Consider the following 71,012-nt stretch of genomic DNA (forward strand, 5'->3'; position numbering starts at 1 on the left):
ACCGGACACGCTCAGTGCACGGCGCAGACACACGGTGCAGAGACCGAACACGCTCAGTGCACGGCGCAGACACACGGTGCAGAGACCCGACACACTCGGGGTAGGGCACAGCCACACGGTGCAGAGACCCGACACACTCGGGGTAGGGCACAGACACACCCTGGGCAGCAAAACATCGTGGCCTGGCCCTGACTCCAGATTCCAGCTGTTGACAGCTGCTACTTGCTCCCCCATGGGGACGGCTTCCAACAGGACCCCAAGGAGCCAGATGTTCACAGGCCCGGGCAGTACCGCAGGCATGAAATGAACCCTGCTAAGCGGAACGTCCAGCCAAGAACCAAAGCCAAGTTCCCGTGTGAGTGACACAATTGTGGAGCATCGGTATTCACACCACAGCTCTGGCTCCATAATTAACCAGATGTTGGCCCCTGGACACACACACACAGCAGCCCTCTCTACTGGGGTTGCCCCTAACTGAGTTGTTCCCCCTCCCTCTTGTCTTTTCCTGGCCCTGGCCCAGCTGGGGTCACCAATTATCATTAAGTTGCCCTATCGCCCACAGCAGGGGGGGGGGGGGAGAGGCTCGCTGTTAGCTCACAGGCCAGGCCAAGCTTGGCTTGCCTTAAAGGGCCGGCCAGCCTGTGACACCTCCCACAACCAACCACCCCACTGCACACACAGCGCAAAGAGAGGATGAGAGGAACCGAATCACACGTGACAGACATCAGTCACCTCGTTTAACACCCGGCAGGAAAGTGAAGAGAGTCCAGGGTGGTCTGGGAATCACAGAAACCTGCCTGAGTCTCAGGAGAAGAATCTCCCAGTCACGTACTCAGGTTTGTTCTTAAACCATAAGACAAAATTAAGGTCTCCTCTCCCCTCACACACGATTTCTCACTGTCTTGTGAACTGTTTGTCTTGCTCCCACTGCCCTTGAATTACTGATGAATAACGAGCTATTCCTGAGACTTTCACCACAGAGCTTTCTACATATGAATTAACCCTGTGAGCCCTCTCTGGGCACAGCGCTGCTCCCAGTGGAGCTAGTGGGGTTTGTGCCATAGACCTCAAAGGAGCAGGATTCCCCCTTTCACAGGAGGAAAAGTGCAGCACAGAGAAAATAAGTGACTTGCTCAAGATTGCACAACAGCTATAGACATCGAGCTCACAATAGCAACCAGGAGTCCTGGCTCCCAGTGCCCAGATTTATATTCAGATTTTATTACTTAATGAAGCAGCAGTAACATGCAATAAACAAAAAGAACAGGAGTACTTGTGGCACTTTAGAGACTAACAAATTTATTAGAGCATAAGCTTTCGTGGACTACAGCCCACTTCTTCGGATGCATATAGAATGGAACATATAATGAGGAGATATATATACACACATACAGAGAGCATAAACAGGTGGGAGTTGTCTTACCAACTCTGAGAGGCCAATTAAGTAAGAGAAAAAAAACTTTTGAAGTGATAATCAAGCTAGCCCAGTACAGACAGGTTGATAAGAAGTGTGAGAATACTTACAAGGGGAGATAGATTCAATGTTTGTAATGGCTCAGCCATTCCCAGTCCTTATTCAATCCTTTGTTGATTGTATCTAGTTTGCATATCAATTCCAGCTCAGCAGTCTCTCGTTGGAGTCTGTTTTTGAAGTTTTTCTGTTGTAATATAGCCACCCGCAGGTCTGTCACTGAATGACCAGACAGGTTAAAGTGTTCTCCCACTGGTTTTTGAGTATTATGATTCCTGATGTCAGATTTGTGTCCATTAATTCTTTTGCGTAGAGACTGTCCGGTTTGGCCAATGTACATGGCAGAGAGGTATTGCTGGCACATGATGGCATATATCACATTGGTAGATGTGCAGGTGAACGAGCCCCTGATGGTATGGCTGATGTGATTAGGTCCTATGATGATGTCACTTGAATAGATATGTGGACAGAGTTGGCATCGGGGTTTGTTACAAGGATAGGTTCCTGGGTTAGTGGTTTTGTTCAGTGATGTGTGGTTGCTGGTGAGTATTTGCTTTAGGTTGGGGGGTTGTCTGTAAGCGAGGACAGGTCTGTCTCCCAAGATCTGTGAGAGTAAAGGATCATCTTTCAGGATAGGTTGTAGATCTCTGATGATGCGCTGGAGAGGTTTTAGTTGGGGGCTGAAGGTGACAGCTAGTGGTGTTCTGTTATTTTCTTTGTTGGGCCTGTCTTGTAGGAGGACACTTCTGGGTACTCGTCTGGCTCTGTCAATCTGTTTTTTCACTTCAGCAGGTGGGTATTGTAGTTTTAAGAATGCTTGATAGAGATCTTGTAGGTGCTTGTCTCTATCTGAGGGATTGGAGCAAATGCGGTTATATCTTAGAGCTTGGCTGTAGACAATGGATCGTGTGGTGTGTCTATCTTCCAGACACCACTGACTTCCTGAGGAAACTACAATCCATCGGTGATCTTCCAGAAAACACCATCCTGGCCACTATGGACGTAGAAGCCCTCTACACCAATATTCCACACAAAGATGGACTACAAGCTATCAGGAACAGTATCCCTGATAATGTCACAGCTAACCTGGTGGCTGAACTTTGTGATTTTGTCCTCACCCACAACTATTTCACATTTGGGGACAATATATACCTTCAAGTCAGCGGCACTGCTATGGGTACCCGCATGGCCCCACAATATGCCAACATTTTTATGGCTGACTTAGAACAACGCTTCCTTAGCTCTCGTCCCCTAATGCCCCTACTCTACTTGCGCTACATTGATGACATCTTCATCATCTGGACCCATGGAAAAGAAGCCCTTGAGGAATTTCACCTTGATTTCAATAATTTCCATCCCACCATCAACCTCAGCCTAGATCAATCCACACAAGCGGTCCATTTCCTGGACACCGCTGTGCTAATAAGCTATGGTCACATAAATACCACCCTATACCGGAAACCTACTGACCGCTACACTTACCTACATGCCTTCAGCTTCCATCCAGGACACACCACACGATCCATTGTCTACAGCCAAGCTCTAAGATATAACCGCATTTGCTCCAATCCCTCAGATAGAGACAAGCACCTACAAGATCTCTATCAAGCATTCTTAAAACTACAATACCCACCTGCTGAAGTGAAAAAACAGATTGACAGAGCCAGACGAGTACCCAGAAGTCACCTCCTACAAGACAGGCCCAACAAAGAAAATAACAGAACACCACTAGCTGTCACCTTCAGCCCCCAACTAAAACCTCTCCAGCGCATCATCAGAGATCTACAACCTATCCTGAAAGATGATCCTTTACTCTCACAGATCTTGGGAGACAGACCTGTCCTCGCTTACAGACAACCCCCCAACCTAAAGCAAATACTCACCAGCAACCACACATCACTGAACAAAACCACTAACCCAGGAACCTATCCTTGTAACAAACCCCGATGCCAACTCTGTCCACATATCTATTCAAGTGACATCATCATAGGACCTAATCACATCAGCCATACCATCAGGGGCTCGTTCACCTGCACATCTACCAATGTGATATATGCCATCATGTGCCAGCAATGCCTCTCTGCCATGTACATTGGCCAAACCGGACAGTCTCTACGCAAAAGAATTAATGGACACAAATCTGACATCAGGAATCATAATACTCAAAAACCAGTGGGAGAACACTTTAACCTGTCTGGTCATTCAGTGACAGACCTGCGGGTGGCTATATTACAACAGAAAAACTTCAAAAACAGACTCCAACGAGAGACTGCTGAGCTGGAATTGATATGCAAACTAGACACAATCAACAAAGGATTGAATAAGGACTGGGAATGGCTGAGCCATTACAAACATTGAATCTATCTCCCCTTGTAAGTATTCTCACACTTCTTATCAACCTGTCTGTACTGGGCTAGCTTGATTATCACTTCAAAAGTTTTTTTTCTCTTACTTAATTGGCCTCTCAGAGTTGGTAAGACAACTCCCACCTGTTCATGCTCTCTGTATGTGTGTATATATATCTCCTCAATATATGTTCCATTCTATATGCATCCGAAGAAGTGGGCTGTAGTCCACGAAAGCTTATGCTCTAATAAATTTGTTAGTCTCTAAAGTGCCACAAGTACTCCTGTTCTTTTTGCGGATACAGACTAACACGGCTTCTACTCTTAAACGTGCAATAAACAGTCACTGCTGTTCCACTTACAAAATACACTCTCTGCATTACCCTAATTAGCCACTGGATGTCACTGCTGTGCTAATGAGGGAAACGTTACCCAGACTGGCCACCAGGTGTCACTGTTGCACCATCAGAAATACCCACTGTCCCATCTCCTGGGGAAGGGCAGCCAATCAGAGCTGCTGCAGGAGACAGGCAGCACCCTCCCCCTCCCCTCAGGAGGCAATGGGTATTTCTGATGGTTTATTTCTAATGATACTTGGTGACCCCAGCTGGGCCTGGGCCAGAAAAAGACGACACAAGGGAGGGGGACTCAGTTAGGGGCAGAGCCAGGAAAGAGGAGTGGGAGCCCTGGGGACTGAAGTCCATGATAGAAGGGGAGGTACCAGAGGGAGCTCTCTGCTGGCATCTGCTGGAGGGCAAAGGGACTGAGTGAGGCCATAGCTAATTTACATATCAATTGCGGATGGTTTGGGGACATCGGGGTTAAATGTGGCCAAGTTCTGCAGTTGGGCTGATACTCTGGCGAGTTCCCTAGTGGGAACCAGCTGGGCAAAGCCTGGACAGTGGCTGGGTTCAGGGTCTACATTCACCTAAAGACTCTGGTGCAGGCTCCCGGTCCTAGCTGCTGAAATCATCCTAAGAACCCCAGAATGGCTGAGTGGTGGCAGCGTTAGGTTTAAGGCCCAATGGACGCGACCCTGCACAGGCTTAAACCCACTTCTGACATCATCAGAGCAGGACGGGGGTAGAGCCCCAGGGACCCTGATTCTCCTGCAGCCACAAACTGTGAGTGAGGGGCTGGGAGACAGAACAAACTGCATCAGCCGCTCTGGGGCCAGTTGGTCGGGGCTGTGACAGATACACCCTGAGACAGAAGATGGGGGAAGGTGTTGAACTGTAAACGTTTGTCCCAGCTCACCCCGTCCTTTCTCTTTCCTCCGCCAACAAAGTTCTTCTGTTTAACCCTCTGGTGACTGTGCTGGCGGGTGGGTACAGATTTGCCCAGCAAAGGTGCCCAGAGTGGATACAGGTTCCCAGATCACTGGGTGGGGGCTCGAGTCACAGTTAAGGAATTGTAGAGAATCCCCTCAGGTAAAGACCCGACCCTTGTTGCTGGTGACACTGCTGCTTCAGGGTTTCGCTTCTTCTCCTCACAAACACCCTACGGCTGCATCCCCCCCCCTCGTTAAACCCCCCCAATGAGTAACACTCGGAGGGAAGAGCTCCTGTCTACTCAGAGCAATGCCCTTAAGCCATGGGCCTTTAGCAATGGTGAAATTCAGAGACACGGGCTCTTAGTCCAGATTAAATGCAAGTTTATTATAATTGAAATATTAAATCCTTTCTACAAGAGAGGGGTCCATTCTGGGGGTGTGAAAGGATCGCAGAACCGGACCGCTAATCATTATCGAAACAAAATCAACAAATCAATGGGTTATTGAGGGAAGACAGAGGCTGACACACTGGCTATACAGATGGCCAAACCAGCAGCAATTTATCCGAGTCTCCAATTGCTCAAATGAATTATTCAATATGGGAAACTGTTGAAAAATTCACAATACCATTTGATTGCATCACTGTGTTTGTGACCAATCATGCCACGTACATGGGGGAAACTTAGGATCGAGGTTTGAAACCTTTGTTTTAAAATGTTGCACATCTTACATGTATGGCATATTTGCTTAACATTGTGGGCGATCTGTGGAAGCAGATACTTTTGAAAGTAAATGAATTAGTTGTGGTTATACAATGTGCAATATACATACATCCCAGAATGATATTCGGGTTTTTTTGCATCAGTGTTATACCATTGAAAAGCCTGGTTCTGCATGTTTCTAATGGAAAGAGGGAAAAGTCCTTCCCTCCCACCAACCCCATAATAACCAGCTGGAACAGCTGGTTCAATGCTTCTCTTTACCACAGTGAACACACTGAGGATTCCGTTTCATTCTTTACAGAGGAGAATGGTCACAGAAGCAGTTCAAGGGTTCAAGAGATTGTTGATCTTTGCCAATCCGCAGCAGTTATTGAAGAAGTCCCGGCTCTAAAAGAGTTTGCACCCTGAATCAGGAACATGCTTACAGCTTATGAAGAGCCCACAGTTCATGAGCTCGCGTTGTGGGCAGAGACCTGCTCTGAAACTTGCCAACAGCCAACAGCAAAAACAACGCTCTTCGAAAACAAAAAAAAGAACAAGTCAGACATGGACACTGACTGAACTTTTTGCCAACCCGATGCCGCTTTCTCCACTGCATGCTGTGTATGTGTCAACTCAAGTCAAATACCTTGGCACATGTGAGACCACCGTATTTGGAAATATACCACTGTTTGAAGACAACATTCCAGCCCAAAGAATATCGGTCTTACTGAGAGCAGTTCAAGAACTGAGGAACGAGGACGTTTTCCAGTTCTGGAGAAGCAGGATGGACAAATTCCCAGCTCTGCTTGTAGTTACCCTGCGATGCTTAGCAGTACCCGGCTACAGAACGCGTCTTCTCGTTTTATACAAATGTGCTTGGGGACAACAGACGCCGCATAAAAAATAACAATCTATGTGTAACTTGTTACACCAAAATCGCAACAGTTTGCAAAAGGGGCTTTACGAAAAAGAATCCATTATTTTTGTTATATAATTTTTCCTTATTTTTGTTTAAAAAATGATTGCACAATATGCCTATCTCATTTCAAAATCGTTTACTTTGACAAGGAAATGAAAACTGTTGCATTAACATTGTTTCATGTAAATGTGACACTGTAAGACTTTATTGTTAAACTGTTACACATGTTTTGTTTCTGTGACTATACCCTGATTTTGTACATTTTTACCATGACTGTTCTGTGAATTTTGTCTAATTTTACCATGACAAAAATCGTATCCATAATGATTATTGGTCTTACAGCAGCACCAGGGGGTCCCAGTTATACACTCATGCTCACAGAGTTATAGATTTTTTAAGACCAGGAGGGACCCTGGTGATACTCTAGCCCAGGGGATCTCAAACTGGGGGTCGGGACCCCTCAGGGGCTCGTGAGGTTATTATGTGGGAGATCGCGAGCTGTCAGCCTCCACCTGAAACCCTGCTTTGCCTCCAGCATTTAGAATGGTGTTAAATATATAAAAAAGTGTTTTAATTTATAAGGGGGGGTCGCACTCAGAGGCTTGCTATGTGAAAGGGGTCTCCAGTACAAAAGTTTGAGAATCACTGTTTTAGTGGGACCTGCCGTCTATCCCAGGTCAGAGAGTCACAGGTCAGTGCCCCATGGAGCTATGTGCTACACAAACACATACCACAGGGAGATGATCCTTGTCCCGTAGCGGTTACAGAAACAAAACAACAGGTGGGGACTGTGACACTGCCCCCCCATATTCTCCATACAGGAGCAGAATTCACACCCGTAAGAGCAAAAGCATTTAGCTCTCAAATGCCTAACGGCTGAGAGGCCAAGAGGGTTTATAGCCATGACTTGGACAGCGTGGGGGCAGGGGTGCCGGACCAAGGCCATGGTGCTCCCACTTTTTACTGGCCATAAGGAGGAGCAATGGGGGGGAGTTATAGGGGTCTTGGGGGGAAGAGGCGGTGTGGGAGCGGGGCCTCAGGGGAAGGGGTGGTGTGAGGTCAGGGGCTTGCGAAGAAGGGGCAGGTTGGGGCTTCGGGGAAAGGGACGGGCTGGGGGCAGGGACTCAAGGGAAAGCCCATGCTTTCTCCTACAGCCCTAAAGAGTGTGTGTGTCCCTGCTGCATGAAATGAGTGCTGCTCTGTGTGTGTCTGTGTGTGTGTGTGTGTGTGTGTGTCCCTATCCCTGCTGCCCCCTGCTGGGTATGATGAGCCCTGCTCTGTGTGTGTGTGTGTGTGTGTTGTAAGTACACACTGTCACCCCCTGACTGCATGGTGACATTGGCTGTGTCCACCTGGAAACGCGCTGAGGGGGGGCAAGTATCTAGGCCCCGCTCTGTCCCTCCCCTCGGGGTGAGGCCCGGCCCTGCTCCCTCACCAGCTGCTGCTTTCACTTTCCCTTTCCCCTGCTCGCCGATCAGGAGCGAGCCGGAGCCGGAGCCGGAGCCGGAGCGGGGCCGCAGGAGGGAGCCGGGGGCGCAGACAAAGGCAGGGAGGGGAGGCCCCGGCAAAGGGGGGGGGCAGGAAGAGGGGGAGCGAGGAGCAGCGGAGACACTGCGGGCGGGGCGGGGTGAGCTGTGCCCACAGATTGCTGCCCCTTCCCGGAGACCAGCAACCCCGCCTGAGCGCAGCCCAGCCTGGGGGAGGTAAGAGATTCCCCCTGCTTGGGATTTTACTGCCCCCACCTCAAATTCCCCCTCCCCCCCTTAGTGGTCAGCTGCAGTGTTGCCAATTTAGCCATTTTCCACCCCCCCCGTACACTGGCACATCCCCTCTCCTGTCAGTCCCTGGGGAACACCCGGCCCCCGGGCCCCCTTCGCTCCCCCCGGTGTGGCTGCAGTTCGGGGCTGTGTTAGGGGCAGCTGCTAGGCCGCCCTGCAGAGGAACTCGTGCTGGGGACGGTGTCTGGCCTGTGGCCCGTGGGCGGGCGGATTAGATGGGCCCCAGGGCAGTCCCCTTCCGGCTCCGCAATCCACGAATCTGCATTTTTCACCTGCAAAAGTTGCGGCTGAAAAAACTGTGCCCAGCTCTGGGTCCTCAGACTCCCCCTTGGCTTCAGTTGAAATAGCCGGGCCCCAATTCCAGTGTCCTCTGTTCCTGTGCGCGGAGCTGGGATGGGGGCCGAGAGAGCCGTGCGCTCCCCGTCTTCCTGCCAGGCCTTTGGGGCGAGCGAGAGCAGCTGCAGGGCTCCCCACGGCTCCTCTGAGCTACAGGGCAGCCAAGGGAGAAGGCTGGGTCTGAGCCTGGCTCTGCCTGTTCACAGCTGAGATATTGTCCCCGTCAGCAGCAGGGCGCTGGGCTGGCTCGAAAATCAACCCACTTATTTCCGATAGTTCATGGGAGCTGAGATCTAGTGAAAATTCTCACCTGTGGGGCTGCGCAGCGCTCACAATAATGGAGGCCCTGATCTCGGTCGGGGTCTGTGCAGCACCTGACACAACGGGGCCCTGATCTCGGTCGGGGTCTGTGCAGCACCTGGCACAACGGGGCCCTGATCTCGGTCGGGGTCTGTGCAGCACCTGACACAACGGGGCCCTGATCTTGGTCGGGGTCTGTGCAGCACCTGACACAACGGGCCCCTGATCTCGGTCGGGGTCTGTGCAGCACCCGGCACAACGGGGCCCTGATCTCAGCCAGGGTCTGTGCAGCACCTGACACAATGGGGCTCTGATCTCGGTCGGGGTCTGTGCAGCACCTGACACAACGGGCCCCTGATCTCGGTCGGGGTCTGTGCAGCACCCGGCACAATGGGGTCCCGATCTCAGTCCGCGTTTCTATGCACTACACTACAAATAATAAATAAGGATTAAAACCAAACAACTCCTGTTTTTACCACTCTGCCCCTGCCTCATTCAGTGCACGGGTTGGATACACAAGGGGCAGAGTTAAGGTTGCATGAGCCACCATAAATGTGCCTGTTCCTAACTTTTGAGGGCTTGACACTGCACTGTTGGCGCAGGATTTTCCAGACGCAGCCTTAACTAGGAGCTAAAATGTTTCTTCTTCTCTGCCGCAGACTGAGCGCCATGGCTCTTGATGGGTTCAGAGCCGCTGTCAAGCAAGGGAGCCTGACAGATGCAATTTCTAATGTGCAGCAGAGAACACCAGAGTCGTTTAACAGCCACACCCTCCACATCGCCGTCACAGGGGAGTCGGGCTCCGGGAAGTCCTCCCTCATCAACGCCATGCGGGGGCTATCTGCTGGTGATGAAGGCGCTGCTGAAACCGGGATGCTCGATACCATGACAGAGCCGATGGCTTATCCAGATCCCGTCCTCCCAGGTGTCACCCTCTGGGACCTGCCAGGGGTGGGGACATCCTCTTTCCCTCTAGACAGCTACTGTAAGCAGCTCAATTTGAGCCGATTTGAGTTCTACATCATCGTCGGCTCTCAACGCTTCCGCTCCGACCATGCGAGGCTGGCCTGTGAGATCCAGAGAATGGGCAAGAGGTTCTACTTTGTGCGCTCCAAAGCCGACATGGACCTGGATGCTTCCAGGAGGCAGCGTCCCTCCAGCTACAACGAGGAGAGGATCCTGGAGCAGATCAGGGAGGATTGCAGGAGAGGCGTAGCTGCTGAAGGAGTGGGCCACCCACAGGTTTTTGTCGTGTCCAGCTGGGAACCCAACCGCTACGATTTTCCCCTCCTGCGGCAAACTTTGCAGACGGAGCTGCCGCTCCTGAAGAGACACGCCTTCCTGCTTAGCCTGCCTGCTGTCGCCTCGCCCATCATCAACCAGAAAAAAGCCGCACTGAAGGCGGAGATTTGGAAAATAGCCCTTTTCTCATGTTTTCTCGCTGCCGTTCCTGTCCCAGGTCTCTCTTTCTTGGGCACCTTCGTCGTCTTCAGGAAACACCTGTTCCGATACTACAGCAACTTCGGCGTGGACAACAGGTCCCTCTCTGCTCTCGCCCAACAGGTTGGGAAGCCCGTGGAGGAGCTGACGGCCGTGATGACGTCCTTGGGAATGACCCCCATGACGGCTCTGAAGCTGTTGTTGGATTCGGTGGGGGCTGCTGTGATGGTAAGGGAATATTCGTGGAAGCGCCTCCCCGTATTTGGTGCCATGGTGTCTGGAGGGGTGGCACTCATTACCACGTACTTCATGCTGCGGAAGTGTTTGGCCTCTGTAGCTGACGACATCCAGCAGGTTCTGAGCAAAGCACTGGAAGCAGAAAGGGAAAACACCATCTAGGATTTGGTGTTGCATTGGATGAGCCTGCTGCTGTCTAGAAGACACAGTCTTGGACTTCAAGCAGGAAAGATTCATGCTTCTCCATCCAGGAGTTGCATGGGAAGAAATTGTCTCAAGTAAAATTTTGCTTATTTTGCCTTATACTCCATTTTGCCAGCTTTGAATTAGTACGAAGACATTGTTCTGAGTTTATTTTTTGCTGATTGTGTTAACATTTGTTCTTAGAAGGATAGACGTTTTATGGCTGTAACTGCCTTATTTACTGTTTGGTGTGAGTGAAGAATGTATGGTAATTAACTGAAAAAGGACAACTGGTTAGATAAATGTCTATCAGGGATGGTCTAGACAGTATTTGGTCCTGCCATGCGGGCAGGGGACTGGACTCGATGACCTCTCGAGGTCCCTTCCAGTCCTAGAGTCTATGAATCTATGAATAAAATTGGGCTGGATGGTCAAGAAGGGAGTGGAGGAGTCAAGAGGCACCAACTTTATTATCAATCCCCAGATGGCAGATTGATGACTCTAAAGCAAAGGCATACACCCCAAGGATGAGATAAGGAGTTGAGCCAAAGGGATGAGATAAGAAACAGCTGCGGAACCTCCCCGTAACAACTCAAAATTATGCCAATTAACAGCAACCTTGCATACCTCGTGATTGACAGCTCTGGTGTGACACAGCAAGGCCCATAGACTTGTGTGGGAACGTATCACTCTAAAAAAAGGGTGTATTGCCAGAGGACTTTGGGTTCGTTCTGCATCAACATCGGATCTTCGAACGCGTTCGACGGAGGCCCAGCTCCCTTCCCTCGTGTGCACGTTCAGCTGGCCACTGGAACTGACCGAGTAACATTAGGACTGGTAACTATAAGATCCAGCTGCAGAACCCTTTGGTGTGTGTGTGTGTGTGCGTGTGTGTGTGTGTGTGTGTGTGAATGGAAGCACATGCTGATTTTAATACTTAAATTGTACTCTCAGGAAATGTGGCGTATTGCCTTATCCACTTTAAAAGATTCCATGTGATTCTTATAAGCATAACACATATTCAGTCCCCATAAACCATCTGGGGCATCGTTGCACACCATCAAAGCGACTATAATAAAGGAGACAGACTCAGTGACAGCTCAACGCTCCTGAGGTTTTACCCCACAAGAAATGAGGCAGCTTCCTTCTTGACATTCATACAACAAAAATAAAATTATACTGAATCCGGTTCTGTCAACTTAGGACCCGCTGGGCTCCTCCATCATTTTGGTATCTGAGCACCTTACAACCATGAATGGACCGGATCCGCACACTGGGGTAAATCAGCTGTCACGCCATTGGAGTCAATGGGGCCAGATCCCAGCTGGGGTCAATCAGCTGTATCTCCATTGGAGTCAATGGGGCCAGATCCCAGCTGGGGTCAATTGGCTGTAGCTCCGTTGCGGATTAGAGGCTGAAGACCTTGTCCTCATGGAAACGTTTTTCAATATAACCTAAGGTGTGAATTGAAACCGATAGAATGATCCTGGTGGAACCTCGTGTGTGGACGCTCTCACTCCAGCAGAAGAGTGACTTTTTTTCAGTTTTGTTTATGTCACTTGGGGTGGGGGTGGGGAGTTAAGCTGAGCCGGAGAATGTCACTGTTCTACCGGCACAAGAGCGTCCCTGGGGCAGGGGGTTAGAGTAGCGGACCCAATACACCTGGCCTTTGAACACAAGGCCTAAAAGACTGATTAAAATCCTTCCCTGTGAATCTGGTCAGTGGCATTTAGCTGCAATGCTGGGGTAGTGGTTTGCTGTGTGGGGTGTTCCATGCTGATCCATATAATTTTGTTGTTTCTTTGCACTTTTTCTTTGCTTGCTTCTCGAATCTACGTATTGCCAATAGTCTTACACTTAGGTTGAAAGCTCTTCTGGGAGGGCCTGTCTTTTTGTTATATCTTCGTACAGCGCCTGGCACAATGGGGCCCTGGTTTCTATTTGCTACTGTAATACAAACAACTCACAATGATTGGCCGGGTGACCGTGTGCCATCGCTGTATCAACAGGCTGACAGTCAGTATCGATTCTAATCACAGCGTCTTGCCATCATGTGACGCTTTATTGACTCATTCACTCCCTGCCGCAGATCATGTTTAACGTATGTGACAAAGTTCCTCCTCTATCTTGGTGGGTCCTGCGCTTATTGGTGGATTTTCTTGCCTCAGAGATTCACCATGTGGGTTGGGGAACAGCCCAGAGACCTTCCCCTCTGGGAGAACCCACAGTCCAGGTCAATTGGGAGGTTTGGGGGGAACCCAGGCCCACCCTCTACTCCGGGTTCCAGCCCAGGGCCCTGTGGATTGCAGCTGTCTATAGTGCCTCCTGTAACAGCTGCATGACAGCTACAACTCCCTGGGCTACTTCCCCATGGCCTCCTCCAAATCCCTTCCTTATTCTCACCACAGGACCTTCCTCTTGGTGTCTGATAACGCTTGTGCTCCTCAGTCCTCCAGCAGCACACCCTCTCACTCTCAGCTCCTTGCGCCTCTTGCTCCCAGCTCCTCACACTCGCACCACAAACTGAAGTGAGCTCCTTTTTAAAACCCAGGTGCTCTGATTAGCCTGCCTTAATTGATTCTAGCAGCGCCTTCTTAATTGGCTCCAGGTGTCCTAATTAGCCTGCCTGCCTTAACTGGTTCTTGCAGGTTCCTGATTATTCTAGTGCGGCCCCTGCTCTGGTCACTCAGGGAACAGAAAACTACTCATCCAGTGACCAGTATATTTGCCCTCTACCAGACTCCTGTACCCCACTGGTCTGGGTCTGTCACACGTAATAATGCCGTTAGATTCGACACCCGCCAGCCAGTGCATATCCGCATTTACCTTCATTCCTTAATCTTGGTATTTGTTGCCTTTGGATTGACAGTCATCGCGCTGGTTTAATAAAGGTGCATTAAACACACGCCGCTGCCTGCAGCTTCTTGGGCATCTCTCTGGCTTGAGATACGGGGATCTCGCTGGTATCCACAGTCGCGCTCGGCAGGGGGAAGAGCCCTCAGTATCACTGCCATAGACAGCTGGGAACGTGCACCCATCACTAGAGCCTGCAAATCCGTAGGGATCCGCTATAGATCTTGGACCATTTTTGCGATACCAGGGTGGATGCAAATACAAATTCTGTATCTACGCAGGACTCTGACAGTAAAAGCCATGTGGGCAGCTGTGAGGAACCGCGGTGTGGACCCTCCACCTGCCCTGGGCAGGGGGTCTGGAGTGCAAGGTTCAGGGACGCTGGGTGAGGGCTGCTCAGGCCTCCCACCCAGGGCAAGTGGAGGGACCCAGGCTCCCCACAGCTGCCAGCGGAGCTCTCCCCGGCCTGGCTCCAGCAAAGGGGGAGGATGCCTGAAAGCCTCAGCCTGCCCCGATGTAAAGCTCTGTAAAGTGGCTGATATCTGCAGATCTCCACAGATAATTTTTGCAGCACGCACATTGGATATGGAGACACATTTTGGTGTCAATGCAGGGCTCTACCCATAACAAACAAATTCCCAGATGCCTCACCGGCTTCATCATCCAGGCAGATTTCAGCTGCAGCTCCAGTTAGAGTCCTCAGCTGGACTGGTGTTCGCACCTTCAAAAGAGGTGTTGAAAAAGCTACAAGGATGGTTCAGAGTCTGGAAAACCTGCCTGACCCTGAAAGCACGATAGGTTTGGTTTATCCAAGATGGTTCCATGTCTAGTTGGCAGCTGGTATCAAGCGGAGTGCCCCAAGGGTCAGTCCTGGGGCCGGTTTTGTTCAATATCTTCATTAAAGATCTGAAGGATGGCATGCACTGCACCCTCAGCAAGTTTGCAGATGACACTAAACTGGGAGGAGTGGTAGATACACTGGAGGGTAGGGATAGGATACAGAGGGACCTAGACAAATTAGAGGATTGGGCCAAAAGAAATCTGATGAGGTTCAACAAGGAGAAGTGCAGAGTCATGCACTTAGGACGGAAGAATCCCATGCATGGCTACAGACTAGGGACCGAATGGCTAGGTAGCAGTTCTGCAGAAAAGGACCTGGGGATTAGAGTGGTCGAGAAGCTGGATATGAGTCAACAGTGTGCCCTTGTTGCCAAGAAGGCTAATGGCATTCTGGGCTGTATAAGTAGGGGCATTTCCAGCAGACTGAGGGACGTGATCATTCCCCTCTATTCGACATTGGTGAGGCCTCATCTGGAATACTGTGTCCAGTTTTGGGCCCCACACTACAAGAAGGATGTGGAAAATTAGAAAGAGTCCAATGGAGGGCAACAAAAATGATTAGGGGGCTGGAGCACATGACTTACGAGGAGAGGCTGAAGGAACTGGGATTGTTTAGTCTTCAGAAGAGAAGAATGAGGGGGGATTTGATAACTGCTTTCAACTACCAAGAGGATGGATCTAGACTGTTCTCAGTGGTGGCAGATGACAGAACAAGGAGCAATGGTTTCAAGTTGCAGTGGGGGAGGTTTAGGTTGAATATTAGGAAAAACTTTTTCACGATGTAAGCAGAGTTAGGATGAGCGCTTCCCTGGTATCTGGTGGTGAATTATGACGACTGTGGAAAAGAACTCCAGGGGCTGATTTTGTTTGCATAGGCACACCCACCCTGCCTAGCATGAGCCCACAGTAGCCCTAATGGTCACTTTGGCTGCTGTGGGATCCCCAGTTTCTCTGTTATTGGGGCAGGAAGAATAAAGTGTTGTTACCCTGATTATGTAAATCAGGGACAGTGGGACTGTTTTATGACAGAGGGACTTGCCATCAACTAAGTAGCACTCGCTAGGCAAGGGACATGGGTTCCAAACCCCAGTGAATTGAAGGAGATTGGGGGTAGGTGTTCTGCCCTAGGGCTGGAATGCCAATTGCATTCCTGCCTCTGCTGTGCAATAGCAAAGATAATTTTGATTCTATTAGGAATCTAGTTACAGGCTGCTGAGCTGAATTTATTTTGGGCTGATGGTGCACTAGCACCAAGGCTCCCCTGTTACAAGCTGAAATCACTAGAGAGCTATAATTACTAAGAGCTTAAATCACTGAGTACTGGGTTAAGTAGTGGGGGAGGGGCTAAAGATATATTGCTGAGTGGCTGGTGGAGAGGAGCAGAGCAGTTTGTGGGATGGCTGGAGTAGCTTATGGGACAGCTGGTGGAGCAGAGTGGAGTGGCTTGTGGGACGACAAGTGGAGCAGAGCAGAGTGGCTCACAGTGAAGGTTGCAGCAGAACCCCACAGAGAGGCGGGGCAGTTGGCCTCGGACCACGTAAGATGCCTCTTAAACTCTCATCCCGTTTCCACCCAGGCTGGGAGGTAAAACTCTGCAGATAAACTTTTGAACTCTGGGACAGCACTGACCAGGGACAGAGACTTTTGGGTTGTTGGACTTTGGATGATTTTGGGGTTGCTGGATTCAAGAACCCAAGGGAAAGGACACGGCCTAATTTGCTGGGGTGGGTTTTTGCTTATGATTTGGTTTATGAACCCTAGTTGTGGTGTTTTCCCAATTTAATGCTGATATCGTTTACCTCATGTTATTAAAGATTTTCTGTTACACCAAGACTCTGTGCTTGAGAGAGGGGAAGTATTGCCTCTCTGAGGTGCTCAGGGGTGTGTGTAAGATTTTCCCAGGTCCCTGGGTGGGGGCTCAAGCTGGTTTTGCATTGCATTGTTGAGAGGGAACTCCTATGTACTGAACCTGGCCCTTGCTGCTATCAACTTGCCCTGGCAGAAGGATTACATTTCTTGGGGCTTGTCCGGGATACTCTGGGTCAGTACCCCCCACAAGCAGAACTTGGGTGATCCATTAAATTGGGAAAACCCAAAATCTTATTGTTGTTGTTTTGATCTGTTATATTTGGGGAAAAAATTACAGTTTGTATAATGGCCCTACACTTGCTATAGGATTGGTGCAAGGGGATGAATATTAACCCTAGGAACTTTCTTCTGGTGCCAGGGGTGCCGGAGGTATTCGGTGAGGGCTCAATAGAACCTGTCTTAAGGGCATCCACTGAGTACCTGAGTAAGTGCAAAATGCGTGGGCACATGTTTGTGAGGGAGGAGGGGGCTTTTGCTGTACTGTGTGAGCTGCCATCGACTGTGGACCCTCTACAGGTTCCAGGCACGATAGCAGTGGAAGATGGTTAGTGGTCGGAAATAACCACTGGGAGCCAGCCCTCACCAGCCCCTGCCTCTGATGTAGAGTTTTTAAAGAAAATGTCGTCCTTTTGGGGGAAAGAGGGAAAGACTTTGGCTGATATGCCGGGTCTGTTGGGCCTTGACCCAGGAGTCCCACACCAGAAAACTGCTCCTTCACCTGATGAGTGGGCGAAGGCTTTGGGGCAAGCATTAGAGAAGGTTGTGCCACCCCACCCTGAGCCAAGCCCCTATTGTAAACTGAGGTTGTTTTCTGGGGGTCCCACCCCAATACCTGGGGAGGAAGCATTTGAACCCTGGCTGGAACACACCACTGAAATGCTGCAGGAGTGGGCGGTGCCTGATGCTGAAAAGAGAAGGCAACTAGTAGAGTGCCTCAGGGGGCCAGCCCTAGATGTGATTCGCACCCTGAAGCTCAGTAACCCTGGGGTCAAGGTGAAGGACTGCCTAGAGGCCCTTGATCATGCCTTTGGGAGAACCAAGAACTTTATTTATTGCAAGTTCCTCAATGACAGGCAACAAAAGGGAGAGAAGGTTTCTGCCTATATCCAGAGGCTGGAGAAATTATTGCAGAGATCCATCATGAGGGGAGCAGTAGTGGTTGTACAAATGCACCGCACTAGATTGGCTCAGATTGTGAAAGGAATTCTATATCAGAACCCAATCCTTCTCCACCTCCGATTAAGGGAACTGCAAGATAATCCACCGAGTTACACTCGGCTGATAAAAGAGGTCCGAGAGGAAGAAGAGAGGCAGGCAGCTGGCGAGGTTTGGGAGGTTCAGCCACACCAGGCAACTGTCATAAGATCCATATGAACGCCCAAGGCACCGATGGTGAATCTTCAAGAGGAACTTACCCAACGAGTGCAGGTCCTGACCCAGAAAGTGGCCGAACTAGAGAATACCATCAATTCAGCAAAGACTTCAAGGTATGAGGAACCCCCCGCTACCACAGTCCAGAAGTCTACCTTTAGAACCTCTGTCCCACCCAGACAACAAAGGAAAGGACAATCCTTCTTCTGCTACTGGTGTGGCCAGGGTGGGCACATTGCTGCAAGGTGTCAGAATGCAGAGAATCCCACGCTAGTATATCAAAAGCTGAGGACCACCTGAGGAAAGTCGGGAAACAGCCCCAGGGCCTGGGAAGGGAGCCGGCTAGGCCTGCAGGATGTGGAGGCTCCCCTGGAAAGAACCATGCAGCCCGAATCCCACCAGGATTGATAGAACCCTGAGCGGAGGTCACTGTAAAGGTTGAAGGGACAGAATGTAGAGCAGTGCTTGACACAGGATCCCAAGTAAGTATCATATTCCAGTCTTTCTACCAGCAGATGCGTAGGCATCTGCCTATACGGCCCCTGACAGGGCTTGGCCTGTGTGGCCTCAGCATGGATGAATACCCCTGTCGGTGGTATGTCATAGTACACCTGGAATTCCCAGAGGAGATCGCTGGGGTAAGACAGGAGGTGGACACTGCTGCTTTAATATGCCCTGACCCTAAAGGAGTCTCTGATGTGCCGTGCTAATAGGGACCAACACCAGCCTCTTTAAGGTAATTGCAGATTACTGCAGACAGCGAGCAGGGGATCAATACCTGAACACCTTGTTATACACACACATTGTGCCACAGCCTACAGAAAAATTGTGGACACAAGAAAAGTGATGCCTGATTTGCCAGTGGGAGCATTGAGGTATGCCTGCCCAGTCCCTTAGTGGTTCCTGCAATGACAGAAAAGAAAGTGATTGTCATGAGTACCTGCCTAAAAGGCAGTAAGGGAACATTAGCAGTGGTAGAGCAGCCGACCGAGGGAGGGCTCCCAGAAGGAGTGCTGGTTCTCAGTGGAGTCATAACCCTACCTGCTGAAGCCCAGGAAGAGGTGACTATACTGATTGCTAATGAAACAAGCTGTAATGTGCTTGTAAAATCAGGGCAGAAGATTGCTGACATCTTTGAGCCTGAAACCATTGTGAGACCCCAGTGTGAAGCTGAAGTTCCGGCGATGGATCGGGCAAAGTTTGACTTCGGGGACTCACCATTGTCTGAGGAGTGGAAGGATCGCCTGAGGAAGAAGCTTTGTGAGAGATTCAAGTTATTCTCACTGCATGAGTGGGACATGGGATGTGCCAAGGTAGTGGAATACCACATCAGGCTGCCAGGCCCCCGACCCTTCAGGGAGAGATCTAGGAAGATTGCTCTCTCTGAGATGGAAGATGTACGCTGGTTTCAAGCGGAGTGCCCCAAGGGTCGGTCCTGGGGCTGGTTTTGTTTAATATCTTTATTAATGATCTGGAGGATGGTGTGGACTGCACTCTCAGCAAGTTTGCAGATGACACTAAACTAGGAGGCATGGTAGATACACTAGAGGGTAGGGATCAGATACAGAGGGACCTAGACAAATTAGAGGATTGGGCCAAAAAAAACCTGATGAGGTTCAACAAGGACAAGTGCAGAGTCCTGCACTTAGGATGGAAGAATCCCATGCACTGCTACAGACTAGGGACCGAATAGCTAGGTAGCAGTTCTGCAGAAAAGGACCTAGGGGTCACAGTGGACGAGAAGCTGGATATGAGTCAACAGTGTGCTCTTGTTGCCAAGAAGGCTAACGGCATTTTGGGCTGTATAAGTAGGGGCACTGCCAGCAGATCGAGGAATGTGATCGTTCCCCTTTATTCGACATTGGTGAGGCCTCATCTGGAATACTGTGTCCAGTTCTGGGCCCGACACTACAAGAAGGATGTGGAAAAATTGGAAAGAGTCCAGCGGAGGGCAACAAAAATGATTAGGGGTCTGGAGCACATGACTTATGAGGAGAGGCTGAGGGAACTGGGATTGTTTAGTCTCCAGAAGAGAAGAATGAGGGGGGATTTGATAGCAGCCTTCAACTACCTGAAGGGGGGTTCCAAAGAGGATGGAGCTCGGCTGTTCTCAGTGGTGGCAGATGACAGAACAAGGAGCAATGGTCTTAAGTTGCAGTGGGGGAGGTTTAGGTTGGATATTAGGAAACACTATTTCACTAGGAGGGAAGTGAAGCACTGGAATGCATTACCTAGGGAGGTGGTGGAGTCTCCTTCCTTGGAGGTTTTTAAGACCCGGCTTGACAAAGCCTTGGCTAGGATGATTTAGTTGAGGATTGGTCCTGCTTTGAGCAGGGGGTTGGACTAGATGACCTCTTGAGGTCCCTTCCAACCCTGATATTTTATAATTTATGATTTTATGATTATGAAGAGCTGATTGCGAATGTTATCATTACAGAGTCCCACAGCCCCTACACCTCTCCCATTGTGGTGGTCCATAAGAAGAGTGGGAAAATCCGGATGTGTATTGACTACCACACCCTAAACAGGCGCACTATAGTTGACCAATACACCATGCCTCGAGTACAAGATGCCTTGGACTGTTTGCTGGATAGCCAGTGATTATCTGTGTTGGATCTTTGAAGTGGATACTACCTGATCCTTCTGGGAGAAGAAGATAAGGAGAAGACAGCCTTCATCTGCCCATTAGGGTTCTACCAGTTTGAACGCATGCCCCAAGGGATTTCTGGGGCACCTGCCACATTTCTATGTCTTATGGAGAAAGTCGTGAGAGACATGAATTTACTGCAAGTGTTAGTTTATTTGGATGACCTGACTGTGTTTGGAAGAACCTTGGAGGAGCATGAAGAAAGACTTCCTAAAGAGCTTGGTAGGTTGGAGGCGTATGGTTTCAAGCTTTCAATTGCCAAATGCCAGTTCTGCCGAACCTCAGTGAAGTATGTGGGTCACATCGTGTCCCAGGAGGGTGTGAGTACTGATTCTGATAAAATAGAAGCACTCACTCCTGGCCACGTCCAAGTAACTACAGAGAACTCAAGACCTTTCTTGGATTTAGTGGCTACTACCGCAGATTTGTGAAGAACTATGCTACGATTATAAAACCTCTAAATGATCTTACCCGGGGATACCAGTCCAACAAGAACAAATCTTAGACCAAGAATAAAAGTAGGCCCCCAAAGCCTCCTGTGCAGAGACACTATGGCCCTTTCGAACCATTTGGGCCACAGTGGGATGAGAGATGTAAAAGGGCTTTTCGGGAGATCATTACTCGCCTAACTCATGCTCCAGTCCTAGTCTTTGCTGATCCAAGCAAACCGCTTATCCTACGTACTGACGCCAGTTTGGAGGGTCTGGGAGCAGTCCTGTACCAGTGTCACATTTATGTTTCTTTCTGGGTATGGCCAGTTATTACCTCTAGGTTCTTGGTGAGCACAATGAGAGTGTTACATCCCTCAATGAGCTGTTACACAATGGTCAGCAATGAATCATAGAATCATAGAATATCAGGGTTGGAAGGGACCTCAGGAGGTCATCTAGTCCAACCCCCTGCTCAAAGCAACACCAATCCTCAACTAAATCATCCCAGCCAGGGCTTTGTCAAGTTTGACCTTAAAAACCTCTAAGGAAGGAGATTCTACCACTTCCCTAGGGAACCCATTCCAGTGCTTCACCACCCTCCTAGTGAAAAAGTTGTTCCTAATCACCTGGATCACCTCGATCGATCGGTCTTCAGCTGTCGTTGAGACTGCGCCGATCACAACACATCCGCCATTCTTGCCTTTCTTCTCCACGTTCGTCCGAAACGTTTAGCAATGTCCTCTTTCCATCTTCCTGGAGGCCGACCGGGCGGTCTTTTCTGTTCTCACGGGTACCACTCAGCAATGATTGCAGTCCACCTATTGTCCGTGAGCTGTGCTATGTGGTCCGCCCATCACATCTTGTTATGTCTGCTTTCCACGACAATATCTTTCACACCGCTGCATTCTCTGATCATTTCATTTGGGATGCAATCCAGAAGGGAAATTCCCAACATAGCTCATTCCATTGCCCTTTCAGCTCCCAACAGCCGCCGCTCTTCTCTCTTTGTCAGTGCCCATGTTTCACTGCCATACAGCATGGCTGGCAGCACTGTTGAATTGAAGATATTTGTATGTGTGGTCATGTCGATTTTTCCTTTGAGGACGTCTTTGATGGAATTAAACACACACCATCCTGCCCGAATCCTTCGCGAGAGTTCTCCATTCAGGTCTTGGCACATATTAACTTCTTGTCCCAAATATATGTACTGTTCCACTTCTTCGATTTCTTCTCCTGTTACCATTATTCGGGCTTTTCGTAAGACGTCTGATCGCATGTATTTCGTTTTGCAGCGGTTCATTTTCAGGCCTACCTGACCGCTTTTCTTGTCGAGTCTTTGTAGCATGCTCTGCAGTTTGTTTGTGCTTTTGGCAATTAGTACGATGTCATCCGCTAATCTGAGATGAGATAATCGTTCTCCATTTATGTTGACACCATTCCTCCAACTGAACTTATTCATAACCATTTCGAGGCAGGCGGTGAATAGTTTCGGTGAAATCATATCTCCTTGCTTTATTCCTTTCTCAATTGGGATGCGGAGGGGAGTTTCGAGGAGAGTAATGTCTGTTATACATCCAGTATTCGATTCCTTTAACAAACTGATGTACTGCGTGTTAATGCCCTGCTCTGTGAGCACCTTTAATATTACATTAAACTCGATGCTATCGAAGGCCTTTTCATAGTCGACTAAATCAATGCACAACAGAAGTTTGTATTCCCTTGCTCTTTCTAGGAGCTGGCTAAGGGTAAATATATGGTCGATCGTGCTAAAATTTCTTTGAAACCCTGCCTGCTCTCTCGGCTGTTGTTTGTCTAGACTCTGCGAGAGTCAGTTCATTATCACCTTTGTAAAGAGCTTGTAGATGTGAGAGAGCAGGCATATAGGGCTGTAGTTCTTACGATTTTCTCAATAGCCCTTCTTGTGCAGCAAGATGATATTCGACTCCTTCCAGCTTGATGGTATTTTTCCTTTTTCAAGATATCAACTAAATCTTAAAGTGAGGACCTTCCAAAGTTTTTCGCCTCCTGCAAAAATCATTTCTGACATTATTCCATCTTTGCCTGGAGCTTTTCCCTTCTTCATCTGGTGTAGTGCGCTTCAGACTTCGCTGACGATATTGGGGGGATGCGTTCTTCTGACTCTTGGAGTGGTGGGACAGGGACATTGATTCTTGATTTGAACAGTTCTGTATAGAAGTCCTTGCAGATCTCCTCCATCCCTGCTCTGTCGATTACTGTCTCTCCGTCCTTGTTCTTCAATGCTGTTACGCTAAATCTATACTGCATCAATTCCCACTTGCATGTCCTGAGGCTCTTGCATGATTCAACTGTTTTGAGGAGCTTTTCTTTCCGGAAGTTCTCAAAGTCATCCTTCAGTTTTCGCTGTATAAGCGTGCACAGGATGGAGTACTCGAGGTTATTATCCGAGCTCCTTTTCGTCTTTCTCCGTTTCTCCAACAATCTTTTCATTTCATTAGAGATTCTTCCCTTTGCCTTTTTCAGCTTTTCAATTCCAGCTGCTTTTATGCAACGTTTCAGCTTGTCAGCAAAGATACTATAGTCCTCATCACACTTTTCCGTCTGGCTCGAGTCAAACCCAGAAAGAGAGATGTCTTGAACGATGCGCCTTTTATTGACTAAAATATAGTCGATTTCATTCTTGCTCTTCACATTTAGCACGATCCATGTCCACCTCCTTGCGGTCTTCTTTTTTTTCTACCAGGTGTTTGCCATGTGCAGTTCTTTCATTTCTGCTATCGCTACCAGCCTTTCTCCTCTTTCATTCCTTTCACCACTGCCGTATCTCCCTATGAACTTTTCGTCAGCTTTTCCTCACCCGACCTTTGCTTTGAAATCTTTGAAATTTTTAACAGTGTAAGTGGACTTTTGTGCGAGGTCTCTTTTGAGCTCTTGGTAGAATTCTTCCACTTCTTCATCCTCACTTGCACTTGTGGGAGCGTAGGCCTAGATGACCTTGAGGGTAGCTTTTCACTCCATCTGAAGATGCAGAACACCAATATGTGATGATATTAGCTGGCATGATATGACTTTTGAAGACCAATCCTTACCGATGATAAATCTGACTCCTCCAACATTTCTAATGCCATCTCCCTTTCCGAGCCTCACAGCGCTTCCATCCTTCCGGTTGACTTCCAGCTCCTTCTTTTGTTGAGTTTCCTCACACCGAGGATATTGCATCTTATCCTTTTCTTCTCCTCCATCAGATAGTTTAACATTTCCTCCCTTGCCAGCGACCTACAATTGTAAGTACACACAGCAAGGGTTGTCCTTTTCCATGTTGGCCTAGCACCTGCCATTTTTAGCAACTTCTCATCACTCAATTTCCGGTCCACCACCATAGAACAGTTCGATGACGCGCAGGGGAACTAAGACCCATTTACTCGTGTTCCTGTTTACTCGTGTTGTTTTAGCCATTAACTTCAAGCCATCCCACTGGCTAGGCGGGCAGGCATGCGTACCTCCTCAAGCTTAGCTAGCCTTCAATCTCTAAGGAGAAGGAAAAGCGCTCTTTCCTTTAAGAGAGCAGTCCCCTTCCCTGGATTGGACAGTCCAACACCTTTGTAGCATGGTTGGACCTACTAGGGCATGCGCCCCACTACCATAGCTGTCAGACGGCCAGGCTCACCACTGCACCACGATGAGGTGATGAGGTAGGAGTTTGAAGCGGTTGTTCCTAATATCCAAACTAAATCTCCCTCACAGCAACTTAAGACCATTACTCCTTGTTCTGTCATCTGCTACTACTGAGAACAGCCTAGATCCATCGTCTGTTGAACCCCCTTTCAGGTAGTTGAAAGCAGCTATCAAATCCCCCCTCATTCTTCTCTTCTGCAGACTAAATAATCCCAGTTCCCTCAGCCGCTCTTTATAAGTTATGTGCTCCAGTCCCCTAATAATTTTTGTTGCCCTCTGCTGGACTCTTTCCAAATTTTCCACATCCTTCTTGTAGTGTGGGGCCGAAAACTGGACACAGTACTCCAGATGAGGCCTCACCAATGTCGAATAGAGGGGAATGATCACATCCCTTGATCTGCTGGCAATGCTCCTACTTATACGGCCCAAAATGTGGTTAGCCTTCTTGGCAACAAGGGCACACTGTTGACTTGTATCCATCTTCTCGTCCACTGTAATCTCCAGGTCCTTTTCTGCAGAACTGCTCCTTAGCCATTTGGTCCCTAGTCTGAAGCAGTGCATGGGATTCTTCCGTCCTAAGAGCAGGACTCTGCACTTGTCCTTGTTGAACCTCATGAGATTCCTTTTGGCCCAATCCTCTAATTTGTCTAGGTCCCTCTGTATCCTATCCCTACCCTCCAGCATATCTACCACTCCTCCCAATTTAGTGTCATCTGCAAACTTGCTGAGGGTGCAGTCCACGCCATCCTCCAGATCATTAATGAAGATATTGAACAAAACCAGCCCCAGGACCAACCGTTGGGGTACTCCGCTTGATACCGGCTGCCAACTAGACATGTAGCCATTGATCACTACCCGTTGAACTCGATGGTCTAGACAGCTTTCTATCCACCGTATAATGCATTCATCCAGCCCATACTTCTTTAACTTGCTGGAAAGAATACTGTGGGAGACCGTATCAAAAGCTTTGCTAAAGTCAAGGAATAACACACACATCCACTGCTTTCTCTCTAACCAGCAGAAGTTGGTCCAATAAAAGATATTAACTCACCCACCTTGTCTCTATGAAATCCTGGGACTAACACAGCTACAACAACACTTTGCATAAATTAAAATGTGTCACATTCATGTTTCTTTCTGGGTATGGCCAGATATTACCTCTAGGTTCTTGGTGAGCACAATGACAGTGTTACATCCCCCAATGAGCTGTTACACAATTGTCATCAATGGTGTTGATCCACATAGTACAACAAGGCTGTTGGTAAGGCGAAGAAGCTGATAGTGTCTGAAATGGGCCTTACCCACTGCAGTGCAGCTTTGCCTATAAAGCAACTTGTGACACTTCAGCATGTGGAATAGGAGCAGTAATTTCACATGTGGTGGCAGATTGTGCTGAAAGGCCTTTGTCTTCGTAGCTAGTCTCACACTGAGGAACTCTGACTTTAGTCTGGGGAGCTAAAGCATTTCACCCATTGCTCTCTGGGAAATGATTTATTCTGGGTAAAGATCATCAACTGCTGCTTAACTCAAAGAAAGCAGTCCCTGAAATGGCTGTGGCACAGTTACAGAGAAGGGCAATATTCTTAGGCACTGACTGTTATCATCTGGAGATCAATGGTACCAAACAACAGACAAATGCAGACTGCTTGTCACCACTGCCATTGGAAGTGGCAGGTGAAGATACTGAAGTCAAACCAGAGAGAGTTGGTGTGTTCTATACTGCACAAATTGAATCCTTGCCAGTAACAAATGCCGTGGGACCACACGAAACTAAAAATGATCCAGTGCTGGCAAAAGTGTGTGACCTTCCTGTGAGTGGATGGACTGATGCCCACAAACAACACTCCAGTTCCCTTTGCTTGGAAAGGACAATTCAGCGTATATCAATGGTGCCACTTTGTGGCCTCAGTGTGGTTATTCCTACAAAACGCAGGTCCCGTGTACTCCAGGAATTACCCAAAGGCCAGTTGGGAGTTATAAAAGTAAAGGTCCTGGGCCAGGAGTTGTGTAGTGGCCAGAGATTGATACACAACCAGACAAAATGGCAAAATAGTGTCAAGGTTGTCAGCAAACGCAACACATGCCTCTACATGCTCCTTTTCATCCTTGGGAGTGGGCATCCACCCAGTGGTAGTGAAGCCACAGAGACCAGGCTGGACCATTCACGGGACATGTTTTTGTTGCAGTGGACGCCCATTCTGAATGGCCTGAAGTATTCTGTATTTCACTGACTGAATTCAACTAGCTGAGCACAGGCATTCTAAGGGTTAAGACTCTTTTTCTCAAGGACTGGAAATCCCAACAGACGGTGACAATGGAACTCTATTCACATCCTGAGAGTTTCAATATGTTGTCAAAAAAATGGTATCAAACAGACCAGATCAGCTCCTTGCCATCCTGGCACAAAGACATTAGTGGAATAAGACGGAAAATATCTTATTGCCCTTATATAAATCCATGGTACAACCACATCTTGAATACTGCATACAGATGTGATCTCCTCATCTCAAAAAAGATATACTGGCATTAGAAAACGTTCAGAGAAGGGCAACTAAAATGATTAGGGGTTTGGAACGGGTCCCATATGAGGAGAGATTAAAGAGGCTAGGACTTTTCAGCTTGTAAAAGAGGAGACTAATGGGGGATATGATAGAGGTATATAAAATCATGAGTGATGTGGAGAAAGTGGATAAGGAAAAGTTATTTACTTGTTCCCATAATACAAGAACTAGGTGCCACCAAATGAAATTAATGGGTAGCAGGTTTAAAATGAATAAAAGGAAGTTCTTCACACAGCACACAGTCAACTTGTGGAACTCCTTGCCTGAGGAGGTTGTGAAGGCTAGGACTATAACAGTGTTTAAAAGAGAACTGGATACATTCATGGAGGTTAAGTCTTTTAATGGCTATTAGCCAGGATGGGTAAGGAATGGTGTCCCTAGCCTCTGTTTGTCAGAGGATGGAGATGGATGGCAGGAGAGAGATCAATTGATCATTACCTGTTAGATTCACTCCCTGTGGGGCACCTGGCATTGGTCACTGTCGGTAGACAGGTACTGGGCTGGATGGACCTTTGGTCTGACCCAGTACGGCCGTTCTTAATGTTTTTATGAAAGATTTAGCCACACTGGCTCAGACCAATAGTCCAGGGCTGGCCAACCGGCAGCTCTTCAGAAGTTAATATGCATCCCCTTGAATCTTTGCACAAGCACACGGTGACCAGCTTCCATAGCCGTTATGTCATGTCATGCCTGTGACGTTACGGGACCGCTCGCGGCGAGCACATTACTCAGTTTGGACTCAGAAATGGGAGTGTAAACACTGTGCAGCTGTGGAAATTTTTATCAGAATTTTTCTTATACCATCTGACAAGGCAAGTGCAAACAGAAAAGAAAATACATAAATGAAAACTAAGGCTGCCAACAGGAGTGGGAGAATACGTACTTTTTCATTGAACGTAATGGTAAGGCCATGTGTCTTCCTTGCCAGACGTATCTCTCAGTTCAAATCTTCAAACTTGCAGTGTCAATTCGCTTTGAGCCGTGCACATCTGGATCAAGAATTCTCACAAAGTTCTGAAAGCTGCACTTCAAAACTGAAAACTTTGAATAAACAAACAGATGTAGAAGCCCAGTTCTTCACCAGATTTGGTCTCTACCAAGATGTTGGGGGTATGTGATGCTGTCATCCAGAACCACGAGCTATTTAAAGAAAACCTTGTGCCTGAGTTTGGTGTCACAGAAGATGACATTGAAATGAATCTTTGCATGTTGATTGCTTAGGTGGAAACAGAGGCAGCTGTTTTTTGAGGGTTTGGTCTGAGTCATCATAAGCAGTAGTACTCTTCCAGGTTTTTCAGATCTTCTGTGAAGATGTTTTCCACATGGATGAAGGTGCTCACTTGGATGGTGAGTGTGAGATCATCCGTGTATCCAAATTTCCATGACTGGGTCGATGGTGTGTCGCTGATATAAATTTTAAAGCGAGATGGTGTGAAGACAGATCCTGTGCGACCCCGTTGTACAATTGAGAATATCTGCTGGTCTGTTCCATTAGATGTAAGTGAGACATAAAATTGGTGAGCATAATTGTCAAGTGCAATGATGTTCCGCAACACAGTATTTTTGACACTGGATTCAATGAGAGCTACAGTTGTCATGCATCATCCAAACCAGACAAATATTTGTTCATAATGGAACAGCAAAGAGGAGACATTTTCCCTAAGCTGGACCATGTGTCAAGACTTGGTGCACAAAATAGCTCCCTGGCCAAGTGTGTAATTCTGGGGACCCCAAGAGCCAGGAATCAGACTTGCTGTGTGACCTTGGGCAAGTCCCTCAACCTCTCTCTGGGCCTGATCCTGCAGAACTGAAGTCAGTGGGAGCTGGGACACGGGATTCAATGGGTGCAGGATCAAGCCCATTGTTTGGCAATTTTGCCATGTGTAAATTGGTGATAATACAGACCAGATTGACATGGGCACTGTGAGGCTAAATTGATTTCTGTGTTTGATATAGAGGCCCTTATAAGAAATGTTTCACTTGTGCATCTGTGACAATGGAAAACTCATGGGAGGGGTTTGAAGTGGAGCAAGGTTCTTGGGCCTCCCCCTGGGGTTGAAGGCTGCCTCTGATGCTCTCTCTGTGGCTTTGGGCAGCTCCACACTGGTTATTAATTCTTCTGCCTCAATTTCCTCATCTGTGAACATGGGGACAATAATAAATGCCGACTTCCCAGAAGGCTGCAAGATACAAATAGCTAATGTTAATGATCTGCTTTGAAGATAAAAGTGCTACCTACCTACTAACCATGATTGTTTTTATGGGAGAGATGAATATGTTTTCGTGCAGTAACATCTGCTTTTCAGGTTTCACTTCTCCATTCTCCAGACCTTTGTCCCTTGCGTGAGATGTTTATAACACGAAAGATACATTCATTTTCAATTTTCTGGCAATCTACAGATAGACAAGAATTGTTTGTTCTGCCTGTCTGTAGGTTCAATGTCAAGCACTGCTATTTATCAGGGCACAATGTCCTCTGACTGGCAGGATACACAGGTTCAGTAGTGACAAGTGGAGCTGATTCAAAAAATGAAAGTGAACATTTCTGAAAGCCTCTCACCCACCGACCTTTCCAGACAAATTACACTTGCAGTTACCAAAGCTTATAGTGTAGACCAGACCACAGTGTCACAGATAAATACAAGGTGGAACATATTGTTTGGCATGAATAGTTAGTACATATTCTAAGAGACCATTCAAGGTAGAGTGGCCTGTTAACACCTCTGCAGTGATAGGACAAAAAGAGGTTACTGGGTTATAGATTGTTGCAATAACCATAAATCCAGCGCCTTTGTTCAGTCCATGATTTTCAGTATTTAGCAGAGTTATGAATTTATGTTCCCAAGCACGTCTTTTGAAAGTGTGCAGGTTTCCTTTAAGGTTGAGGTCTGATGGTTCAGATATAGAATGATCACTTTGTGAAAAGTGCTCACCCACAGATGATAGGGTGTTTTTGTCTTTTATCAGTTTCCTGGGTGAGTTCACTTGAAAGAGCAGTGATTGTCTGGCTTCAACTAAATAGCTGTTATTGGGACATTTAGTGCACTGGATGAGGTGCACATGTTGTGATAGGTGTATGTAGAATCCATGGATCTTGAAAGGTGAGTTGTGGAGGGTATTGATAATTGTAGCAGTGGGGATATGGCTGCAGGTTTTGTATCTGTTGTTCTGGGTGGTTCTGGTACCACTTTGAGCTGGTGTGTCCTGGTCTCTAGGGAGCTTGTTTCTGATGATGAACTTGGAGAGCCTGGGGGGTTCTTTGAAGGCTGGAAGTGAGGGGTCAGGAAAGATGTCTTTCAGGATGTGTTCCCCATGGAGTGTGGGTTGTAGTTGTTTAATGATACCACATATAGGTTCCTGTGTGTGGTGGTAGGTGACAATTAGGGGTGTGGGTGGCCTGTTCCATGACTGGCTGACATATCTCTATCCCCATCATCTTTCCCCCAGTTCCTCCCTCAACTTGTCTGCATTGCATTTCATCTCCATTCATCTCAGCTTCTTCAATGACAAGTCAAAAGGATCAGATCAGACTCAGGAACTTTTGTCCGAAGAGGAAGCCTGGCTGGCCTTGCTCTTGTTTAAGGAACTTTGTTTTTACCCATAGATCCTGAAAATCATCACATTATCATGTCCTCCAGTCCCCAGTCTATATGTGGGGATCTCTTATTGCCAGCATTACACAGGCATGTATGTATTGTTATCTCTTCACTTGGTGTGTTACTTTCTGCCCCACTGTTTCTTTTATCCTATCCTATCTCACTCTCTTGACTTTTGATTGAATTCTGAAGTTAACTATGCTATATTCATCCAAGCCGGCCTTGTCCAAGGAGAAAGGATCCAATCAGATGACAATCCTGACCAGACTGTGAACCAGAATAAAAGTCACAGGTGTCAGGCTCGACTTGCCAGCCAAAGCATCCACTCATAATTGGCCACCTGTCAAAAGATCCAAAATATATCAACTAAAGCCATATTGGACCCGTCTTTTCTATCCCGTCTCTCCTCCCTTTTGTGTCTGTCTGTTTGTTTACAACAGGATAAGTAGATGCCCTCTTCACACCAGGATTGAGTGTAAAATTAATGCTTTCCTTTTCATCAATAATGTGGTTCTGAAAATAAGAGACTGATAATTTGCCTCCAAAAGGGGAAAGATTTTAATGAAGTTTGTTTTGTATAATCATTCAACCACAGTTTCAGTACAAATACTTGTTTTGTTTTATTTTTCTTTCATGTGTTTGATCAATAAACTTTTAACTTGAGTGAATACTTTTGGGTGTTTGCCAAGTGACCAGAAGAACTAAGGTCTCTGTTTGAAATAACCCCGAACTGACCTATCACTGTTTAATGTTAGACAGTGAAAGAGTTTATAAACACCTGTAACTCTTCAGGCCTTTGAGATCAGTATCAATAAAATACAAAAGACACCAACCTGATATGTGTGAGATCCTGCTGTGTCTTCCCCTGCCTTTGGTGTTCCTTTCCACCCTCCACTATCTCCTGCCTCTCATCTCTCACTCTCTCTTTTGGCTTTTCACCTGATCCTGAAACCAGCTGCACTGCACAGAACCAGCACAGCAAGATGAGACGGCCCATCCAGCTCTGCCTGGCCTGAGAAGGACCAGTGAAGGGGAGGGACAGGACCAAACAAGCCAGATGATGACCCTGTTCAAGGAGGTGAGCCAGGGACCAAAGCAACCGCTGTCATGGCTGATCTGCCAGCCCAAAGTGTCCGTCCATGACTGATGAGCTGCCCTGTGTCCTGAGAACTCCAACAAAAGCCGCGTTTCCCCATCTTCACTATCCCGTCTCATCTCTCCCTTCTGTGTCTGCCTCTAACGCAGGAAACTGACTGTCCCTCCCAACTCAGAATGAAACAACAGAACTAACCCTTTCTTCCCACCAAAAAGGACTGTTTAACAGAATAAGAGACTTTAACCAATATTCATCCCATTCTAAACGAGACTCCTGTAGGTTTGGATTGTTTGTTTTAAACAATCACTCAATTTCAGTTTCGACGTTTTTGCCTTGTTTTGATTCTTTTCCTTTCCTGTGTTTCAGTTAATAAATTTCTCACCTTTGGCATGACTTTGACACTGTGTTTGCCATGGCGCTAAGCGGGCTGAGGTCTCTGGATACCAATCCCTGAACCTAGCATAACACTGTTTAATGTTGGACAGTGACAGGGTCAGGTAACACCTTTGACTCTTTGGGCCCATTTATTCAACCTAAAATAATACAACTCCTCCCCCTCCCCCTTCCGCTCTCCCTACCCGAGATGAGGGACAGATGTGAGCAATGGAGGGACTGGGTGGCCCGCAGAACAGGGGCTGGGTCTGAATTCTATACAGAAGTAGGGAGCAGGTCCCAATACTTCTTTATGGCTGGGCAGGGTGAGTTGAGCCTGGTTGGGGAGGAGATGCTGGTCCCTGGCTCCATCGTCCTGCTTGGGAGAATCCCCCAGTTACCGATCCAGAGCCCCAAAGTGCTCACTCTGTGACATCCCCACCATGTGTCACTGGGGTGGGTAAGCGAGGGGCCAGCGTGGAGGGGCCCCAGGGTGGAGCTTACTGAACAGAGCCCAGATACCCAGGAAATGTGCCATGGTGCCATTTATTGGTGAGTTTCCAGTTTTTCCCTCCCTCCCCCAAACTCGCAGCTTCCACAGGGGTATCACCACATGCTTCTCCACTGACAGTGCAGCTCTCATTTGGCTGTCCCTGCGCCAGAAGGCTGGGGCAAGCTCCTCACACAGTCCCATGAATGTGGCTTTCCTCATCCGAAAGTTCGGCAGTCACTGCTCGTCATCCCAGACCTGCATAACGATGTGATCCCACCATTCAGTGGTTGTTTCATGAGCCCAAAAGTGACGGTCCACCATGTTCAGTTGTTCCGTGAATGCCAAAAGTAATCTGGCGTTGTTGGCATATAGTAAGTCAGGAAACTCAGATGAGGAGCTGATGATATACTCAATAACCATCCGTGATGTGTTCATAACAGTGACCACAACGGTAGAGAGCAGTGTGGGATCTAACCTTTCAGACAGAGATGGGGGCACACAGTAAACAGGGGCCGTTGAAAAATGCTTTGAAATGCAGTTGAAGTGCCTGGAATGCTGGGACAGAAAAAACTGCATCATGGGACATCGAGCTCGCACCCATAATGCACTGCGATCCACTCAGCCTTCCCACAACTCCTTGCAGCAGAAGGTGGGGAGTTACACAGTGGGATAGCCACCCACAGTGCACTGCTCTCACTGTCAATGCTAAAGCACCAAGTGCGGATGCGCTCTGACAGCACAGGGAGTGTAGTGCGAACATGGACCACCGATGTTGTTATAATGCTTTTCAGTCCTCGATAATATTTTTGTCGACAAAACCTTAGTGTAGACAAGGCCTGAGTTTGCAAGGTGCAAGCAATGGAAAATCTTAAATCGCTCATACAGCCCTGTCTGATTTACAGGGAGCATCATAGAATCATAGAATATTACGGTTGGAAGGGACCTCGGGAATTCATCTAGTCCAACCCCCTGCTCAAAGCAGGACCAATCCCCGACTAAATCATCCCAGCCAGGGCTTTGTCAAGCCGGGCCTTAAAACCCTCTAAGGATGGAGATTCCACCACCTCCCTAGAGAACCCATTCCAGTGCTTCACCGCCCTCCTAGTGAAATAGTGTTTCCTAATATCCAGCCTAGACCTCCCCCACTGCAACTTGAGACCATTGTTCCTTGTTCTGTCATCAGGTACCACCGAGAACAGTCTAGATCCATCCTCTTTGAACCCCTCTTTCAGGTAGTTGAAGGCTGCTATCAAATCCCCCCTCATTCTTCTCTTCTGCAGACTAAACAATCCCAGTTCCCTCAGCCTCTCCTCATAAGTCATGTGCTCCAGCCCCCTAATCAGTTTTGTTGCCCTCTGCTGGACTCTTTCCAATTTTTCCACATCCTTCTTGTAGTGTGGAGCCCAAAACTGGACACAGTACTCCAGATGAGGCCTCACCAATGTCGAATTGAAGGGAATGATCACGTTTCTCGATCTGCTGGCAATGCCCCTACTTTTGCCATTAGCCTTCTTGGCAACAAGGGCACACTGCTGACTCATATCCAGCTTCTTGTCCACTGTAACCCCTAGGTCTTTTTCTGCGGAACTGCTACCTAGCCATTCGTTCCCTAGTCTGTAGCAGTGCCTGGGATTCTTCCGTCCTAAATGCAGGACTCTGCACTTGTCCTTGTTGAACCTCATCAGATTTCTTTTGGCCCAATTCTCTAATTTGTATTGATCCCTCTGTATCCGATCCCTACCCTCCAGCCTATCTACCACTCCTCCCAGTTTAGTGTCATCTGCAAACTTGCTGAGGGTGCAGTCCACGCCATCCTCCGGATCATTAATGAACATATTGAACAAAACTGACCCCAGGACCGACCCTTGGGGCACTCCGCTTGAAACCGGCTGCCAACTAGACATGGAGCCATTGATCACTATCCATTGAGCCTGATGAGCTTGTGACAGTCCCAAGAGTCAGTTTGAAGCCTGCATTTTCATCTGACTCTGATGGAAACTGAAAGCAACAGGCTTTGTATGGGAGATTTTAGCAAACCAGTAAAGTGCCTAAAATCACTATTGCTTATTGTTAATAGTAGTCAAGTTAGGAGGCCGTACTGAACCACTCATACTTACTGCTAAAAGAAGCGAAGTCAACAGGTCATAAATCGGTCATGCAGCAGCCTCAGCGTAACCAAGGCAGGAGGGGAGGGGGTTTGGGGTGCCACAGACAGGGCAGCTTGACCCCGCGTCCTTCCTGCTAAGAATGTTGAAATTGCTGATCTATGTATTTTAGAAAAACAGGAAGTCTGTCTCTATGTTCCCCTGGGAAAGTTTGTCAGGGCCTCAAGGCACGGACACTCTGAAAAAAACATATCTGGTAAATTGATGACCATAAGGAAATCTCTTGCTTGATCTTTAAAATTGCTTGCTTAGCAAGTTTTCTGTAAGGGACATGTCATTATGTTACTAATGTAGAAATAAGGGGGGAAGTTTGAGGTGACCGGACTTCTCAGAAGGGGCTTTTCCGGCACACTCCTTCTGGACGCATCGTGGGGTCCCCACCAGCAGTGGAAGCCTGTCACGGTGCCATTCGAAAGCCACGCTCACCTTCGGTAATTATCGAGGGTTGGGGGTGTTTCACTAACCTGTTGCAGACATGTGTAAGTGCTTGAGACTAAGTAAAGTTTAGCTTTAAGTGAAAGCACTCTTGTGTTGTCCTGTTTGGGCCCACCATGTGTCGGTCAGATGCCGTGTCTCCCTTGATTTATTTCCTGACACCACCTGGCACAGAGTAAAAGTTACCGAGAGCTTTGGGTTGAAAAAACCCGGGTAACAGCTGAGCTGCCTCTTTTGCAGAAATGGGAGAAAACCGGGAAGCGGGGCTGGCTCTCAGTCAGCAAACAAAACCCTTGTAGCCCTTCTCTTGCCAGGAAACATAGGCGAGGGAACACCATGTGGAGCTGCTTACCGTTCTTCAAACAGCAGCTCCAAAGCTTGTCTCTCTCCCCAACAGAAGTTGGTCCAATGAAAGACATTCCCTCACCCACCTTGGCTCGCTCATAAACTCTAGCATCATTTTCTTTTGTCACATTTTCCCAGGTGAAAAAACAAAAGCAAAATTAGGGAAACCCCCTTTCTCACTATATTCTACCTCTGCCTGCCACCCCCAGGGGTTGGATCCCTCAGACAATTCATCAAAAGCGGTCTCCAGAAAAGCCTACCCATAAAATCACACAAGGTTTTTATTTAGTAATTTGGCTTCAATCTTTGAATGCATTTGTATAATCTGCAGTTGTGATGTGGGTTCATAACTGTCTATTTTATGCAATGAGAGAAAAGGGAGCAGCTCATAGGGTGGGGGCAGATGGGGGAGCCATTAACACCTTCTAGTAACACAGATCTGTGCCCAAGTGCCGTGAGTGCCAATGTGTTAGCCGGGCACTGGGCAGGACTGGCAGTCTGGAGGAAGGTTAGATCCCAAGCCATGGCCCTGAAGGTGTAAGAAATAAAGTAATCCAGTCCCCAAATTCATCACTGGAATGTAGCCATTGCCAGATAGGGTCAGAGCTGAGGTCCGTCTACTTGTGGGGAGCAAGGACAAGAAACTCGGCTCCTTCAGTTCCAAAACACAGGCCTGAAGCACCTGTGCTAAGAGAAAACTCCCTTAGTGAGCAGCAGTATCAGGCCCCATATCCTGTGTGAGGGCTGCAGTCACACGAGGGCACTATGATCTCTCTTACACGCACACACAGCCGGGACATGACAGGAGCCTGGTACCACTTTGTTCTGCTCCCGTGGATTCCACTCATCACTAGCACAGCCTCAGTCTTTGCCCAGCGAAGCCTGATCAGTCTCTTCTGTTCACCAGCCCCTGATACGAGAACAAGGGGTCAGTGAAATTAACAGCTGGGACACTGGGAACGAAGAGAAGAAAATGCTTCTTCACACAGGTCCAAAGACAGGCCCAGTCTGAGCAGAGGCAACTCCCGTTGCTCTGGAGCCGTTTGATCCAGCACCTTGTGCAGAGTCTCCAGACCTCAGCCACTTGTCCCTGTGAGCTAGTGTGTCCCCATTCACTCAGCTCTGTGGCCCTGGTCAGGAAATTAGAGCAGTTAGAGGAAAAGAGCAACGGCTGGTGACAATCATCGCACTTAGTGCTGGACACGTAAATGTGAAACAAGTCCTTAGAACCAGTGTTTGGTGGTGCACGTTTTCAATATTCTTCATGCAAAGGGAAGATCAACATGGCATCTCAATGAGGGGCAGAGTTAAGGAGATTCAGTACCTTGCTTTTGTAATACAACCTTCCTTCTCCTTTGACAAGCCTCCCTAGTGTTTGGGAGGTATTTTGAGGTCTCTCTCTGTTGGAACAAGGGCTACTAAGTCTTTGAATAAAATCAAAGACCAGGTGCCCAGCAGTCATTTGACACCCTGCACTAAGGGCATCAGAGCCAGTGACCCACCGTAGCAGCATAAATTCCAAAGCTAGGAATGCTGGGAATTAGACTTTAACTAACTGATCTTTGGTGCTGAGGACATACTTGCAATGGGGATGTAGACACCCAACTATGCAGACAGGTGCCTGGGGGGATTTTCAAAAGCACCTGGCAGGTTAGGTGCCTAACTCCCAATGGGAAAATCCCACCAAGCACCTGTCTGCTTCTCCAGTGCCTAAATAACTTGGGGAAATCTGTCACTGGCCCAGGAGCAGGCAGGGTACAAAGCTGAACTCAGTCACCGGGCCCCAAGGCTCACAGCCAAACCACTGGAACAGCTTTCTGCCCAGTTTTGACTCGTTCTCTCTTTTTTCGCTACAAAGTGCTAAAAACACCCCACCCCCTCCAATAACAGATGTTTTTGCCCCTGCTGAACCCCTCTCTTTTTTAGCATGGTGTCCCTCAGGATCCCTTTGTCAGATTCATTTAAAATTCTATTGTAAATTTCTACCTTAAGCCCAGATGCAACATACCAGTTGTGAGAGACAAGGTAGGTGAGGTGATATATTTTATTGGACCAACTTCTGGTGGTGGAAGAGACCAGCTTTCCCGCTGCAGGGAGCTCTGCTTCAGGTCAGGGGTAGTTTTTAGGGCGATGTGACTTGTTGTCCCTTATTCACCCCAATGTTACCCCAGTTTTACATTGGAAGGGCTCACACTGGCCTAAAACTGGACTAACACAATTGTTATCAGGCCTTTTGTGTGCGTTTTAGAAGGGGTCAAAGTCAGGCTTGTAATGGAAATTCAGCCAGAACCTTAACGCTGGGATTGCTCCGTAGCTAGGAGCCCCACCAGCAGGGGGCGCTTGCCAGGGGAGGTGCACACATTTATCTCCGTTTGCCCCCAGGCACTGATACCCTTGGTATCTAGGTAGAGCTACAGGTTCAATTCTATTAATAAGAGGTCAGATAACCAGGATCAATCAGGTTACTAATCAGAGATTATTGGTCGAAGATTAATCAGCACGACACAGGAGTGTAAATACATCACAGATGCGGGGAAGTGGTACTGCAGCCTGAACCATTCCAACTACCTGCCAGAAAATCCCCTCTTCATAGCCCGTGCTTGTTTATGACAAGGGGGCAATGAAAATTCCTCTCTCCTGACTGATCGACCTGTGGAATTCCTTCCATGGCATCTGCATTGACATCATTGATACATTAAAGGCCTGTCAACAAGTCATAATTTCATCAATCACAGCCAACACCTGTAATAACAACCGTAACAGAGATGGCGATATCCTGGACCAAGCTTATTGAGTTAAGTTTATTGTCTTTGGAGTCTGTTGTATGAAATGCAATTGTTCATAGATCCACGTGGGCCAGGATTGTCTGTATCTGCCTGAGGTGGGGTAACTACAGTGCCTGGGAACAGTGGGGATATTTTGGCAAAATCAGTCAGGTTGTAATGTGTCCAGAGCTGCGCCGCCACCTGCAGAAGTTGTCATTCATTGGTTCAGACTGGATTCTCCAGGGATCAAACGACAAAGAACGAATTTTGGGATAAATAACCTGAGTTTTCACTAACTCTGCGCCTTCTTTCTGATCCAGTAAATGGACAAGACCTCTGGTCCAAGGGTTCCCCAATCCTTAGGGAAGGACTGCAAGGACTGGGCCGGCTGAGGCCCATAAGACTCAGTGCTTATTCTGAGCAAAAGCTGTTATGAGTTTGTGACCCCAGAGAAACCCGTGGGTGGGGTTTGAAGGGCTGCTCCCAGCCAGAGCTCAGCTCCTGTTGGAGTTGGGGGATCTCTGGTGAGCTTATTAGCACGTGTGTAGGTTCTTTTATTGTTTTTAATATGGTTTATCTGTATCGTATTTAGCTGAAGAATAATTGTGACTGATTAGAAAGAGCTGTGTGGTAACGTAACTCTGGCAATTACACTGTTTACCGTCTCTGAACAGGAAGCAAACAGGCCTGCTTAGGCAGTCTGTCTTGTGAGGATGGGGGGAGCTTTGCAGCCAATCTGTGACTTGCTACCTTCACTTTTGATATTAATCAGATCAATGTCTCGGCTCAGTATATAAGGAGGAGACGTGTGTCTGTGTGTGAAGAGATCACAGCTGGAGACTGGCCCATCTGTTCTACTTCAATAAAGCTCAGAAGAACTGACGGGTTTAGGGGCTGACGGTGAGAGATTCTTTTCTGGGTTGTGGTTTGTTAAACCATAGGTGCAACCAGGAGGGGAGGAGGGTGTAATGGGGGGTGACTTGCCTTCCACAGGTTAGTCAGGGGCACTGTGGTGCAAGGAGCAGGTCAGGGGCTAATTAGGCGGTGCTGTGTTTGTGGGAGTGGGGCAGGGTCTCAGTAGGGGGCGCTGTGCTCCAAGGAGAGGTTGGTGATCTCACAGGGGGCCCAGTGCCCCAGGGAAGGTGGCTGGATGCTCAGGTGGGAGCACTGGGCTGCAGGGAGCCGGCTGGCATGTTAATTAGGGGAGTTGTGCTGCAGGGAGCAGGGTGGTGGGCATCAGTTACGGGCATCATGTTGCATGGAGTGCGGTGAGGGCTCAGTAGGGGGCGCTGTTCTGCAAGGAGCTGGGCGGGGGGAGCTCAGTCTGGGGGGCCTGCTGTGGGGCGGGGGGCTCAGTACAGGGGCTGTGCTGCAGGGAGGCAGGGCTCAGAAGAAGTTTGGGAAGGTCGGGGGGGGTGCTGTGGTGCAGGGGGTGGGCAGGGATAGATTAAGCAGCAAAACCTTCATTAACACAGAGAAAAGGTGCCCAGTGATACCTTGGGCCCTTCCAGAATGTCAAGTTCAGCAAAACTCAAATGTCTGAAGACCATGAAATGCAGCGCCAAGGTAAATGCTTTATCTTAGCTCTGCCCCACCCCCCACCCCCACTTCCACCCGACGCTGCCAATAGACCCTGGGACTTGTCTGTGTGAACTCCAGCTGCAGTCACTGGGTGAGGTGCCGTTGTCCTGAATGGGGGAAGAATAAGCTGGAGCCGACTAGGAGAACTGTGATTGAGATCTGAGGAGATCTGGGTCTGATTCCCCCAGGTGTGTGATCGAAGGAATGAGGTTCCAGTCTGCATCGTTTCTATACAGAATTGAGCAGGTTGGGTCAGTAGCAGGTCATGGGGATTGTCAGCAGCGAGGTGGGAGATGAGCGCAGGCTGTGCGTTTAGTGATGAAGAGGGGAAAGGACACATTTAGATGCTACCCTGTGTGCTAGCGTGACGGGGCTGGAAAAGGGGATGATGTGGTTTGAATGTTACAGGTGATATAAAATTATTCTACTTAACTGCCAGGGGGCAAATTTGTCACGTACACATGGGAGAAAGAAGAAGGGAAAACATCAGCTATGGGTTGTCTTAACTCAGGAAGTTCCTTCAAGAGGAAATGTAGCCAAACTCCAAACCTGCAGACAATGCAACTGTTTGTGCCTGCGTCCTGTAGATACCTAACTGCTTGGTTTGCAAACTAAGCAAGGAGGAGGGGGCAAGTAGATGAACAATAAGGGGTCATAAGAGGGGCAGATACATGTAGCTTGCTAATTAGGTATGGTAATGATAGCAAATTTTGGCCAATCATAAAGCAATAGATTATCATAAGCAACTGCATATAATGCTTTGGTGTAAGTGTTTTCTTGGTTCTTGCTGCCTTATGAGCTCGAACCCAATTGCAATTGAAATAAACGGATCGCCCCTCCCGGGGCTCCTTGTTTGATTAGCTGTGTCCGTCTTTCCTTATTCCTCAGCTGTAACAGACAGAAATTTCTATGACACAGGTGTGGTGTTCTGGCGGGGCGCAGGCTCAGTGTCTGAGCATAGGACAAGTGCAGGTAGTGCCAGTGAATAACCCTGACCAGGCAGAGTGGGCGTTGGCATGTTCTGAGCACAGGGGGCATCGCTCAAAGGGGGCAGAGCTAAGGTGATGTGGGCCTTTGCCCTAACTCTATTTCCAGCTTTTCAGAAGTTGGAGTTGTGCTGAACTCACTGCTCTGGAAGGGCAGGAGCTCTCACTGGGCAACCTGAACTCTGCCTCAATGACGTTTTTGCTATTTAACTCCCTAGTGTTTTAACCAAAAAGAGAAATGGTTGTCGGTGGAAGTTTGTGGCCATTTACACAGCTGTCGTCCCCGCCTAGGTTTGCAGTTGCCATGCTACTGTGCCTAGGTAATAATCAAAACACCGAAGTGTTCATTGGTGCTTTACATCAGGACATTTCAAACAGCTTTAAATCATTATCCCCATTATACAGGTGGGAAACTGAGGCATGGGGAGGGGAAGTGACTTGCCCAAGGTCACCCAACAGATCAGTGGCAGAGCTAGGAATAGTCCAGGTCCAGGGGCGTCTCTGCACTAGGCCACACAGTTGCCATGTGATTCCTCAGGGCCTCTCCCCTCTCCTGTACAGTGTGTTACAGTGTGGTGGGGATACAGTTAAGCTTTTGTCACGGTTAATTTTAGTAAAAGTCAGAGACAGGTCGGGGGCAATAACCTAAAATAATGGGGGGAGGGGCTGACGGGGGGGTGACTGAAGCCCGAGCCTCGTGGTGGGGGGAGGGAGGGGGTCCAGCCATAGATGCCGACTCCGCGGGTTCTCTGGGGCTGGAGAACCCACGGGGAAAAATTGGTAGGTGCAGAGCTTACCTCCACCCCACATCTGTCTCCTCCCCTGAGCGCGCCACTGGGTCCTGCTTCTCCCTCCTCTCTACCAGTGCTTTCCATACTAAACAGTTGTTTCGTGCAGCTGGGAGGGAGGGGAGCCGAGGGGGAATGCGGCGCGCTCAGGGGAGAAGGTGGGGCCGGGGCGGGGATTTTGGGAAGGGGTCCAATAGGGGCAGGGAGGGGGCGGAGTTAGGGCAGGAACTTTGGGGAAGGGGTTGGAATGGGGGTGGGGAAAGGGGGCAGTGAAGGGGTGGAGTTGGGGCGGGGCCGGGGGCTGGGGGGCGCGAGCACCCACTGGCGCTGGGGGAAGTTGGCGCCTATGAGTCCAGCACCTGCACCGAGGTGGCTGACAGCTCCAGGGCCCGCGGTGCCTCAGGGCCCTAAGTCACTGCCCAGGCACCTCCAGGTCCTCACCACACACACACACCACCTGCAACAGCTCAGAGCTCCGGGGCCCCGGCCAGCTGACAGCTCCGGCCCCCCCCACGCCCAGGGCTGAAGCGGAAAATGTCCTGGAGGTCTCTGAAAGTCCTGGAATCCGTGAGCTCTGTGACATCATTTTATCCTTTAGGGTTAATGGTCCTGCTGTGAAACATTCACCGTGTGTAGCTGCTAACGGGGCCAGTGAGAGAATGGGGGCTCAGCAGGTGGCGCTGTATTGCAGGGAGCTGGGAGGCTCAGTAGGGGGCGCCGTGCTGCAGGGAGTGGGATGAGAGTGCAGTAGGGGGTGCTGTGCTGCTGGGAGTAGGGCAGGGAGCTCGATGGGCAGCGCTGTGCTGCAGGGAGTGGGGTGGGATTTATAGTAAAGGTGCTTTCCCATCACAGTCTGTGCTGGCCCAATGCCCCAGTATGGCACTAGGGCCCAATGCCCCAGTATGGCACTGTCCCCCAGCCATCAGTGCTGGCCCCAATGGCACAGTCCAGCACGTCCAAGGTGACAAAAGTCCAGCTCAGCCTGTCACACAAACTATTTGCAAAAGGCAGCAAAGCAGGAGACCAACAGTGATAAATGAAGGGGCAGGGAAGCTCCCTTTTATGGACCCAGCCAGCCAGTTAGCTATAAAATCCCTGTTAGTAGCGGTTCTCTACTTGCTTTACCTGTAAAGGGTTAAGAAAGTGCACACGTAAAAGGAAGGGAGTGAGCACCTGACCTAAAGAGCCAACGGGAGGCCTAGAGCTTTTTAACATTGGGAAAAAACTTTCATTTTGTCTGTCTGTGGTTGTTCTCCAGAGAGAGGAGACACAGAGCAGCAATGCTGTAAGCAGCTTTAAGCCAGATATGAAAATCATCAGATCATACCTAGAACTACTTATTTGAAACCCCCCAGATATGTAAGTAGATCAGGAAATATCTAGAAAGATGCGATTAGGGTTATTTCCTTTATTTCTGTAAGGCTTGTGGACTCCTCTGTGCTAACCCCAAATGCTTTTGTTTTGCTTATAACCGTTAAGCTGGACCTCAAGAAGGTTATTCTTGATGATTAATTTTTGTAAGTGGGTTTTTTAAATTTAGCAAAAGCCTAAGTTCCAGATGTATTTTCTTTCTTTTTGTTTTTAATAAAATTTTCCTTTTTGAAGAACAGGATTGGGTTTCTGTGTCCTAAAAGGTTTTTCACATTTTGTTTAACTAGCTGGTGGCAACAGCTGATTTCCTTTGTTTTCTGTCTCAGCTCTTCCCCGGAGGGGGGGTCAAAGGGCTTGAGGGCACCCCACAGGGAGGAATTCCCAAGTGCGCCTTCCTGGGTTCTCAAAGGGCTTTTTTGAACTTGGGTGGTGGCAGCATCTACCCATCCAAGGTCAGAGAGAAGCTGTAACCTTGGGAGTTTAATACAAGCCTGGAATGGCCAGTGTTAATTGTTAGAATCCTTGCGGGCCCCCACCTTGTGCACTCGAAGTGCCAGAGTGGGGAATCAGCCTTGACACCAACAGATGGGACTGAGGGAGGGAAAAGAGCTGGGCTCAGGCTATGGGCTCTGCAGGGCTCTGGTGAAGTCCCAGGCTGGCACGACAATGAGCTGAGAGAGTCCGGAAATGGGAGGAAACTTCCACAGTTCAAATCCCCAGAGCGCCTTTGAGTGATTAATGTCAACGGGACTAGACCCATCCCCCCACCTGGATATTGTGTATCTAAATGAGAGCACTGGGATGGGGGGACTGAGAGAAACAAGCCTCACCAGCATGGCTGCCATCCCCACTGTCTTCTGGGACACCAGGATCCACCGTGACTTTACTGGGCCTTGTTCTCCTCATCCTCAGAGACGTGACCAGGCCAGGTCAGAGAGGGAGCCACATGATGCCACCAGCTCCAGCTGAATCTGCTAAACACCACCTGGGATGAGAGATTGATTCGTGAGGAAACCCCGTCCATCCTGGGGCATTGTTCTCCCCCCCGTCCTTTTGCCTCTGTCTGCTAAGGTTTCAGCTTCACAGGCCATGACAATTCTACCCTTTGCACGTGGGCTGTGAGCCTGTGACCAATAAGGCAGCTAAAAGCCAGGCCTTAAACAGCCAGATGCCAGCATGAGTTTGCCAGCCGTGGGAGAGGCTGGTCAGACCATGGGCTTGGCCTGTGTTTCTCCAGCCATGAGGCTGGAAGTGAGAGTCAGCCCCAGGGACAGAAGCTGCATTTTCTCCCTTTACTTCTCTTTCCTCTCCCCTTTTGTGTGTGTTTGTCTGGATTTGCCTTAAACCAGGCGGGGTCAGACTGTGACAGCATCAACAGCAGCAGCCGCTCCAGCTCGTCTAAACTAACTTTCCCTCTTTCCCCCACAAGGACAATTCATACCATCTCTGACGCCATCCTACAGACCGGCAAGCAGGGGGTTCTCCATAAGAGGCTCTCTACAGCCACAGGGAATGAATGAGGGAGATTGTGAAAATGAAAGTCCCACTTAATACTGTTCCCTCTTAGAGCCATGGGGTTCACCATTATTTGCAGGGCTAGTTGCAGTAGGAGGAGAAATCGAAGACACAAGTCAGGTCTGTTCTTGGTGTGAGCTTGTTTATTTGCACAGAGCGCACACACAGTTGTGGTTTCTGAACACAGGAGAAACAGTCACAGGCAGTTTCCTTGCTCCAGAATCCCCACGCCTGCCCTCCAGTGGGCTCTGTGCCCAAGAAACGTTGTCCCTCTGCTTCCTCTAGGAGATGGTCTACACTGCAGAGTTAGGTCGACCTAATTACATCGCTCAGGGCTGTGAAAAATGTCACATCCTGTGTGAAATACTTAAGCCAACCAAAGCCCCAGTGCAGACACTGCTAGAACTAATGAGCCTGAGATCCAGTGCAGGTTCTCCCATCATGGACACAGGGCCACAGGAAGGAAGGAAAATGCCCCTGACTTCTTCCAAGCCCCTGATAGTCACCCAGTCCCCTCTCCCACCCGCTCTGGCTCTCCTGGAAGCTCTAGGTAGAGACTCCTGCTCTAGCTCAAAGGTGGGAAGAAGGGCTAGAGATTGTGTAGAGAGCAGAAGGCTTGAGAGGTGTGGGGTTCTTCCTCCCTTCTCTGTGGACTCACTGAGGTCTGCAGGGTGGGAGAAGCCCCAGCAGGCTGATTGGGAGCCATTACCCATCCCAAGCACTTCATGGGAAACTTCTTCTTTCTGTAAGGAAATTATTTGGCTTTCTGTTGGGAAAATACTCATCCTTTTCTGGGATTTCATGTGTCATATGTTGTGTGGACCCTTCTGTCCTCACAAAAACAGAGGGGGTGTCTCTCCTGGCATTCCTATGGGGGCAGAGTTAAGGTTATGTGCTTGAGATGAGTGGAAAGTGTCACCTTAACTCCACTTTTCCCATTTCCTGCCCAAACTCCCACTGGACCTTCACATGTGAGCTGATGTCTATCTTCTGTCTAAATTAACCATACATGGAATATCTCATTGTCTTTTCTCAGGCAGGCTGAGCAGTGCATGGGAGCTGCCATGGCTGGGGTAGATGTTAAAGAGCTTCCCAAGATACCTGAAGAGGATATGGAAGCACTGATGGCTGCTGTTGGGAAAGGAAACCTCGCCGAAGCAGCTGCTAAAGCGAAAGAGGCTCTGGAGATGGTTGATAAAATCATTCTCAACATTGCTGTCACGGGGGAGTCGGGCTCTGGAAAATCGTCCTTTGTCAACACCATCCGGGACCTGAGGGATGAAGATGATGCTGCTGCTGAGATAGGGATCACTGAAACGACAATGGAGCCCACTGCTTACCCACATCCTAGCTACTCAAATGTAATAGTCTGGGATCTGCCAGGGATCGGGACTGAAACATTTAAATCAGACACGTACCTCAAGCAGGTGGGGTTCAGTCGCTATGACTTTTTCATCATCATCTCCTGCACCCGCTTCAAAACCCACGATATTGAACTCGCCCAGGAGATCCAGAGACAAGGGAAGCAGTTTTACTTTGTGCGCTCCAAGGTGGATGTGGATTTGAAAAATGAGAGAGAACTGTATGACGAGAAGGGAATCCTGAAGCAGAGGAAAGCTGCCACGAAAAGGCCACATCAGTACAGTGAGAGTGCGATCCTCAATATCATCAGAGAGAACTGCATCAGTGGCCTCAAGGCAGCAGAGGTGGCCTCCTCACGGGTTTTTCTTGTATCTAGAGGGGACTTAGGCAAGTACGATTTTCCCAAATTGCAGGAAACGCTAGTGGATGAGCTCCACAGTCACAAGAGACTCGCTTTTCTACGATCCTTGTCCAATGTTTCTAAAGAAACCTTGGAGAAGAAAAAACAACAGCTGCAAACGCAGATATGGCTGAAAAGTCTGGCGTCATGCGCAGTCGCTGCTGTTCCTCTCCCAGGTCTCTCCACTGTTTGTGATGTTGCCATGCTGATGACGTCCCTGAAAGAGTACTGCAGGGACTTCGGCCTCAATGAAAACGCTCTCGCTACACTTGCTAGACAGAATAACAAGCCCATTGAAGAGCTGAAGGCTGTTATAAGGTCCCCACTGAGTGAGGAAATAACAAAAGATCTTGTAATTAAGCTACTGACCAAGTACGCAGCTGGGGCAGTGAAATATTCGACGTATTTGTTGAATGTTATACCTGTGGTAGGTGCTGTGGTATCTGCAGCAGTTTCTCTCCCTACCACATACTTCATGTTGAAGAATTTCCTGGATGATGCTGCGGCTGACGCTGTACGAGTCCTGGAGGTGGTTATGGAAGGAGACATTTCAAACTCAGGGAAACAGCATGAAAACACCCACACCCCCTGAAAGGAAGAAACCTCAGCACGTGGCTGAAAGGATGAAAGTAAAGACCCTGTCCCAGCTGGAGCTTGGAGCTCAAAGCTGTGGGAAGTCTCATGAAAATGCTGACAGGGGTCCTAGGCTCTCCTGTTAGACAATAATAGATTAAGAAATGCTGAGACTGTCCTTGTAATTCTGTCTCTGCGCTCATAGGCTTAACCAGCCCCTTATGCAAAGGGAGATTTGTCCAGGGAAGCACCTGTGTCTGGCTCTGCTATTAACCCTGTGAATGGCCCTGGATTGAAATGGAGAAGGGTCAAGATGTGCCTGGCTGATAAACCCATGTTGGATGCTTGATAATGACCTGGCTGAGTGGCAGCTGTCACTTATACTCTGGGCTGTTCTCCCATTCATGGCTGGTGAGTTCGTGTGGAGAGAGGCTCTAGTGTTTGATGCTGAGTTTAGGTACCTCTGTTGCTCCTTGATTTGCTATTCTCAGTGGGAGCCTATTCTGTAGTTTGTTAGAAGAGCCGATGATTGAACAATTCATTTGAGCAACTGGAGACTCAGATACATTGCGGCTGGTTTGGCCATATGTATAGCCAGTGCTTCAGCCTCTGTCTTCCCCCAATAACCCATTGATTTGTTGATTTTGTTTCCATAATGATTAGCGGTCCGGTTCTGCGATCCTTTCACACCCCCAGAACGGGCCCCTCTTGTCTTGTAGAAATGATTTAATATTTCAATTATAATAAACTTGCATTTAATCTGCACTAAGAGCCCGTGTCTCTGAATTTCACCATTGCTAAAGGCCCATGGCTTAAGGGCATTGCTCTGAGTAGACAGGAGCTCTTCCCTAGAGTGTCACTAATTGGGGGGTTTAACGAAGGGCGGGGGGGATGCATCCGTAGGGTATTTGTGAGGAGAAGAAGCGAAACCCTGAAGCAGCAGCGTCACCAGCAACAAGGGTTGGGTCTTTACCTGAGGGGATTCTCTACAATTCCTTAACTGTGACTCAAGCCCCCACCCAGTGATCTGGGAACCTGTATCCTCTCTGGGCACCTTTGCTGGGCAAATCACCCACTCGCCAGCACAGTCACCAGAGGGTTAAACAGAAGAACTTTGTTGGCTGAGGAAAGAGGAAGGACGGGGTGAGCTGGGACAAACATTTATGGTTTAACACCTTCCCCCATCTACTGTCTCAGGGTGTATCTGTCACAGTCCCGACTAATTACCCCCTGAGCAGATGATACAGTTTGTTCTGCCTCCCAGCCCCTCACTCACAGTTTGTGGCTGCAGGAGAATCAGGGTCCCTGGGGCTCTACCCCCGTCCTGCTCTGATGATGTCAGAAGTGGGTTTAAACCTGTGCAGGGACACGTCCATTGGACCTTAAACCTAACGCTGCCACCACTCAGCCATTCTGGGGCTGTTACAATGATTTCAGCAGTTAGGACAGGGAGGCTGCACCAGGGTCTTTAGGTGAACGTAGACCCTGATCCCAGTCACTGTTCAGGCTTTGCCCAGCTGGTTTCCACCAGGGAACTCTCCAGAGAAACCCCGATGTCCCCAAACCATCCGCAATTGATATGTAAATGAGCTACAGCCTCATTCAGTCCCTTTGCCTTCCAGCAGATGGCAGCAGAGAGCTGCCTCTGGTACCATCCTTCTCTCATGGACTTCAGGCCCCAGGGCTCCCACTCCTCTCTCCTGGCTCTGCCCCAACTGAGTCCCCCTCCCTTGTATCGTCTTTTCCTGGCCCAGGCCCAGCTGGGGTCAAAAGTATCATTAAGTTGCCCTATCACCCGCAGCGGGGAGCGAGCTGCTACCTCCCAGGCCAGGCTGAGCTTTGCTTGCCTTAAAGAGCCGGCCAGCCTGTGACACCTCCCACAACCAACCACCCCACTGCACACACAGTGCAAAGAGAGGCTGAGAGGCACCGAATCACACGTGACAGACGTCAGTCACCTCGTTTAACACCCGACCGGAAAGTGCTCGAATCCCCTGGGGATGAGGTCAGGATCAGATTTGGGGGGATTTGATAGCTGCTTTCAACTACCTGAAGGGGGGTCCCAAAGAGGATGGATCTAGACTTTTCTCAGTGGTAGCAGATGATACAACAAGGACTAATGTCTCACATTGCAGTGGGGGAGGTTTAGGTTGGATAGTAGGAAAATCTTTTTCACTAGGAGGGTTGTGAAGCACTGGAATGGGTTACCTAGGGAGGTGGTGGAATCTCCTTCCTGAGATGTTTTTAAGGTCAGGCTTGACAAAACCTTGGCTGGGATGATTTAGTTGGGGTTGGTCCTGCTTTGAGCAGGGGGTTGGACTAGATCACTCCTGAGATCCCTTCCAACCCTGATCTTCTATGATTCTATAAGAACTTGGAGAGAAACCAGGCTGGTCTGGGAATCACAGAAACCTGCCTGAGTCTCAGGGGAAGAATCTCCCAGTCACATACTCAGGTTTGTTCTTAAAACACAAAATTAAGGTCCCCTCTCCCCTCACACCCGATTTCTCACTATCTTATGAACTGTTTGTCTTGCTCCCACAGCCGCATAATTTCTGTCTAATAATAAACTATTCTCTCCTGAGACTTTCACCACGGAGTTTTCTACATATGAATTAACCCTGTGATCCCTATCTGGGCACAGCGCTGCTCCCAGTGGAGCTGGTGGGATTTGTGCCACAGACCTCAAAGGAGCAGGATCTCCATTTCACAGGGGAAAAGTGCAGCACAGAGAAAATAAGTGACTTGCTCAAGATTGCGCAACAACTACAGACATCGAGCTCACAATACAAACCAGGAGTCCTGGCTCCCAGTGCCCCAGCTCTATATTCAGATTTTATTACTTAATGAAGCAGAAGTAACATGCAATGCACAGTCACTGCTGTTCCACTTAGAAAATTCACTCTGTGCATTACCCTAATTAGCCACCAGGTGCCACTGCTGTGCTAATGAAGGAAACGTTACCCAGACTGGCCACCAGGTGTCACTGTTTCTCCATCAGAAATACCTACTACCCCACCTCCTGGGGAAGGGCAGCCAATCAGAGCTGCTGCAGGAGACAGGTAACACCCTCCCCCTCCCCTCAGGAGGCAGAGGAGTGTTTGACCCCCCGAAAGCTGCAGTATCATCTTTACAAAAATATCTCATGATTTTTGGGCCAAACCTGTGTTTTTTGGAAAAAGTCTCTTGATTTTTTGGGTCTGACTTGCAATTTCTGAACGTTGTGGGCTGGTGTCCTGCTCCCAGCACCTGGCATCCCCACACTGCAGCTGTCACAGGCTGGTCACAGGATTGGTAGCGACACATGGGATGGTGTCTCCAGCGCAGGCCCAGCTCCCCCAAGGCCGGGCCCTGTGAGCTGGTTCCCAGGATGGGTGAGGAGCCACCGGCTGGGGGCAGATATGGTTCAACCCGTCCTACCGACTGACTCCTTCCCATAATGCAGTGCTCTGCACGTGAGAATTACCCAAAAGCCCTTGCTCCCAGCGATGGTGCTGGGCTCTCAGGGATATATTCGTCCAGCGTCCCAGAACGCACTGGTTGTCGGGGGGACACTGTACTTCTGTGCCCGTGCTGCTGAGTGCGACTGTCCCAGGCACAAGGCAGGGAACGAGCTGGTCCATCCAGCTACGAGCTGAGACGAGCCTCTCACTAGGGGCAGATGCTCTGAGAGGGGAGGACTCAGCCCAGCATCACTGGGCACAGCAGGGAAGGCATTCGGCCATTGGGGTGGCCACACCATGCTCACGAGATGCACAATTCTCATTGGATTTTCCAAACCACCCGGCATCCAACAGCTCCCCTTGTTCCTCGGGGGGACCGAGAAATCCTCATTGTTCCTGATGGGGGCTGCCGTGCGCTGCACCTGTCTGGAAATCTGACCCTTAGAATTGACCCTGCTCCGTTTCACACCATCCTGCAGTGTGTCAGCCTTGGAGCAGCAGTGATACCTGGTGGCCAGTTCGGGTAATGCACAGAATGTGTCCTCCCCGCCTTCCACCCCTCCCTACCATGGGAGCAGCAGTGACACCTCGTAGCTAGTTGGGGGGATGCACAGAGTGTATTTCCCATGGAGCAGCAGTGACTGGTGGGAATATGTCCCTGCTCTTCCTCCAGGCTTCCTGCTGTCCAGACGCGCCCAACCACCTCTCCCCTAAAGCCAGCAGGAACAGAGCTCTTCTCCTACAGCCCTCACAAGATCCCCAAGGACAGGAGATGTGAATGAGGACAAGGGGCTACAGGGGTTCATCCCTTAGGGGGTCTTGGCCCATCTGGGAGCCGTTCCTGAAGAAGCCGCATGGTGCAGAGCCCAGCGTCTCTGGGGTGAGCTGACTCTGTGTCTGCAGAGGACAGGGCGAGTGAGTGACTTGATCGGCTGTGGAAGCTCAGGTTCTCATGGGCGAGTGACCTGCTCTGCTGGAGACAAGTTTTTTATTAAGGGAGGTGGAGAAAGTGACTAGGGGAGAAGCTTTTCTGAGTTTGAGTCTGACAAACAGGGAGGAACTGGTTGAGAATCTGAAGGTTGAAGGCAACTTGGGTGAAGGTGATCATGAAATGATAAGAGTTCATGATTCTGTAACCCTCCCACCCAGAGGGGAGGTGGAGAAACACCCAGCAATACTTTCACTGCTGCTCACAGTAGTCACTCCACAACACCATCATCTTCTGCTGCTACTTCAGTCTCTTGAGTTCCACCCAGGTGTCAGTGATTTTAGCTCTCAGCGATTTCAGCTGTGAGTGGGGGAACCTCATTGCTAATGCAGGCTGGTAAGTAAGGTTGGTGGGTAAGATCCCATGGGAAGCAAGACTAAGGGAAAAAAGAATTAGCAGGTTTTTTAAGAGTCACAAGAGCAAACTATACAAATGTGTAGGAGAGATGGGAAGTCTGGTAAGGGACCCCCTAGCTTAACCAGATTTTCAATGACATCAGAGATTCTAGATTCATAGATTCTAGGACTGGAAGGGACCTCAAGAGATCATCGAGTCCAATCTCCTGCCCGCATGGCAGGACCAAATACTGTCTAGACCATCCCTGATAGACATTTATCTAACCTACTCTTAAATATCTCCAGAGATGGAGATTCCACAACCTCCCTAGGCAATTTATTCCAGTGTTTAATCACCCTGACAGTTAGGAACTTTTTCTTAATGTCCAACCTAAACCTCCCTTGCTGCAGTTTAAGCCCATTGCTGCTTGTTCTATCCTTAGAGGTTAAGGTGAACAAGTTTTCTTCCTCCTCCTTATGACACCCTTTTAGATACCTGAAAACTGCTATCATGTCCCCTCTCAGTCTTCTCTTTTCCAAACTAAACAAACCCAGTTCTTTCAGCCTTCCTTCATAGGTCATGTTCTCTGGACCTTTAATCATTCTTGTTGCTCTTCTCTGGACCCTCTCCAATTTCTCCACATCTTTCTTGAAATGCGGTGCCCAGAACTGGACACAATACTCCAGTTGAGGCCTAACCAGCGCAGAGTAGAGCGGAAGAATGACTTCTCGTGTCTTGCTCACAACACACCTGTTAATGCATCCCAGAATCATGTTTGCTTTTTTTGCAACAGCATCACACTGTTGACTCATATTTAGCTTGTGGTCCACTATAACCCCTAGATCCCTTTCTGCCGTACTCCTTCCTAGACAGTCTCTTCCCATTCTGTATGTGTGAAACTGATTGTTCCTTCCTAAGTGGAGCACTTTGCATTTGTCTTTGTTAAACTTCATCCTGTTTACCTCAGACCATTTCTCCAATTTGTCAGATCATTTTGAATGATGACCCTGTCCTCCAAAGCAGTTGCAATCCCTCCCAATTTGGTATCATCTGCAAACTTATTAAGCGTACTTTCTATGCCAATATCTAAGTCCTTGATGAACATATTGAACAGAGCCGGTCCCAAAACAGACCACTGCGGAACCCCACTTGTTATACCTTTCCAGGTAGGATTGTAGGATCCAAATAAATAAATACATAAATAAATTAAAGAATTAGCATTAGTTTAAGTTTGGTTAAGAACAAAATATGTGTGTTTTGTGATGAAAGGCCCTGACTAGCTAGTGGGAGGAAGGGCTTGAAAATAATGAGTTCTAAGGCCTAAAGGAATGAAGTCTGGTTCAAAGAATAAGTAATGAAATATGGGGATGTTTCTAAAAAGAAGGTCTCTGACTGACAGGGGTGACTGCAGGTGTTTTTCAATAAGAAAAAAAATCTCTTTGAAAAGAAGCCAACATGGACCCACACCCCACATACCACTATCTCCTGTGTGAACCCAGGGGCAACAAAAAAGGTGTTGGTCAGCTGGAAGGAGGGGAAGAGATAAGGAGGTAAGACACTGGGAAGATCTATCTGATGAAGTGGGGTTTAGCCCACGAAAGCTTATGCTCAAATAAATTTGTTAGTCTCTAAGGTGCCACAAGGACTCCTCGTTGTTTTTACTGATATAGATTAACATGGCTACCCCTCTGAAACTGGGAAGAAAGGAAGTTGTAAATCTTATCTGGATTAAGACTGGAAATAAGGGTGAATGATCTCAAACTGATTGTTAACTGAAGTCAGTAATTGGCAATTACATCCCTTGTTTGTTAAAGGGTATAAAAAGTAAACTCTCAACGGGGTCATTGCTAATACCTGCCTCACCACGCTGGAGCTGGATCAAATGTTTATAAATGTTTTGTTACTGTTTGGATGTAGTAAATTGTTTTTTAGGCATCTTTAAAACAATTGTATAAATACCATTTGGCTTTTGGATTTAATAAAGGAATTTATGGTTAATTAGTTCCCCATATTAATAAATTCAAATATTATTAATAATTCCAAAAGACTTGAAATGCAAAAAGGAGTCATATGAAAAGTGGTCAAATTAAAAGGATGAATATAAAAACCAACACAAGCATGTAGGGACAAAATGAGAAAGGCCAAGACATAGAAATGGATTAAACTAGCTACGGACAGAAAGGGTAACAAGAAAGCTTTTTACAAATACTTGAAAAGGAAGAGGAAGGCCAGGGACAGGGTAGGTCCATTATTCAACGAGGAGGGAAAGACAGCCATGGCCAAAATGTGAAATGTCTTTTTTGTTTCAGTTTTCACCAGAAAAGTTAGCAGTGATCAGATGACTAACATGGAGAACCAGAGGGGCTGGAACTACGGGTGCTGGGGGTGTTGCTGCACCCCCTGGCTTGAAGTGGATTCCATTAGATCCAGGGTTTACAGTTTGGTTTAATGGCTCTCAGCACTCCCACTATAAAGATTGTTCCAGCCTCCCTGTAGATAACCCCAGTGTAAATGGGGTTGGGGCTGAGGCTCAAACATAGGTGCCGACTCCATGGGTGCTCCGGGGCTGGAGCATCCATGGGGGAAAATTAGTGGGTGGTCTGCACCCACTGGCAGCCAAGCTCCCCATACCCTCCACCCCACTTCCTCTTCATCCCCTGAGCATGCCGCGTCCCTGCTTCTCCACCTACCTCCCAGCATTTCCCGCCCGGCCGCCGTCAAACAACTGTTTGGCAGCATTAGTACGCTCCGGGGGTGGGGTGGGGGGCGGAGCAGGAATGTGGCGCACTCAGGGGAGGAGGTGGGGCCAGAGATTTGGGGAAGGAGTTGAAATATTGGCAGGGAGGGTGTGGAGTTGGGGCGGGGACTTTGGGGAAGGGGTTGGAATGGGGGCAGGGAAGGGGTGGGAAGAGGAGGGGCAGGGCCTCAGGGAAGCGGTGGAGTGGGGGCAGGGGCGGGGCTGGGGGAATTGTTGGGGGTTGAGCACACACAGGAAAGAGGGGAAGTCGCCACCTGTGGGCTCAAATAGGAAAAGAACAAGTTAAGAATTACTTAGACAAGTTACATATCTTCAAATCAGCAGGGCCTGATGAAATACATCCTAGAATACTTAAGGAACTGGCTGAAGAGTTCGCTGAGCCATTAGCGATTATCTTTGAGAACTTGTGTAGGACGTGAGAGATACCTGAGAACTAGAAAAAGGGCAAATATGGTGTATATCAATAAAAGGGGAATAAGGACAACCCAGGGAATTATAGACCTTTATAGCTTATATTATATTATATTATATTATATTATATTATATTATATTATATTATATTATATTATAGCTTAACTTTGGTACCCAGAAAGATAATGGAACAAATAATCAAATAATCACTTTGTAAGCACCTAGAAGATAATAAGGTAATAACTATCAGTCAACGTGGATTCGTCAGGAATAAATCATGTCAAATCAACTTAATATCCTTCTCTGACAGAGTAACAAGCCTTGTTGATGGGGGGGAATAGATATCATATATTTTGACTTTGATAAGGCTTTTGGTACTGAGTCATATGACCTTCTCATAAACAATCTAGAGCAATATAGCCGAGATGAACCTAATATAAGGTGAGTGCACAACTGGCTGGAAAACCATACTCAGAGAGCAGTTATCAATGGTTCATAATTGAGCTGGAAAGACACATCGATTGGGGTCCCACAGGGATCTGTCCAGGGTCTAGTTCTGTTCAATATCTCTATCAATGATTTGGATAATGGCATAGAGTGTACACTTACAAAGACTGTGCATGATACCAAGCTGGGAGGGGTTGCAAGCACTTTGAAGGACAGGATTAAAATTCAAAATGGTCTTGACAACCTGGAGAAATGGTCTGAATTAAACAGGATGTAATTCAATAAGCACGAATACAAAATGGGAAATGACTGTCTAGGAAGCAGTACTGCAGAAAAGGATCTGGGGGTTATAGTGGATCACAACTAAATATGGGTCAACAGTGTAATACTATTACAGAAAAAGGGACCATCATTCTGGGGTGTATTAGCAAAAGTGTTGGAAGTAAGACATGAGATGTAATTTTTCCATTCTATTCATCACTGAAAAAGCCTCAGTTGGGAATATTGGGTCCAGTTCTGGGCAGCACACTTCTGGAAAAATGTGGACTAATTAGAGAAAGTCCAGAGGAGAGCAACAAAAATGATTAAAGATCTAGAAAACATGAGCTTCAAGAAAAGATTGAAAAAATTGAGTTTGTTTAGTTTGGAGAAGAGAAGACCGACGGGGGACATGATAACAGTCTCCACAGACATAAAAGGTTGTTATAAAGAGGAGGGTGATAAATTGTTCTCCTCAGCCACTGAGTCCACAACAAGAAATAACGGCCTTAAATTGCAGTAAGGGAGCTTTAGATTAGGCATTAGGAAAAACTTCCTAACTGCAAGAGTAGTTCAGTACTGGAATAAATTACCAAGGCAGGTTGTGGAATCTCTGTCTGGAGGTTTTTAAGAACAAGTTAGATGAACACCTGTCGTGGTGGATGATACTTAGTCCTGCCTCTGTCCAGGGGACTGAACTAGATGCCCCCTCAAAGTCCTTTCCTGTCCTATATTCCTGTGATTCTCTGATAACACATCACATGGTTTCTGAGATCCCAGTTCCTGCAGTGAGAGGTAGCGTTGGGCACTAGATCTCAGCTAGGGGAGCCCAGCAAATGGACACTTATTTCTCTTCTGTGGGTTTTGGGGGGGGGGGTTATATAAAGTGAGAAGTGTGGGAATTTCAGGTCTCTGGTGATGTCTTTCCAAGGGAGAAAACATTTTCACTGTCCCCCCAGAAGGAACAAGGAAAATAAATAAATAATGTCAAGCAAAAGTGCCAGGCATCCCCTCGCAGCCACACCACCAGCAGCGCGACATAAACTGGGGGGAGCGTGGGAGATTGGTACATATGAATGTTGGCACCCAGGGCACCTGCTCTGACTGCCCACCCCTAAGGCTGGCCATGACTACTGTGAGGCAGGGACCAGCCCTTTGGACACCCCAGCTCCCACCAGAGGACACGGCAGGGGCCTGTAGGCACATAGGGCCTCTCTATTCTCCCCTTGTCCTCCTGGCTGAGCCTGGCCCTGTGTGTGGATGGCAGAGTGAAGAGAGGACTCACCCCGGAGAGCAGCTTGGCCGGGCACAGGGCAGAGGGGAGGGCGGATTGGTGGGTTTGGGAATAGAAATACCAAGTTCCGTGCTCCTGATGTGTCCTGTCGGTTTGCCTGTTGCGTTTTCTGTGTCCAGCTCTGTCTGTCTGGGTTCTGGAATTGGGAAGTTCTTTGGGACAGGGGCTGGGAGCAATGAGTTGGAGAGTCTCAGTTCAGCTCCTAGTAGGGAAAATTCCTGCTGTCCCAACGGGCTGTCAGAGCAGCACCTTTCCTGAATGCTCAGTCTGTACGCGTGCGCCACCGGACAGCCACTTTTCTGCCCATGTGATGGCACCCAGGTTCATCGGTGACACTGGGAGAGGTGTGAGCTTCTCAAAGCAGCAACACTAGCACACACAGGATCTCAATGCACAGTGTACATTTTACACTGTCATTGGTTAATGCTTGTAAAGTGCTGTGAATCAATGCTAAGGGTTCTTCCAGTAAAATGATTCCTATAAAGCTGGTAGTTACAAGGCAAAGGCTACGAACATGGATTATGGAGCAAGGATAAGCTATGGAGACACAAGGAAACAGATTCACATAAAGCCATTATTCGTATGTCTGATCCATCATGTGAGCTAACCCCACTTCGTTAGCACAGTTGCAATCCAGACATGGTGGGTCCGTCTGAGCAAAGATGGGCTGGAGCTGGGAAACCGAGCTCCACAGCAAAATAATAAACTGAATATGAAACCAGTAGCAGCTGTTTAAATCACAGTTCTGGGTAGGAGGGATCATCCCAGAGCAGCAATTGACCACTTTTACAAAACGTCCTACAAATAAAGGCTTCACTCTGCTATCAAAGGGAAAACTCTGCCATCCCCATAGCTCTGGTGTTGCTGTCATGCCACTCTCATTGCATAGCAGTGCAAAGGGGCTGCGGCGAGAGGTTCAGAAGGCTACGTTTGTTATGGCTGCTCATGGACTTCCTGTGTCAGCTGCACGAGAAGGAAGGAAGCTCCCAATTCCACAGACCTGGGTCTTATTCATAAAGAGCCCACAGGCTCGGTTCGGTGGCAAAGGTGCTCAGCCAACTAGCTAGCAGGTGTCACTACTGCTCCATTGTTAGGGAGGGGTGGGGGTAGAACACACGCTGTGCATTACCCGACGTGGCCACCCGGTGTCACTGCTGCTCCAAGGGAGACACACGGCGGGACGGTGTGCAGGGTCAGTTCTAAGGCTCAGATTTCCAGACGTGTGCCATGCACGGCAGCCCCCCATCACGAACAAAGAGGATTTCTCGGTCCCCCCTGGAGAACTAGGGGAGCTGCTGGATGTGGGTGGTTTGGAGAATCCGGTGAGAATCTTGCATCTCCTGAGCATGGTGTGGCTGCCCCAGTGGCCGAACGTGTTCCCTGCTGTGCCCAGTGACGCTGGGCTGAGTCTTCCCCTAGTGAGGGACCAGTCTCAGCTCCTAGCTGGATGGATCAGCTCGTTCCCTGCCTTGTGCCTGGGACAAGCTTTAGCAAAGCTTTTGATACGGTCTCCCACAGTATTCTTGCCAGCAAGTTAAAGAAGTATGGGCTGGATGAATGGACTGTAAGGTGGCTAGAAAGCTGGCTAGATCGTCGGGCTCAACGGGTAGTGATCAATGGCTCCATGTCTAGATGGCAGCCAGTTTCAAGCGGAGTGCCCCAAGGGTCGGTCCTGGGGCCGGTTTTGTTCAATATCTTCATTAATGATCTGGAGGATGGCGTGGACTGCACTCTCAGCAAGTTTGCAGATGACACTAAGCTGGGAGGAGTGATAGATACGCTGGAGGGTAGGGATTGGATACAGAGGGACCTAGACAAATTGGAGGATTGGGCCAAAAGAAATCTGATGAGGTTCAACAAGGACAAGTGCAGAGTCCTGCACTTAGGACGGAAGAATCCCACGCACTGCTACAGACTAGGGACCGAATGGCTAGGCAGCAGTTCTGCAGAAAAGGACCTAGGGGTTACAGTGGACGAGAAGCTGGATATGAGTCAACAGTGTGCCCTTGTTGCCAAGAAGGCTAACGGCATTTTGGGCTGTATAAGTAGGGGCATTGCCAGCAGATCGAGGGACATGATCATTCCCCTCTATTTGACACTGGTGAAGCCTCATCTGGAGAACTGTGTCCAGTTTTGGGCCCCACACTACAAGAAGGATGTGGAAAAATTGGAAAGAGTCCAGCGGAGGGCAACAAAAATGATTAGGGGGCTGGAGCACATGACTTATGAGGAGAGGCTGATGGAACTGGGATTGTTTAGTCTGCAGAAGAGAAGAATGAGGGGGGATTTGATAGCTGCTTTCAACTACCTGAAAGGGGGTTCCAAAGAGGATGGATCTAGACTGTTCTCAGTGGAGGCAGATGACAGAACAAGGAGCAATGGTCTCAAATTGCAGTGGGGGAGGTCTATGCTGGATATTAGGAAAAACTCTTTCACTAGGAGGGTGGTGAAGAACTGGAATGGGTTACCTAGGGAGGTGTGGAATCTCCTTCCTTAGAGGTTTTTAAGGTCAGGCCTGACAAAGCCCTGGCTGGGATGATTTAGTTGGGGATTGGCCCTGCTTTGAGCAGGGGGTTGGACTAGATGACCTCCTGAGGTCCCTTCCAACCCTAATCTTCTATGATTCCATGATCCTATGACAGTCGCACTGAGGCAGGGACAGTCGCACTCAGCAGCACAGACACAGAAGTACAGTGTCCCCCCAACAACCAGTGCATTCTGGGACTCTGGATGAATGTATCCCTTAGAGCCCAGCACCATCACTGGGAGCAGGGGCTTTTGGGTAATTCCCATGTGCAGAGCATTGCATTATGGGAAGGAGTCAGTCAGTAGGATGTACTGAACCATTCCTGCTCGTCGCCCATCCTAGGAACCAGCTTACAGGGCCCTGCATTGGTGGCACTAGGCCTGCGCTGGAGACACCATCCCATGTGTCGCTACCAATCCTGTGACCAGCCTGTGACAGCTGCCGTGTGGGGATGCCAGGTGCTGGGAGCAGGGTACCAGCCCCCAATGTTCAGAAATTGCAAATCGGACCCAAAAAATCAAGATACTTTTTGCAAAAAACACAGGTTTGTCCCAAAAATCATGAGCTATTTTGGAGAGGATGATACTGAGGGCTTTGGTGCTCTGGTTTCTGAACTCCCCCTGCCCCAGCGTGTGTGTCAGAGACAATGGCTGTGCCCGGCTCTCCCAGACACACAGAGCAGGTAACTCTGGCTCCGTGATTGCTGGGTAGAAAGGAGCTTCTAGCTTCTCCCCAGACCCCCACATTATAATTCATTCATTTGTCCCCCCTGCCCAGCCCCACATCTGCCCCTCCCACAGACCAGCCATTAATTGCACACCACCAGCCCCACATCGGCTCTGCCCCCCTCACCCCCTGGACCCACTTCTGCTCCTCCTGCAGCTCTGGGGGGTCTTCACCCCACTCCCCCTCCCCTACCCAAACACTCCTCTGGCCCCAGAGGGGAGGGGGAGGGTGTTACCTGTCTCCTGCAGCAGCTCTGATTGGCTGCCCTTCCCCAGGAGGTGGGGCGGTGGATATTTCTGATGGAGCAAGAGTGACATCGGTGGCCAGTCTGGGTAATGTTTCCTTCATTAGCACAACAGTGACATTCAGTGGCTAATTCGGGTAATGCACAGAGTGTATTTTGTACGTGGAACAGCAGTGACTTCATTAAGTAATAAAATCTGAATATAGAGCTGGGGCACTGGGAGCCAGGACACCTGATTTCTATTGTGAGCTCGATGTCTGTAGTTGTGCAATCTTGAGCAAGTTGCTTATTTTCTCTGTGCTGCACTTTTCCCCCTGTGAAAGGGGGAATCCTGCTCCTTTCAGGTCTGTGGCACAAATCCCACCGGCTCCACTGGGAGCAGCGCTGTGCCCCGAGAGGGATCACAGGGTTAATTCATATGTAGAAAGTTCTTTAGTGAAAGACTCAGGGAAGAATAGTTCATTATTAGGCAGTAATTCAAGGGCAGTGGGAGCAAAACAAACAGTTCAAAAGACAGTGAGAAATTGTGTGTGAGGGGAGAGGGGACCTTAATTTTGTCTTAGAGACTAACAAATTTATTAGAGCATAAGCCCGAAGAAGTGGGCTGTAGTCCACGAAAGCTTATGCTCTAATAAATTTGTTAGTCTCTAAGGTGCCACAAGTCCTCCTGTTCTTCTTTTTGCGGATACAGACTAACACGGCTGCTACTCTGAAACCTGTAATTTTGTCTTATGATTTAAGAACAAACCTGAGTACGTGACTGGGAGATTCTTCCCCTGAGATTCCCAGACCAACCTGGACTCTCTTCACTTTCCGGTCAGGTATTAAATGAGGTGACTGACGTCTGTTACGTGTGATTCGGTGCCACTCATCCTCTCTTTGCACTGTGTGTGCAATGGGATGGTTTGTTCTGGGAGGTGTCACAGGCTGGCCGGCCCTTTAAGGCAAGCCAAGCTCAGCCTGGCCTGGGAGCTAGCAGCTAGCACCCGCTGGGGGTGATAGGGCAACTTAATGATAATTAGTGACCCCAGTTGGGCCAGGGCCAGGAAAAGAGGATACAAGAGAGGGGAACTCAGTTGGGGCACAGCCAGGAGAGAGGAGTGTGAGCCCTGGGGCCTGAAGTCCATGAGAGAAGGGCGGTACCAGAGGGAGCTCTCTGCTGCCATCTGCTGGAGGGCAAAGGGACTGAGTGAGGCCATAGCTAATTTACATATCAACTGTGGATGGTTTGGGGACATCGGGGTTAAATGTGGCTAAGTTTTGTAGTTGGGCTGATTCTCTGGAGAGTTCCTTGGTGGGAACCAGCTGGGCAAAGCCTGAACAGTGGCTGGGATCAGGGTCTACGTTCACCTAAAGAGTCTGGTGCAGGCTCCCGGTCCTAGCTGCTGAAATCGCCCCAGAACGGCTGAGTGGTGGCCGTGTTAGGTTTAAGGTCCAATGGACGTGTCCTCACACAGGTTTAAACCCACTTCTGACATCATCAGAGCAGGACAGGGAGTCGAGCCCCAGGGACCCTGATTCTCCTGCAGCCACAAACTGTGAGTGAGGGGCTGGGAGACAGAACAAACTGCATCAGCCGCTCAGGGGCCAACTCGTTGGGGCTGTGACAGATACACCCTGAGACAGTAGATGGGGGAAGGTGTTGAACTGTAAACGTTTGTCCCAGCTCACCCCGTCCTTCCTCTTTCCTCCGCCAACAAAGTTCTTCTGTTTAACCCTCTGGTGACTGTGCTGGCGAGTGGGTGCAGATTTGCCCAGCAAAGGTGCCCAGAGCGAATACAGGTTCCCAGATCACTGGGTGGGGGCTCGAGTCACAGTTAAGGAATTGTGGAGAATCCCCTCAGGTAAAGACCCAACCCTTGTTGCTGGTGACGCTGCTGCTTCAGGGTTTCGCTTCTTCCCCTCCTCACAAACATCCTACGGCTGCATCCTCCCCCCTCATTAAACTCCCCAATTAGTGACACTTCCAGGGAAGAGCTCCTATCTAGTCAGAGCTGTTACCCGAAATTGGGCCAGCTAGTAAGCTTAGGGAGGACTAATGACCCAACAGAGTTTGGCAGAAAGCAGCACGTTTATTATACTAAAAGCTAAGCTCAAAAGAAGGTGTGGGGGGGTCACACTCACATACTCACGCTCCTGGGACAGGCACAGCACTGGAGATGTCAGGATCCTTTAAGGTAAGTGTCCCACAGTGCAGCGATGGATGGTGCGATGAAGGTAAGTCTTCCCAAGGCACGATGGAATGCTACACAGCAAACCACTGGCCAGGTGGTCTGGGCAAAGGGCTTCACGGGAGGTACAAGCATGTGAGTACACTGCCGAGCACATGGCCCCTTCAGGGCCACCCAGAGGGTGGGGAAAGTGGGGCAATTTGCCCCAGGCCCCGCAGGGGCCCCCACAAGAATATAGTATTCTATAGTATTGTAACTTTTTTTTATGGAAGGAGCCCCTGAAATTGCTTTGCCCCAGGCCCCCTGAATCCTCTGGGTGGCCCTGGGCCCCTTCCCCTTTTAAGGACCTGCTCCTCATGGCCTGCGTCTAGAGATGACTTGGCCGCATCTGGTTGGTCACACTCCACCTCGGGCAGTGTCCATGCAGTGTTCATGCACTGGGTGTGTGATCGCTGCCTAATTAGAGTCCCAGACACCTCCTCTACCTGGGAGCTCTTCTGATCTTCCAGCTGTTCAACCAGCCCACTTATCCCACAAGCGTTCCAGGAGGGAGGGGGAGGGGGAAAGCCACTTCACAGGTATTCAAAGAGAGAGAGGAGACAAAGCGGGGGGACGGTATAATAGACTTTTTGAACATACAGGTTATTCATAGCATATAGATCACTGGTGCTCCTACAACACTTCTCCCCTTGATCTATAATCATTACAGTAGTTGTTGTTGTTGTAGGGCAGAGGTGAACTGTTGCAAACAAACCAAACAATCATTACCAAGCCAAGCTTTTGCGAACAGGGTTTGCTAACAGGGAGTTTCGCAAGGGAGATTGGAAGGGGAGTGGGAAGGGAGCAGGGGTCCCTTTATTCCCCTTAAAACCTATAAACCAAACTACATTCAAACCCTTTTGCTTAAACAACCATTTCATTAACTAGGAGAAAATGCAGGCAGAAGCCCAGCTGCAGAGTGGTGGCTATCCAGTTTATTGCACTGAGTGCAGCATGTATGATTACCTGCCCCAGGGGTGGGTGGCGTATGTGTGCATTCGGTGCAAGGAGCTCCTGGCCCTCAGAGACCACGTATGGACTCTGGAGGCAAGGGTGGCTGAACTGGAGGAGCTAAGGGAGGCAGAGAGGTATGTTGATGAGGCTTTCCGGGACACTGTAGAATTGTCCCACCTCCGGTCAGACAGCCCCTGTGCTGTTGAGGAGGATGAAAGACCCAGGGAAGCAGAGCAGTCTACGGGAGCAGAGGGAAACCTTCCCATAGTTGGGACCCTCCTTCCAGATGGTGCTAGGGTTGCCTCTCGCACTAAGGTTACCTCTCCGGGGGAGGGAACTCCAGTCACTAGGAAGAGACAGGTGTTAGTAATGGGAGATTCGATCATTAGAAACATAGATAGCTGGGTTTGTGATGACCGGGAGAACCGTATGGTGACTTGCCTGCCTGGTGCGAAGGTTGCAGATCTCTCGAGGCATCTAGACAGACTTATGTGTAGTGCTGGGGAGGAGCCGGTGGTCGTGGTACATGTAGGTACCAATGACATAGGGAAGGGTAGGAGAGATGTCCTGGAGGCCAAATTTAGGCTGCTAGGAAAGAGACTGAAATCCAGGACCTCTATGGTGGCATTCTCAGAAATGCTCCCAGTTCCACGCGCAGGGCCAGGTAGGCAGGCAGAGCTTCAGAGTCTCAATGCGTGGATGAGACGATGGTGTAGAGAGGAGGGGTTTACATTCATTAGGAACTGGGGAAACTTCTGGAATGGGGGGAGCCTATACAGGAAGGATGGGCTCCACCTAAACCAAAGTGGAACCAGACTGCTGGCACTAAACATTAAAAAGGTTGTAGAGCAGTTTTTAAACTAGGAGATGGGGGAAAGCCGATTGCTGCAGAGGAGCATGTGGATCGGACCGAGACTTGTCTTAGAGGAGAGTCTATTGATAGAAGAACAGGAGGACTTGTGGCACCTTAGAGACTAACAAATTTATTAGAGTATAAGCTTTCGTGGACTACAGCCCACTTCTTCGGATTCTCTATTGATAGAGAATCTCCAGGTTATAGTCAGGAGCAGAGGATGGAAGAGGATAAAGTAGGGGCCAGATCAGATGATAAACATTCACATAAAGAATCAGACACATCAGAAAAGGGCAGACATATAAACAGTGACAAGTTTTTAAAGTGCTTGTACACAAATGCTAGAAGTCTAAATAATAAGATGGGTGAACTAGAGTGCCTTGTGATAAAGGAGGATATTGATATAATAGGCACCACAGAAACCTGGTGGACTGAGAGCAATCAATGGGACACAATCATTCCGGGGTACAAAATATATCGGAAGGATAGAACAAGTTGTGCGGGGGGAGGGGGGGGGAGTGGCACTATATGTGAAAGAAAATGTACAATCAAATGAAGTAAAAATCTTAAGTGAATCCACATGTTCTATAGAATCTCAATGGATAGAAATTTTATGCTCTAATAAGAATGTAACATTAGGGATCTATTATCGACCACCTGACCAGGACAGTCATAGCGATGATGAAATGCTAAGGGAAATTAGAGAGGCTATCAAAATTAAGAACCCAATAATAGTGGGGGATTTCAATTATCCCCATATTGACTGGGAACATTTCACTTCAGGACGAAATCCAGAGATAAAATTTCTCGATACTTTAAATGACTGCTTCGTGGAGCAGCTGGTACGGGAACCCACAAGGGGAGAGGCAACTCTAGATTTAGTCCTGAGTGGAGCGCAGGAGCTGGTCCAAGAGGTAACTATAACAGGACCGCTTGGAAATAGTGACCATAATACAATAGCATTCAACATCCCTGTGATGGGAAGAACATAGCCAAACACTGTGGCATTTAATTTCAAAAGGGGGAACTATGCAAAAATGAGGGGGTTAGTTAAACAGAAGTTAAAAGTACAGTGACTAAAGTGAAATCCCTGCAAGCTGCATGGGCGCTTTTTAAAGACACCATAATAGAGGCCCAACTTCAATGTATACCCCAAATTAAGAAACACAGTAAAAGAACTAAAAAAGCGCCACCGTGGCTTAACAACCATGTAAAAGAAGCAGTGAGAGATAAAAAGACTTCCTTTAAAAAGTGGAAGTCAAATCCTAGTGAGGCAAATAGAAAGGAGCATAAACGCTACCAGATTAAGTGCAAGAATGTAATAAGAAAAGCCAAAGAGGAGTTTGAAGAACGGCTAGCCAAAAACTCCAAAGGTAATAACAAAATGTTTTTTAAGTATATCAGAAGCAGGAAGCCTGCTAAACAACCAGTGGGGCCCCTTGATGATCAAGATACAAAAGGAGCGCTTAAAGACGATAAAGTCATTGCGTAGAAACTAAATGGATTCTTTGCTTCAGTCTTCACAGCTGAGGATGTTAGGGAGATTCCCAAACCTGAGCTGGCTTTTGTAGGTGACAAATCTGAGGAACTGTCACAGATTGACGTGTCACTAGAGGATGTTTTGGAATTAATTGATAAACTTAACATTAACAAGTCACCGGGACCAGATGGCATTCACCCAAGAGTTCTGAAAGAACTCAAATGTGAAGTTGCGGAACTATTAACTAAGGTTTGTAACCTGTCCTTTAAATCGGCTTCTGTACCCAATGACTGGAAGTTAGCTAATGTAATGCCAATATTTAAAAAGGGCTCTAGAGGTGATCCCGGCAATTACAGACCGGTAAGTCTAATGTCAGTACCGGGCAAATTAGTTGAAACAATAGTTAAGAATAAAATTGTCAGACACATAGAAAAACATAAACTCTTGAGTAATAGTCAACATGGTTTCTGTAAAGGGAAATCGTGTCTTACTAATCTATTAGAGTTCTTTGAAGGGGTCAACAAACATGTGGACAAGGGGGATCCAGTGGACATAGTGTACTTAGATTTCCAGAAAGCCTTTGACAAGGTCCCTCACCAAAGGCTCTTACGTAAATTAAGTTATCAAGGGATAAAAGGGAAGGTCCTGTCATGGATTGAGAACTGGTTAAAAGACCGGGAACAAAGGGTAGGAATTAATGGTAAAATCTCAGAATGGAGAGGGGTAACTAGTGGTGTTCCCCAAGGGTCAGTCCTCGAACCAATCCTATTCAACTTATTTATAAATGATCTGGAGAAAGGGGTAAACAGTGAGGTGGCAAAGTTTGCAGATGATACTAAACTGCTCAAGATCGTTAAGACCAAAGCAGACTGTGATGAACTTCAAAAAGATCTCACAAAACTAAGTGATTGGGCAACAAAAAGGCAAATGAAATTTAATGTGGATAAATGTAAATTAATGCACATTGGAAAAAATAACCCCAACTATACATACAATATGATGGGGGCTAATTTAGCTACAACAAGTCAAGAAAAAGATCTTGGAGTCATCGTGGATAGTTCTCTGAAGATGTCCGCACAGTGTGTAGAGGAAGTCAAAAAAGCAAACAGGATGTTAGGGATCATTAAAAAGGGGATAGAGAATAAGACTGAGAATATATTATTGCCCTTATATAAATTGATGGTACGCCCACATCTTGAATACTGCGTACAGATGTGGTCTCCTCATCTCAAAAAAGATATACTGGCACTAGAAAAGGTTCAGAAAAGGGCAACTAAAATGATTAGGGGTTTGGAACAGGTCCCATATGAGGAGAGATTAAAGAGGCTAGGACTCTTCAGCTTGGAAAAGAGGAGGCTAAGGAGGGATATGATAGAGGTATATAAAATCATGAGTGATGTGGAGAAAGTGGATAAGGAAAAGTTATTTACTTATTCCCATAATACAAGAACTAGGGGTCACCAAATGAAATTAATAGGCAGCAGGTTTAAAACAAATACAAGGAAGTTTTTCTTCACGCAGCGCACAGTCAATTTGTGGAACTCCTTACTTGAGGAGGTTGTGAAGGCTAGGACTATAACAGCGTTTAAAAGAGAACTGGATAAATTCATGGAGGTTAAGTCCATTAATGGCTATTAGCCAGGATGGGTAAGGAATGGTGTCCCTAGCCTCTGTTTGTCAGAGGATGGAGATGGATGGCAGGAGAGAGATCACTTGATCATTGCCTGTTGGTCCATTCCCTCTGGGGCACCTGGCATTGGCCACTGTCGGTAGACAGGATACCGGGCTAGATGGACATTTGGTCTGACCCGGTATGGCCATTCTTATGTTCTTATGTTCTTATATAACCAGGTGAATATAACTAAAACCATTACAATGGACTAAACACCAGATATAACAAACACAAATGCAAACAATCACAATAATAATAATTGTGAATACAGTAAAACCATCACCATTACAATAATTTGGTACATTGACAAACAAAATGAGGCCCAAGTTTGATGCTGCAATAGCCATCAAACAATAAAAGTCAACCCTAACCCTAAAGTACACACAACAAATAAGATTTGTAGGAGCACCACAGTTGTAAAATGGAATTAGTAATACAAGAAAATATAACTAACAATACAAATGTATCAATAACAAAACTCAACAACAAAATGATTATTAGAGAACCTAATACAAAATAAACCTGATGCATTGGGAACCAAAGTCTTTTGGCCAGAGGTGGATGTGATTGATGATTCAGTTGGAGATAGGGGAAGTAGAGAGAGGAAAAGGCATTTACCCTGTCTAGTGTAGTATCCCCTCTCTCTCTGGACCCAATGCTAGCACAGGACACCCACCAGAGACAGACACAGAACATGTTTCAGAACACTGAACACAGACTTTGTCGCGACACTATAACCATGGTATTTCTGTAACTCTTCAGCTGGTACCAGCTCTCCTGATGTTCTGGTTGGAGGCTGAAAGATAGAAGCTTAGGCCTGGTCTACACTACGGGTTTAGGTCGACTTTAGCAGCGTTAAACCGAATTAAGCCTGGACACGTCCACACAACGAAGCCCTTTCTTTCGACTTAAAGAGTCCTTTAAACCGGTTTCTTTACACCACCTCTGACGAGGGGATTAGCGATAAAACCGGTCTTTGCGGGTCGGAATTGGGGTAGTGTGGACGGAATTCGACGTTATTGGCCTCCGGGAGCTATCCCACAGTGCTTCATTGTGACCGCTCTGGACAGCACTCTCAACTCAGATGCACTGACCAGGTAGATAGGAAAAGACCCGCGAAGGTTTGAATTTCATTTCCTGTTTGCCCAGCGTGGAGAGCACAGGTGACCACGCAGAGCTCATCAGCACTGGTAACCGTGATGGAGTCCTCCCAGGATCGCAAAAGAGCTCCAGCATGGACCGAACGGGAGGTACGAGATCTGCTCGCCATATGGGGAGATGAAGCAGTGATAGCTGAACTCCGTAGCAGTAAAAGAAATGGAAAAGTATTAGAAAAGATCTCCAAGGCCATGAAGGACCGAGACCATAACAGGGACACACAGCATTGCCGCGTGAAAATTAAGGAGCTACGGCAAGCTTACCACAAAGCCAGAGAAGCAAACGGAAGGTCCGGGGCAGAGCCGCAAACTTGCCGCTACTACGCGGAGCTGCATGCGATCCTAGGGGGTGCAGCCACCACTACCCCAACCGTGTGCTATGACTCTCTCACTGGAGAAACACACAGGGAAGACGGTTCGGGGAACGAGGAAGATGACGATGGAGGTACTGTAGGTAGCTCACAGCAGCAAGGAAGCGGAGAAACCGGTTTCCCCAACAGCCAGGATATGTTTGTGACCCTGGACCTGGAACCAGTAACCCCCGAACTCACCCAAGACCCTCAGGGCACACAGGAGACCTCTGGTGAGTGTAACTTTGTAAATATTTGTAAACATTACAAAAAAAAAGCAAGCGTGTTTAATGATTACTTTGCCCTGGCAATCGCAGCCAGTACATCTACTGGAAAAGTCTGTTAACGTTTATGGGGATGGAGCGGAAATCCTCCAGGGACATCTCCAGAAAGCTCTCCTGGTTGAAATGGGGTGATTTTATTAAGGGGACATTCAGAGGCGCCCGTTCCTGCTCTTCTGACCAGAAATGTTCCCCGCTGTTAACCACGCGGTGGGGGGAGGGGTGAAGTGATCATCCCAGAGAATCGTGTGTGTGTGTGGGGGGGGGGGTTTACTTGTGTTTGTGCCGCATGTTAACCGGGAAACCGCAGCCCCCTCCTTTTACATTGAAACCCCATTTTAAATGGACAACCCAATTCATCCTTGATATGGGAAATGCGCTGCTGTTTGCAACCTTTCCCGCATGTTAAGAAGGTTAAAAAAGCCAAAACACTGTGGCCTACAATGGCTGCCTGCAAGCCGAAATATGCGACCTTGTAATGAAACAGTGTACCCATTGTTCTCTAAAATGTGTCTTTTTTAACCACCTCTCCCTTCTCCTCCGCCAGCTGCAAATGTTTCTCCTTCGCAGAGGCTCGTGAACATTAGAAAGAGAAAACGTAGGACGAGGGACGAGATGTTCACGGAGCTGCAGATGTCCGCCCACGCTGATAGAGCACAGCAGAATGCGTGGAGGCAGTCAATGTCGGAGATGAGAAAAGCCCAATATAAACAAGAGGAGAGGTGGCGGGCTGAATCGCGGGATGAACAGAGCAAGTGGCAGGCTGAAGACGATAGGTGGCGTCAGCTTGCAGACAGACGGCAAGAGTCAATGCTCCGTCTGCTGGAGCATCAAACTGATATGCTCGAGCGTATGGTTGAGTTGCAGGAAAGGCAGCAGGAGCAGAGACCGCCGCTACAGCCCCTGTGTAACCAACAGCCCTCCTCCCCAAGTTCCATAGCCTCCTCACCAAGACGCCCAAGAACACGGTGGGGGGGCCTCCGTCCACCCAGTCACTCCACCCCAGATGATCGCCCAAGCATCAGAAGGCTGACCTTCAATAAGACTTAAAGTTTTAAAATGCAGTGTGTCCTTTTCCATCCCTCCTCCCCCACCCATCCCAGGCTACCTTGGCAATTATCCCCCTACCTCTGTAAGGAACTAATAAAGAATGCATGAATGTTTAAAAAAATGACTTTATTGCCTCTGCAAGCGGGAGGGGAGGGTGGGGTGGGGTGGTTGGTTTACAGGGAAGTAGAGTGAACCGGGTCGGAGGGGGGGGTTTGGAGGGCTCATCAAGGAGAAACAAACAGAAGTTTCACACAGTAGCCTGGCCAGTCACAAAACTCGTTTTCAAAGCTTCTCTGATGCGCACCGCGCCCTGCTGTGCTCCTCTAACCGCCCTGGTGTCTGGCTGCGCGTAATCAGCGGCCAGGCGAGTTGCCTCAACCTCCCACCCTTACTCTCACAGATATTGTGGAGCGCACAGCAAGCAGCAATAACAATGGGGATACTCTTTTCGCTGAGGTCTGAGCGAGTCAGTAAGCTGCGCCAGCGCGCTTTTAAACGTCCAAATGCACATTCCACCA

The 71,012-nt window shown here is 48.4% G+C and overlaps 3 protein-coding genes across 5 annotated transcripts; all 3 read left to right on the plus strand.

The window, feature by feature from the left end:
- Positions 1-8,101: 8,101 nt before the first annotated feature.
- Positions 8,102-11,875, plus strand: LOC112060971 (interferon-inducible GTPase 5-like). 2 transcript variants are annotated; one of them, XM_065578815.1, is made up of 2 exons: positions 8,102-8,257; positions 9,786-11,873. In XM_065578815.1, the coding sequence occupies exon 2, from the start codon at positions 9,796-9,798 to the stop codon at positions 10,963-10,965; it is 1,170 nt and encodes a 389-aa protein (XP_065434887.1). In that variant the 5' UTR covers positions 8,102-8,257; positions 9,786-9,795; the 3' UTR covers positions 10,966-11,873. The 2 variants fall into 2 exon arrangements, with proteins under 2 accessions (XP_065434887.1, XP_065434888.1); XM_065578816.1 differs by lacking the exon at positions 8,102-8,257 and adding an exon at positions 8,273-8,415 and having other exon boundaries at positions 9,786-11,875.
- Positions 11,876-39,201: 27,326 nt separating this feature from the next.
- Positions 39,202-47,820, plus strand: LOC135977557 (interferon-inducible GTPase 5-like). Of its 2 annotated transcripts, none has more exons than XM_065578821.1 (2): positions 39,202-39,379; positions 45,757-47,820. In XM_065578821.1, the coding sequence occupies exon 2, from the start codon at positions 45,773-45,775 to the stop codon at positions 47,072-47,074; it is 1,302 nt and encodes a 433-aa protein (XP_065434893.1). In that variant the 5' UTR covers positions 39,202-39,379; positions 45,757-45,772; the 3' UTR covers positions 47,075-47,820. The 2 variants fall into 2 exon arrangements, with proteins under 2 accessions (XP_065434893.1, XP_065434894.1); XM_065578822.1 differs by having other exon boundaries at positions 45,761-47,820.
- A 20,648-nt stretch (positions 47,821-68,468) lies between these two features.
- On the plus strand, positions 68,469-70,623 carry LOC135977553 (uncharacterized). Its single transcript, XM_065578818.1, has 2 exons — positions 68,469-69,396; positions 69,992-70,623. Exons 1-2 carry the CDS (start codon positions 68,856-68,858, stop codon positions 70,492-70,494), a joined length of 1,044 nt encoding a protein of 347 aa, XP_065434890.1. The 5' UTR covers positions 68,469-68,855; the 3' UTR covers positions 70,495-70,623.
- Positions 70,624-71,012: the final 389 nt, after the last annotated feature.

The sequence above is a fragment of the Chrysemys picta genome, unplaced genomic scaffold (assembly GCF_011386835.1).
Source record: "Chrysemys picta bellii isolate R12L10 unplaced genomic scaffold, ASM1138683v2 scaf3, whole genome shotgun sequence".
Taxonomy (NCBI): Eukaryota; Metazoa; Chordata; order Testudines; family Emydidae; genus Chrysemys; species Chrysemys picta.

Bases quoted from the DNA above. Each gene is read 5' to 3' on its own strand.
- LOC112060971 (XM_065578815.1), top strand. From the start codon at position 9,796: ATGGCTCTTGATGGGTTCAGAGCCGCTGTCAAGCAAGGGAGCCTGACA.
- LOC135977557 (XM_065578821.1), top strand. From the start codon at position 45,773: ATGGGAGCTGCCATGGCTGGGGTAGATGTTAAAGAGCTTCCCAAGATA.
- LOC135977553 (XM_065578818.1), top strand. From the start codon at position 68,856: ATGGAGTCCTCCCAGGATCGCAAAAGAGCTCCAGCATGGACCGAACGG. The intron at 69,397-69,991 runs GTGAGTGTAACT...CTCCTCCGCCAG, and splicing joins GGGCACACAGGAGACCTCTG to CTGCAAATGTTTCTCCTTCG.